At 42.9% G+C, this 72089-nt stretch overlaps 2 long non-coding RNA genes and 1 pseudogene across 2 annotated transcripts; all 3 read left to right on the forward strand.

The window, feature by feature from the left end:
* The first annotated feature begins 6950 nt into the window (after window positions 1-6950).
* Window positions 6951-7856, forward strand: LOC132155559 (uncharacterized). Its single transcript, XR_009437276.1, has 3 exons — window positions 6951-7012; window positions 7497-7591; window positions 7803-7856. It is a non-coding gene; the product is annotated as an uncharacterized LOC132155559 (long non-coding RNA).
* Window positions 7857-8537: 681 nt separating this feature from the next.
* Window positions 8538-10160, forward strand: LOC132155560 (uncharacterized). The gene is made up of 3 exons (XR_009437277.1): window positions 8538-8709; window positions 8845-8933; window positions 10066-10160. It is a non-coding gene; the product is annotated as an uncharacterized LOC132155560 (long non-coding RNA).
* A 28381-nt stretch (window positions 10161-38541) lies between these two features.
* On the forward strand, window positions 38542-40373 carry LOC132155501 (serine/threonine-protein kinase pim-3-like; annotated as a pseudogene).
* Window positions 40374-72089: the final 31716 nt, after the last annotated feature.

Here is a 72089-nt window from a genome sequence, read left to right on the forward strand (position 1 = left end):
GTGAAGCAGTTTTCTGTGTAGCATATCTGCACATCATCTGAGTATAAATTTAATATATTGTGTATATTTATTTTTCTTATTTTTGGCACAGTTTATAAAGAGTATGCCAGACCTACAATTCACTGCTTTTTGTATTTTATATAACTTTTATATGAAAAATAAAATCTTGAATCTTGAATATATTGCTTTACAGATCTATCACATTTGCTGCTCAGAAATGTTCACGCTATCACGCTGCATGTGTTAGAAGTTTTGCGGTCCGCTCACACTACATGTGCACCGCACCCGAGCCCAACTGAACCGTGCTCTGACCCACCTCTTCCAACTGAGCCGGGGCCAGCTAAACGAACCGCGGCACGGCGCGATTACACTAGTCAAACGAACCGGGCATGATTAAGATTACCTAGTGTGATACAACCTTATTCTCCCACATCCCGCACACACGAGTCTCTACTCGCCCATCAAGTGTCCCGCACTGCACTCGATAGTGCAGGTCTCCAATCTGAAGGCGTCTGTTATAATCTTATGATGGAGGCTCTGAACTCTGAGCATAACTTTATTTTCTATAACAAACTATAAAATATTTTTAAATAAAGTAAAAAAAAGGGACAAGAGCATATAGCTATTATCATCAGTTATCAAAAGAGACTGCATTATATACATATTTGTCACAGTGTCTGGGTTGTGTTCGCTGAAGTATCTGAAGTTGATCGCCCTCCGCCAAGAGGGCAATGAGGTGGGTGCTCTGGCACAGGTGTTCTGGTCCCTGGCCGAGGGCATGGGATACAATGACGCAGCCCTTAAAGATTATTTTAACAGCGGGCTGGATGATCCAGTTTCTCAGGAGGAGATGGCGCATTTAGAAACTTTGGAGTTCTGGGAGTTTGTGTACTATTTGCAGCATCGGCTTCTGTGGGATGCCCCAGCCACTCCTGTCTCTTCCGGCGGGGTGGTCGTCAGCCCAGCACCACTGCCCAGGATGGCAACCAGCCAAGCGCCACAACCCAAGATGGCCGCCAGTCCAGCACCACTGCCCAGGATGGCTACCAGCCAAGCGCCACAGCCCAAGATGGCCGTCAGCCCAGCGCCACAGCACAAGATGGCCGTCAGTCCAGCGCCACAGCACAAGATGGCCGCTAACCCAGCGCCAATGCCCAAATTGGCCACCGGTCCAGTGCCACAGTACAAGATGGCAGCCAGCCCAGCGCCAATGCCCACATTGGCCACCGGTTCAGCGCCACAACCCCAGATGGCCGCCAGCCCAGCACCAGAGTACAAGATGGCCGCCTGTCCAGAGTCATGGCCCAAGATGGCTACTTGCCCAGCGCCGCTGCACAGGATGAGAGTCTCAGCTGACCCTCCGGAGTCGAGTCAGGTTCCAGTGGACCCTCCAGAGTCGAGTCAGGTGCCAGTGGACCCTCCAGAGTCGAGTCAGGTGCCAGTGGACCCTCCAGAGTCGAGTCAGGTGCCAGTGAACTCTCCAGAGTCGAGTCAGCTGCCAGTGGACTCTCCAGAGTCGAGTCAGGTGCCAGCGAACTCTCCAGAGTCGAGTCAGGTGCCAGCGAACTCTCCAGAGTCGAATCAGGTGCCAGCGAACTCTCCAGAGTCGAGTCAGGTGCCAGCGAACTCTCCAGAGTCGAGTCAGGTGCCAGCGAACTCTCCAGAGTCGAGTCAGGTGCCAGTGAACACTCCAGAGTCGAGTCAGGTGCCAGTGAACTCTCCAGAGTCGAGTCAGGTGCCAGTGAACTCTCCAGAGTCGAGTCAGGTGCCAGTGAACTTTCCAGAGTCAGGGCTAGTCACCGCTGATCCTCCAGAGTCAGGGCTAGTCACCGCTGATCCTTCAGAGTCAGGGCTAGTCACCGCTGATCCTCCAGAGTCAGGGCTAGTCACCGCTGATCCTCCAGAGTCAGGGCTAGTCACCGCTGATCCTCCAGAGTCAGGGCTAGTCACCGGTGATCTTCAAGGACTGAGTCAAGTCACCGGTGATCTTCAAGGACTGAGTCAAGTCCCCGGTGATCTTCAAGGACTGAGTCAAGTCACTGGTGATCTTCAAGGACTGAGTCAAGTCACCGGTGATCTTCAAGGACTGAGTCAAGTCACCTCTGAATTTCATGAACAAAGGCAAGTCACCTCTGATCTTCATGAGCAAATACAAGTCACCAATGATCTTCATGAGCAGTGTCAGGCCAGCACCAATCTTCTGGAGTCCAGTAAGGACACCAGGGAATTACCAGAGTTTCGTCGTCCCGTTGGTCCAGCCGCACGGAGGTCTGCTCCGCCTTGGGGGGCTCTGGTCCTGACCACATGGCTGTGGTGGTCTTCTGCTCCACCCTGGGGGCCTTCCGCCCTGACCACACGGCTGTGGGGGTCTTCCGCTCCGCCCTGGAGGACTCTGGCTTCGTCCACAAGGACGTGGTGGTCTTCTGCTCCGCCCTGGGGGGCTTCCGCCCTGACCACACGGCTGTGGTGGTCTTCTGCTCCGCCCTGGTGGGCGCCACATGATGTCCTTCATGGACTTCTGTTTTTTGTTTCTTGGTTTCTGTTATGTTTCTGTCTGTTCCCCTCAGTGAGTCTGGCCCTCCGTCCCTCCCCCTGAACCTCCTCCGGTCCTCCTCCCTCCTGGTCTCCCTGTTTTGTGTTTACATTCTGGTGCCTGTTCCCCATGTTTTTCTTTTCTGGCCCTCCGTCCCTCCCCCTGAGCCTCCACCTGTCCGCCTCCCTCCTGGTCTCTGTTTTGTGTCTGTCATGGAGCGTCTGGGAGCCGCTCCGTAGAGGGGGGGTACTGTCACAGTGTCTGGGTTGTGTTCTCTGGGGTTCCACTAGATGTCCTCCTTTCTCACGGTGTCTGTCACCTTATCACTTCCTGTTCCCTTATTTGGTCACCTTCCTCCTTGTTGAGTAATTGATTGTTCCCCACCTGTCTCCTGTTCCCTCATTATCCTTCTGTGTATTTATACCCGGTCTGTCTGAGTCTGTGTTACGGAGTCCTTGTTTAATGTCTTATGATTATTCATGTCCGTCAAATCAGTCTTGCCCTTGCCTTGTCTTCTTGTCTTGTTTTCATGTTTGGATTATGTTTGGTTTTGACCCCTGCCTGGACTGTTTACCCCTTTGGATTACCCTGTAATAAATGACTTACCTGCAATTGGTTCCCTCTCCTGTGTTTCCTGTAACACTGTACGTGACACATATTAAAACAAAGTAATACTGTGATGCAGTGTATAACAAGACATGTAGGTTGCGGGATTGTTTTGCACAATAGGCCTATTAAACATTCCTGAAACTCTGCGTCACAACTCTGAAGTCTCTTAAAGGAATGATATAAAAAATAATAAACTAATCAGTTACATTTCCACAATTACATTTGCAGAAAGCACATACTTTGTAGTCAATATGAGCCTGAAATGCAAAATATTAACCCTGATTAGGGATAAACAAATAAACAATAATCGAAAGGTTTTCGACAGTTGTGAAAATGTTAAATACAGTTAGAAAATAACATATTTGTTGTTTTATTTATCATATGTTATCATATTTATTTTATTTTAATGTGTTTTTGTAAAGCCATAATTTTGTTATAATACCAGCCTGTTTTGAGATGTTTGCTGTTTGCAGGGGTGTAAAATATGCTACTTGAGTAATTTTACTTGATTACTGTACTTAAAGATTATTTTGGGGGTATTTGGACTTTATTCATGTAAAATGTAAACTGATTACTTGTACTTTTACTTAATTACATATCTGAAGAAAAATACTGTACTTTTTACTCCATTCAATTTTATATTAACTTCAGAAGTACTCATTCATTTTTTTGCATTTTTATTTTATCTCATGTACATTAAATATGGTAAACAGAAATTCAAATGTGCCTTTTGATCTGCAAAATCCAATGAGGTTTGTTTTCACACATCAAGCACACACATTTCAGCTTCAGTTAAACTTTAACCAGGTACATATCTGGCATCAAAAGTTGTCGAATCTGAGGAAGAATTTCGAGGTAGCAAAGTTGCTGTTTTTCCCTCAAAAAATAAATAAATAAATAAAAAAAAATCTCTCTCTCTATATGAATATTGTTCATTTTGATGTATTTTTAAGCTGTATATATTGGCTGAAATACTATCAGTGACAAAAATTTAAATACAATTCATGTTTTGGTATAGAGATGACAGCTTTTTTAAACACATTTCCAAAACGTGTTTAAATGAGCCTTGTATGTTATATTTATTATAAATCATGTGTAGTGATGTTCTTACCAGAGTGGACTTTTTACACCCCAGGATATTTGCGATGGTTATTATTTTTCAGTGTGAATTTTGGTGAATTGTATATATATATAAATAAAAAAAACCCTGGTATATTAGGTTTGATCCTCAAACACCACTCTATCAATTATGATATTAATGTATGCAACCAACAACAATCAAATAAAAAACACAAAAACATACTGTCGTATGTAAATTCGTAGATAATGACAAGTGAGATTTCAGTGATATTTTGACCACTGAAGTAGGAACTGCCCCCGGTTTTAATTTCAGAAATCTGGTCACCTTACTCTATCTATCTAGACAGATAGGCCTAGATAATTATAAGAGTTGCATTTATATGAAATTTAAATTCATAAAATACATTTAATAGATAGATTTTGTTTCATGGCGGGCAACATGTTTTTCTTTACTACTTAAATTGTGAATTGTTTAACAATTTTTTAATCTGGGTCTTTTAGGTAAGCTATAGTTTACTCTTCTCATTTAATGATAGGACACTGGGATTCATTATGATCCCAATTTAAAATATTAAAATCAGGGGTCTCATTCACGAAAATCATCTTAAGAAATATGTAAGAAAAATACGTTAAGAAATGTCCTAAGATAAATTCCAAGAAGTTCTTAAGAAATGCGATTCTTGTAAAAAAAAATTCTGATGAAGAAAATGACATGCATTATTGAATCAGAGCTGGTTGTTGCTGAAGACTCGCTGAAAAACTCAATGAATAACACTTAATAATCACAATAAACGCGCATGTTTTTGAATGAAGAGCCTGTCAGGAGATGAAGTGTGCGCGCGCTGCACGTGTGCTTAATACCGCCAAAGATTATTTATTTATTTGTTGGCTAAAATTTAAAATGAAAAACTAAAACTCCCTGTCTGACTTGTTTTGTAAAAAAAATAAAAATTCGTAAAAATGCAAAAAAAATTGCATACCTTTTATCCCCTTTATTTAGAAGGAGAACATGGCAGTTAAGAAAAAAAAATTCTTACGAATGCTTGGTGAATCAGGCCCCAGCGGCGTCAAAAAAAGGACGCGCGGGTTATCGTGACGTCACAGAAAGAATTCGATTTCGTAGAACTTATAAGGCCATGAAATCATTTTGTGGGTTTAGTAGCAGCGGTGAGTGGAACTGAGCAGTTATTTTCAGCGATTGTTATCGATTTTGACAACAATGTTTCAGCGACCTTGTCGAGTTCATCCGTTGACGGAGAGTCAGGTGTGTGATCTCAACACCCCCCCAAACCCCAGCAGCAGCACAGAGGAACAACATCCTCACGAGAGCACTGCTGATGCTGCTGAGGGAAACGACCAGGAGAGGAAGGTGATGGAGAAAGGGAAGAAGAAAAAGAAGTGGTGGAGGTTGTCTTCTTTGTTTGGAGCTGTGAAGAAACATCTGAAGGGCAGCTCGAACCCAGTTCAGGGTGAAGTAGAGCTGCAGCAAGAGCAAGAGCAGAGTGAGGGAGTGAAGAACCAGAACCAGTGTAAAGACAGATGCAGTGATGGTAAATCAATGATCAGCTCATAAGAATATGTTGCACAGTTTACTGAAGCTCTGTACGTTGCATCAAAAAGTCATCATTTATTCCTGGATATCCATTTGTAGTAAATTAATCTAGAGGATAGATAATAATAGCTTTTTTATTTAGTCTTCAATACCCTTTTCCTATCTTTTTAATGTTTCCTCAATATAGAGAAGTCAAATCAGGGGAATCTTAAATAAAAACATTCACATAAGCACAATAATAAATAAAGAAACTTGTAGACTGATCAAGGGCAAGATCCAGGATATGTTTTAAAATAATTCTATGAGATTATATATGAAATAAAATTGAATAATACAAATATTTGAACTTTTAGGTTAACTGCAGTTGTTTCATCTTTTAACAGACTACACTGTCAGACACAACCTCGTGAGTGATCAGCTGTGTGAAGGTGGATTTGATGCTGAGGCGACACATTTGAAGGATGACCCTGAAGTAAGTAAAAGATGAATGAAAACTTGCCTAGCTAGCAAATACATTTAGTCCTGTCTTATCTTCATCATTTGGTTATATAATTATATTGTTAGCAAGGCCTCTCAGTGTATCTTTTTGTCCAGGTTGGGTTTAAATTAAATCAAACTTTACAAAATGTAGCATAGATTTTATGTCAGGAATGATGAGGTCTCTACACATGAGGTAAGTTGTTCATTTTCTTGATCAGGTGTCTGTGAAACATCTTAACAAGACTGATGAAGACGTGGAAGGTTTATACACTGTTAGTAGGATGCACTTCTCCTCTGTTTTAAAACAAACAAACAAACAAACAGTAATTTATTTCAGTAGAGTAACTAAATCCTCATTTGGAAAACAACTTTCACCTTACCATTGTAAAAACTGTCTCTCTTAAAGTTTGGATCTCCACACCGTCTTCCAGAGGAGAAGGATCTCAACATCCTGGCAAATAGAGGCCCAGATAGCCACGGATGTGATCTCAGCACACCCCCAAAACCCAGCAGCAGCACAGAGGAACAACATCCTCACGAGAGCACTGCTGATGCTGCTGTGGGAAACGACCAGGAGAGGAAGGTGATGGAGAAAGTGAAGAAGAAAAAGAAGTGGTGGAGGGTGGCCTCTTTGTTTGGAGCTGTGAAGAAACATCTGAAGCGCAGCTCGAACCCAGTTCAGGGTGAAGAAGAGCTGCAGCAAGAGCAGAGTGAGGGAGTGAAGAACCAGAAAGAACAGAAAGCCAGATACAGTGATGGTAAATGACATGACCATGACCAGTCATCATTCATACCTACACATCCATTACTAGGACATTCATTAATCACTCAGTTGAATCATTCTAGTTTTAAATTAAGATAATAATAGCTTTTAGGCATCTTGTTTGGTCTGTAATTGGTCTATTTTGGTCTAATTTTTAAGGTTTCCTCAATGAAGAATTGATAAAATGTGTTAAATCGGAAATTTTAAATAAATAAAATCCACATCAACACATATAAATCAACTTCAAAATGGATTAAGGTCATGATCAGATCTTTCATCCAGGAAATGTAAAAAAAAAAATAGTTTTTGTTATTTTATATGCACATAGTTTAGGGGTGACAAATAATAACATGAACATATTCAGTGTCTACTGATGAAAATATTATCACTAAATCTGTAATTTAAGATTGTATATAAAATCAAATGGAATAATAACTATAACAAATGTTTAAAACTGCAGTTGTTTTATCTTGTAACAGACTTCATTTCCAGCCACTACCAGCTGGGTGATCTGCTGGGTGAAGGTGGATTTGGTTCTGTGTATGAGGCGAGACGTTTGGAGGATGACCTTAAAGTAAGTGAAAACTTGATGAAAACTTATCTAGCGAAGTGATTTTGCCCCGTCTCATCTTTATACTTCTGTGATGTCATGCTATTGTTTGCAAGGCCTCTCAGTGTATCTTTTTGTCCTGGTTGGACTTAAATTCAATTCAACTTTACAAAACTTGTCTGTTTAGATTTAATGGTGGCCTCTTCACAAGTTAATTGTTTGTTTTCTTGATCAGGTGGCGGTCAAATATGTTAATAAGACCAAAAACTACAGGGAAAGTTTATACATTGTAAGTAAGATGCACTCTCTCTCTGTTCTCCTCTCACTAACTAGTAGGAAAACTGGACTAAGTGGACTTATTTGGAAAATAACTTCTATCTTACCAACGTCTTTCTTTTAGCCTGGATTTCAGCAACTTGTTCCACTGGAGATCGCCCTCACAATCCTGGCAAATAAAGGCCCCAGAGTGCCAGAGATCATCCAGCTGCTGGACTGGAAGGACTACGATGACCATTTCGTCATGATCCTTGAATGTCCCTCTCCTTGCGAGACTTTGGAAGACTTTGTGGGGCGTCAGGGTGGAAGTCTCAACGAGAGCTTAGCACGGCGAGTCATGATGCAGGTGGCTCAGGCTGCGAACGTGTGCTGCCAGCGCCAAGTGTTCCACCGTGACATCAAACTGAACAACCTTCTCATCAACAACCAGACACTTGAAGTCAAACTAATTGACTTTGGGTGTGGGGATATTCTGAGGACAACAGTCTACATGTCATACTCTGGTATGTACTGTATCTAAAAGCTACAACTCTAGTGACGATTATATTATGAGTTGACCAGGCATGAATCACCAAAACAACAAGAAGCACCCGATATATATACAGTAGAATTGTGACACTGTTACAGTCATGGATCTCGTCACCGTTGTGAACCGAACTTGCGCATCTAACAAAATCTTTTTCTTCCAGGCACAGCAACATACTCCCCTCCTGAGTTTCACATAAAGGGAAAGTACCACGGCAAGCCTGCGACGGTTTGGTCACTGGGGGTTCTGTTATTTAAAATAGTGGCTGGATATTATCCAAGTTTCTTAGATCTGCACATACTCAAACTGAACCTCTGGTCCAAAACTGGTCTGTCAAACGGTAAGAGTTCAGTTATCTTTTTAAATACAAAACAGGGACAAGTGGCTTTCTGAAAGATGGCATTAGAAAATGCATGAAGTTGCCTGAACTAAGTTTAAGGTAATATTCAGATGTCCCTCTCATCTTTCTGCACAGAATGCTGCAGATTGCTCCGCGTTCTCCTGCAAATAAAGCCAAAGAACCGAATTCAACTGGAGGAAATCCTTTCCCACAAGTGGTTTACGGTACTAAACCTAAGATCACCTTAAAATAATTTGACATATTTAAAATTTTTCTTTTCAAATTTACATTTTCAAATCAAGTTTTCTTGCGTTTATTACTAGATAGGTTGTATGTTTTACCTTATAAAATGTCATTTGTAGTGTATTTTTACACATGTAATCATGGTGAGAGTGATTTCACCAAGTACAACATGTTCCTGGATCAACATCCTTGTTGATTCTGGAACAACATTCCAATCAACCAATCAGAATTGAGATATAACTTTTCAGGAAATATCTGTTTTAGGCTTAAAATCAGGGTTAGGTGCTTCTACACTCTTGTTAATCAGCTATCATTTCCAACTGATTTAAGGAAAAAATTATGGGTAGGGTTAGGTTTAGGGGTAGGGATTGGGTTAAAGGTACAATTTGTAAGATATTTGCAGTAAAATATCCAAAAACCAATAGGCTAGTGTTATATATTTTGTCCAGCTGATTACTAACAATATCTCTAATGTTTTCAACTACTTGTAAATCATGAGAAAATTCCCATTTTAAACAGTGACATGGGGCAGTGCAGTCGCCTGTCAATGACATTAGTTACCCTTTGTTACTGCCTTTACTGACGTAGAAACCACATGACAACAGTGTTGTGGACAAATGCGCAAGTAGCTTCACGACAAACTTCAACTAGAAAGAGATGCCGATCACGCTTGTGTTTTACTCGACAGGTGAGTTGGTTTGATTTGTATCTTTACAGAAAACGTATGCTATTATAACGATCAACAAGATTAGTATGATGGGGCATACACGCCAAACGTGGGACATCGCGTTTCTAGACCCGCGCGAGGACGCGTATGTAATCTACTTGCCCAAATCGTTGAACTCGTTTTAAATGCATGATTTATCTTTCCATCTGATTGATGGCCGTCAGCGGATGGGTAGAAGACAACAAATCCCATCATTCCACGCTCCTTCTTAGCGTCAGCAAACCACGCGATTGTTATTGTTTTGATAGTGCGCCCTCTTGTGGCAGGTCCTACAAACGTTACCTTTAAGTCTATATTTTTGGACAATAATGTTGATCCAGGAACATGTCTTGGCAAAATCACGGTGACCATTTAATAATACTGTATTTATTTCTGTTTTGTTTCAGGTCACCACATAAGACCACCTCAGAAGTTGTTGTATCTTCAGCTCTCCAATGGTTCCTGCAATAGTTGCACCAGTATCAGAGGCCCAGTCTACGACCATGTCTATCCTGTGCAGTTCAAAATGTCCCAGAAAAGTAGTTTAAACCTAGAATATATATTAATTTAAGGGCTGGGCAAGTTAATGCGTTATTAACGCGTTATTATCGTATTATTGCATTAGATGATTAACGCCAACAATTATTTTATCGCCCATTAATAGTTTTTGTTATTATGAAAGTCCATTGCTCACTGGCTCTGAATACACATACAGTCAAAGCATGGGTCACAGGAGGGGTGGGATGTTGATTAGTACTGGCTTGGGATGGGTGTCATCACGCGTCTCAACCAATGAGAGCATTTGTGGTGGGCCCAAGACTGCCGCAGCTCACATGAAGTGCTCAGGACTTCATAAGTGGGAAACACAAAGTTTCCGTTTACATGTAAAGGCAGCAGAGAAGCGCTCTCGCTCAGCTCAGTGGAGTGCATCGATTTGTTTTGAGTCTTTTGTGAAGCGGTAAAACACGGCCCTCTCACAATACACAGAAATCAGCTGAAATCATCCGTGAAGCAGTTTATAAATAATAAAAAGCAGTTTATAAAAAATAAAATCTTGAATCTTGAATATATTGCTTTACAGATCTATCACATTTGCTGCTCAGAAATGTTCACGCTATCACGCTGCATGTGTTAGAAGTTTTGCGGTCCGCTCACACTACATGTGCACTGCACCCGAGCCCAACTGAACCGTGCTCTGACCCACCTCTTCCAACTGAGCCGGGGCCAGCTAAACGAACCGCGGCACGGAGCGATCACACTAGTCAAACGAACCGGCATGATTAAGATTACCTAGTGTGATACAACCTTATTCTCCCGCATCCCGCACACACGAGTCTCTACTCGCCCATCAAGTGTCCCGCACTGCACTCGATAGTGCAGGTCTCCAATCTGAAGGCGTCTGTTATAATCTTATGATGGAGGCTCTGAACTCTGAGCATAACTTTATTTTCTATAACAAACTATAAAATATTTTTAAATAAAGTAAAAAAAAAAACAATTAAGTAAAACCACAGACTGCAACACACTGTAAAATACCATCTGAACATGTTAAAAGCTATAGACACCAGGAGAAATAAACAACTTGATTCATATAATACACTATAGGCTATATCAGATACATAAAGACAGCACACACACACACACACACACACACAGACACACACATGCACAGAGAGAGAGAGAAAGAAATCCTGATTTGGAAGAAGCCTGCAGACAAATGAAAATGTAAACTAGCCACAAGTTATTAAAGCAAAAGTCATGCCTTTATTAGTATTTTATATAAAATATATTTATTGAATTGTCATTAAACTGGACAATACATACATACTCCTGTGAAAGTAATGCATCGGATTTGTTGTGCAATACATTTTTGTATATAAAATCGATTGAAACACTGAGACACTGTGTTTATATATGCACTTTATATTAGGGTGACCAGATGTCCCCGTTCAAAACAACCTGCGAATACACTGGAAAAGCTAGACCAATTTAGCCAGCTGGCTATCATATGATTGCAACTATTGCGATTACTTGGTCGCAACATGCAAGCCGTTACTGTAGCCATGAAAAGCCTGGACAAGAGCATAGCGCTATTATCATCAGTTATCAAAAGAGACTGCATTATATACATATTTGTCACAGTGTCTGGGTTGTGTTCTCTGGGGTTCCACTAGATGTCCTCCTTTCTCACGGTGTCTGTCACCTTATCACATCCTGTTCCCTTATTTGGTCACCTTCCTCCTTGTTGAGTAATTGATTGTTCCCCACCTGTCTCCTGTTCCCTCATTATCCTTCTGTGTATTTATACCCGGTCTGTCTGAGTCTGTGTTACGGAGTCCTTGTTTAATGTCTTATGATTATTCATGTCCGTCAAATCAGTCTTGCCCTTCCCTTGTCTTCTTGTCTTGTTTTCATGTTGGATTATGTTTGGTTTTGACCCCTGCCTGGACTGTTTACCCCTTTGGATTACCCTGTAATAAATGACTTACCTGCAATTGGTTCCCTCTCCTGTGTTTCCTGTAACACTGTACGTGACAGAAGGACTCCGTCATGCAAGGAACCAGCGGTATGTCTTTTTCCCGCTCCCCAGCCAGGATGGCGGAGCGGAGGGCGAAGTATCTGAAGTTGATTGCCCTCCGCCAAGAGGGCAATGAGGTGGGTGCCCTGGCACAGGTGTTCTGGTCCCTGGCCGAGGGCATGGGATACAATGACGCAGCCCTTAAAGATTATTTTAACAGCAGGCTGGATGATCCAGTTTCTCAGGAGGAGATGGCGCATTTAGAAACTTTGGAGTTCTGGGAGTTTGTGTACTATTTGCAGAATTGGCTTCTGTGGGATGCCCCAGCCACTCCTGTCTCTTCCGGCGGGGTGGTCGTCAGCCCAGCACCACTGCCCAGGATGGCAACCAGCCAAGCGCCACAACCCAAGATGGCCGCCAGTCCAGCACCACTGCCCAGGATGGCTACCAGCCAAGCGCCACAGCCCAAGATGGCCGTCAGCCCAGCGCCACAGCACAAGATGGCCGTCAGTCCAGCACCAGAATACAAGATGGCCGCCTGTCCAGAGTCATGGCCCAAGATGGCTACTTGCCCAGCGCCGCTGCACAGGATGAGAGTCTTAGCTGACCCTCCGGAGTCGAGTCAGGTTCCAGTTGACCCTCCAGAGTCAAGTCAGGTTCCAGTGGACCCTCCAGAGTCGAGTCAGGTGCCAGTGGACCCTCCAGAGTCGAGTCAGGTGCCAGTGAACTCTCCAGAGTCGAGTCAGCTGCCAGTGGACACTCCAGAGTCGAGTCAGGTGCCAGCGAACTCTCCAGAGTTGAGTCAGGTGCCAGCGAACTCTCCAGAGTCGAGTCAGGTGCCAGTGAACTCTCCAGAGTCGAGTCAGGTGCCAGTGAACTCTCCAGAGTCAAGTCAGGTGCCAGTGAACTCTCCAGAGTTGAGTCAGGTGCCAGTGAACTCTCCAGAGTCGAGTCAGGTGCCAGTGAACTCTCCAGAGTCGAGTCAGGTGCCAGTGACCTCTCCAGAGTCAGGGCTAGTCACCGCTGATCCTCCAGAGTCAGGGCTAGTCACCGCTGATCCTCCAGAGTCAGGGCTAGTCACCGCTGATCCTCCAGAGTCAGGGCTAGTCACCGCTGATCCTCCAGAGTCAGGGCTAGTCACCGGTGATCTTCAAGGACTGAGTCAAGTCACCGGTGATCTTCAAGGACTGAGTCAAGTCACCGGTGATCTTCAAGGACTGAGTCAAGTCCCCGGTGATCTTCAAGGACTGAGTCAAGTCACCGGTGATCTTCAAGGACTGAGTCAAGTCACCTCTGATCTTCATGAACAAAGGCAAGTCACCTCTGATCTTCATGAGCAAATACAAGTCACCAATGATCTTCATGAGCAGTGTCAGGCCAGCACCAATCTTCTGGAGTCCAGTAAGGACACCAGGGAATTACCAGAGTTTCGTTGTCCCGTTGGTCCAGCCGCACGGAGGTCTGCTCCGCCTTGGGGGGCTCTGGTCCTGACCACATGGCTGTGGTGGTCTTCTGCTCCGCCCTGGGGGCCTTCCGCCCTGACCACACGGCTGTGGGGGTCTTCCGCTCCGCCCTGGAGGACTCTGGCTTCGTCCACAAGGACGTGGTGGTCTTCTGCTCCGTCCTGGGGGGCTTCGGCCCTGACCACACAGCTGTGGTGGTCTTGTGCTCCGCCCTGGTGGGCGCCACATGATGTCCTTCATGGACTTCTGTTTTTTGTTTCTTGGTTTCTGTTATGTTTCTGTCTGTTCCCCTCGGTGAGTCTGGCCCTCCGTCCCTCCCCCTGAACCTCCTCCGGTCCTCCTCCCTCCTGGTCTCCCTGTTTTGTGTTTACATTCTGGTGCCTGTTCCCCATGTTTTTCTTTTCTGGCCCTCCGTCCCTCCCCCTGAGCCTCCACCTGTCCGCCTCCCTCCTGGTCTCTGTTTTGTGTCTGTCATGGAGCGTCTGGGAGCCACAGTGTCTGGGTTGTGTTCTCTGGGGTTCCACTAGATGTCTTCCCTTCTCACGGTGTCTGTCACCTTATCACTTCCTGTTCCCTTATTTGGTCACCTTCCTCCTTGTTGAGTAATTGATTGTTCCCCACCTGTCTCCTGTTCCCTCATTATCCTTCTGTGTATTTATACCCTATCTGTCTGAGTCTGTGTTACGGAGTCCTTGTTTAATGTCTTATGATTATTCATGTCCGTCAAATCAGTCTTGCCCTTGCCTTGTCTTCTTGTCTTGTTTTCATGTTTGGATTATGTTTGGTTTTGACCCCTGCCTGGACTGTTTACCCCTTTGGATTACCCTGTAATAAATGACTTACCTGCAATTGGTTCCCTCTCCTGTGTTTCCTGTAACACTGTACGTGACACATATTAAAACAAAGTAATACTGTGGTGCAGTGTATAACAAGACATGTAGGTTGCGGGATTGTTTTGCACAATAGGCCTATTAAACATTCCTGAAACTCTGCGTCACAACTCTGAAGTCTTTTAAAGGAATGATATAAAAAACAATAAACTAATCAGTTACATTTCCACAATTACATTTGCATAAAGCACATACTTTGTAGTCAATATGAGCCTGAAATGCAAAATATTAACCCTGATTAGGGATAAACAAATAAACAATATTCGAAAGGTTTTCGACAGTTGTGAAAATGTTAAATACAGTTAGAAAATAACATATTTGTTGTTTTATTTATCATATGTTATCATATTTATTTTATTTTAATGTGTTTTTGTAAAGCCATAATTTTGTGATAATACCAGCCTGTTTTGAGATGTTTGCTGTTTGCAGGGGTGTAAAATATGCTACTTGAGTAATTTTACTTGATTACTGTACTTAAAGATTATTTTGGGGGTATTTGGACTTTATTCATGTAAAATGTAAACTGATTACTTGTACTTTTACTTAATCACATATCTGAAGAAAAATACTGTACTTTTTTCTCCATTCAATTTTATATTAACTTCAGAAGTACTCATTCATTTTTTTGCATTTTTATTTTATCTCATGTACATTAAATATGGTAAACAGAAATTCAAATGTGCCTTTGATCTGCAAAATCCAATGAGGTTTGTTTTCACACATCAAGCACACACATTTCAGCTTCAGTTAAACTTTAACCAGGTACATTTCTGGCATCAAAAGTTGTCGAATCTGAGGAAGAATTTCGAGGTAGCAAAGTTGCTGTTTTTTCCCTCAAAAAATAAATAAATAAATAAAATAAAATCTCTCTCTATATGAATATTGTTCATTTTGATGTATTTTTAAGCTGTATATATTGGCTGAAATACTATCAGTGACAAAAATTTAATTACAATTCATGTTTTGGTATAGAGATGACAGCTTTTTTAAACACATTTCCAAAACGTGTTTAAATGAGCCTTGTATGTTATATTTATTATAAATCATGTGTAGTGATGTTCTTACCAGAGTGCACTTTTTACACCCCAGGATATTTGCGATGGTTATTATTTTTCAGTGTGAATTTTGGTGAATTGTATATATATATAAATAAAAAAAAAACCTGGTATATTAGGTTTGATCCTCAAACACCACTCTATCAATTATGATATTAATGTATGCAACCAACAACAATCAAATAAAAAACACAAAAACATACTGTCGTATGTAAATTCGTAGATAATGACAAGTGAGATTTCAGTGATATTTTAACCACTGAAGTAGGAACTGCCCCCTGTTTTAATTTCAGAAATCTGGTCACCTTACTCTATCTATCTAGACAGATAGGCCTAGATAATTATAAGAGTTGCATTTATATGAAATTTAAATATTTAAATTCATAAAATACATTTAATAGATAGATTTTGTTTCATGGTGGGCAACATGTTTTTCTTTACTACTTAAATTGTGAATTGTTTAACAATTTTTTAATCTGGGTCTTTTAGGTAAGCTATAGTTTACTCTTGTCATTTAATGATAGGACACTGGGATTCATTATGATCCCAGTTTAAAATATTAAAATCAGGGGTCTCATTCACGAAAATCATCTTAAGAAATATGTAAGAAAAATACGTTAAGAAATGTCCTAAGATAAATTCCAAGAAGTTCTTAAGAAATGCGATTCTTGTAAAAAAAATTCTGATGAAGAAAATGACATGCATTATTGAATTTTGTCACATTTAGCTTCAAACAATGTAAAAAAAATGGTATGAATTTTTTGACGGTCACTTTTTAGCACATTTACAACAATATTTGTCAACTTAGAGATATTTTAAATAGTTAAATATAAATATTAAATGTTAAACCTAAATGTTAAATGTTAAATGTTAAATGTTAAATCTAAATGCTAAATCTAAATCTAAATATTAAATCTAAATCTAAACTCGAGCACCCACGGAAAATACAGAGCACCCACGGAAAATGAGCACCCACGTGTGCCAGTGCCAGACTGCCAGTAGGCTACATTTATTTAAAATTAAACATTGCAGTTGGCGCTATGAAGCGTCTGCCACACTGTGATTGGTTATGTTGTTGTCAGTGACAGTGACATAACCAGTCGCATGCATGTTCCATATCCTATCCACCAATCACAGCGTTTCTGAAAACGTCCCATCCCCCACTATACAGTGCCGTGCGAGTATGTAATCATTTACTGCTTTCTGTAATCACAAATCATTAATCAGACTAAAATGGACAGATTTGTTATAAAAAAAGCCAAACCTATTAATATTGATATATCGACATCCACCACAAGTGCCCTCTCAGATAATAAGCTATGTGCTTTGATCTTGATGTGTTGTCTATGTTATTCGTTCGCTATGAGACCTTGAGTAACAGCTGGTAGTACAGAGGGAAGAGAACGCAGGTCAGTATATCGCGATATACACTGTACATATTGTATAGACACACTAGGTAAGAAGTGAGCGCCACACAGAGGCGGCCTTACCTATGTTTCACCCGTTTCAATTGAAACGGGCCCCGCCCTCCAAGGGGGCCCCCAACATAACAGGAAAATCCCATTCATTTTCTCCCTAGGATATTGATTTTCAGACATAATGTCTAAAGTGGTCTCCAACACGTCGCTCGCGAGAGTAGCTCGTGACCTGATTGGAGGTAGCTCGAGGGCCGTTCAATATCGCGTCTTTTGCACGCTCAAGTTCATTATTTCAAATAATTGAAGCGACGCGCTCATTTTTTTCCAGGCGCAACAAGTCAACATGAAGGATGGGGGTGCACCCAAACTACGGGTGTTTTTTCTAAATAAATCTTCTAGCAGAGCTACAGCAAAGCGTTTTTCGGTGGTGGAAATCCATTAGCTATTAAAACTTCTCTGTCGTTGTGGAGAGCGCATGGTGCATAGCAACGACAGACGCCACGGGAACCGAATTTTACTATTAATAATAAAAGATAAGCTAATAATGTGAATTGTAAATGTCAGTATTTTGTCTTTTTTTGAATCATTCTTTCTATAAAAATGATTTAAAGGCTGAAATATGCGAGGTTTATCTTTTTATAAAAACTTTTTTGTCAAAACTTTATTTGAACGTGTACATGTTAGATAACATGTTGCAAGACACTCCTTTCAAAAATCATTTTTAATGTTACTATTTTAATGTTCATGTAAACAATTGCATATTGATGGTAAGTTTATTTGTTATTTGGTTTTCTACATAAAACTTGGTGAATTGATTTTATTGTGTAGTATTAGTACTTTTTGAACAGGATTATGTGATAACCATGCTCATTTTGGTCACTATAATCATGAAATTACATTTTCATACCATTTTATCTCTAGTTATGATGCACTATAAAATCAACAATAATTATGTGTTTTTACAGTATAATATTTTGATATATATAGCCTATGTCAATTAAGGGGGACATATATAGGCCTACAATAACTCTTTTAGGTCTAAAACAGTTAGCATAGTTGTTAATATGAGAGTTATGAGACATTATTTAAGAGATTTAATTATTGCATGAGTAGCTCTCGGCCACTTTCATTTTTAAAAAGTAGCTCTCAAATGAAAAAAGGTTGGAGACCCCTAAACCATCCAAGTTATATTCACCACGAGCTACGAGGTTGTGAAACAAAAGTTTCTGCTCCTATAAAAGCCACAAAGTATAAAAATAAACCTTGTTATTTGCGATCTTCTGGAGAAATACTACACTACCCATAATTCTAAGTAAAACACTGACGTCTCTGATTGGTCGAACTCGAGTCGCGCCGCAGTTACCATGGCTACGTTTACCGCCCCCGCGAATGGTGATCTGAAGTAAACAAATACCGGTATTTTATGTGTTTATATAGCCTACCTATTTTTTACAGTCTATGGGAAATAATTTGAATAGGAAATGAAACGTACATATGCCAGTGGTACTGAAAAAAGAAAGATATCAGACAACAAAAAAAAAAGCTTTATTCAGTCTACCAAAAGTGACCTCTTTCTTTGGTCCAGCATCTGTAACGTTATCCCTACCGGCGACAGCAGCGACCGAATCCCCGTCACAGTATGCTAGCCAAAATAAAAATTATCCGTCTTCAGCTCATAGTCCTAGCAATAATGATGACCAAACATTGTTAGAACAAGAACATGACGATGAAGTTTCTACCGCCGAGACAGGTGAGGGAGATGCCAGGGAGAAAGCCCCGTTTACAGAGACAGACCCGGGGTGCTGGCCAGAGCATATTGGCGCTGATCAACGAATTGATATTGTTAGGAGCGGTCCCGTTCAGATAGAGGAGTTTAACTTCCCACAAAGCCAATCACACCGCCGTTTTACCAAGGACAGATATTTCATGACGATGAAAAATGGAGAAAAGATACGCAGGTCATGGTTAGTGTACTCAAAATCATCCGATTCAGTCTTCTGTTTCTGCTGTACCTTACTTGGCAAGCGGACGAGTAGTCTCACTCACAGAGGTTTCAGAATGTGGGAACGACTCACTCTTACACTCCAGGATCATGAAAAATCTAACACACACCGTGCCAATATGGACAACTGGCGCGAGTTGGAGAAGCGCGTAAAAACGCACAGTACCATCGACAATACCTATCAAGAAATGCAAATGTTGAAAAAAAGACAGTGGAACGACGTCATGAAAAGGTTAATTGCCATAGTCTGTCACCTTGCAGAACGAAACCTTGCATTCCGTGGCCATAATTCCAACCTACATGAAGCAAACAATGGAAACTTTCTAGGTGTGGTGGAGCTGCTTGCAGAGTTTGACCCAGTGATGAGCGAGCATGTCAGACGAGCGGAGACAAAAGAGATTGCTGACCATTATCTGGGGAAAACGATACAAAATGAGCTGATCACTCTTATTGGAGACAAGACAGTGGAAGCAATAATACAAAGAGTAAAACAGTCCCATTACTACTCTGTGATAATGGACTGCACCCCGGACGCTGCACACATAGAGCAGCTCTCTGTGTCACTGCGCTTTGTCAAGTGCCAAATCGGTGCCGGGGCTACTGTTGGAGAGCATTTTGTCGGTTTCCTACCAGTGCTAGACACATCAGGCACAGGGCTAACAGATGTCTTCTTGAAGCATTTGGAGAAGTTAGGCCTGGATATCGAAAAATGCAGGGGACAGGCGTATGATAACGGTAGCAACATGCGGGGAAAAAATAGCGGTGTGCAGAAAAGGGTGCTTGATATCAACAAAAAAGCACTGTTCATGCCATGCGCCAGCCACAGTCTAAACCTCGTCATTGTAGATGCTGCGAAGTCAACAGTGGAGTCTGTGAGCTTCTTTGGGGTGCTGCAACGTCTGTACACCATTTTCAGCTCCTCCACACAGAGATGGGAGATTTTCAAGACAAACGTGCCACAGATGACCCTAAAGGCCTTATCCAACACGCGATGGGAATGCCGCGTGGAAAGTGTGAAAGTGCTGCGCTATCAGCTTCCTGCTGTCGGCGAAGCTCTTCTCTCACTAGTCGATCATGCAACAAAAAAAGGTATGTACGAGTCGAGTGTGTGTTGTGTTATATTTTTTTTTGTTTTTTTTTGTGATAGACAGTCTATGATTTTAGTGTATTAGGCTATTAGGGTGTTTTTAACCATTCAAAAACTTAAAACACCCGGTGTCAGGATTATATTGAGCTGTTTCAGTACAATGCCAGCGGCGCATGGCATTGTGAAGCGTCATTATAAATTGTTGAAATTTAAGAAAACAACATTATTGTTATTATCAGGTGACAGTGAGACTGCGTCTGCTGCCAGAGGTCTTGAACAGGAGATAACGAGCTGGAAATTCCTTCTTACTGTCATCATCTGGTACAACATTCTACATGAGGTTAATCATGTCAGCAAGCTGCTCCAGAGCCCACAAGTTGGGATTGATGTGCTACAGCACGAGGTGGGATATGTTCTTAAATTCCTAAAGGAATACAGAGAGAACGGCCTTTCATCCGCCCTGACAGATGCTAGAGACATCGCGGAAGAGATGGAGATGCCAATGGTCTTCCCCACTACACGAGGCCGAAAACCCAAACGCCAGTTTCCGTACGAGCCCCAAAATCCGGATCCTTCCTTGACAGTGACACCCGAGGAAAAGTTCAGGAGAGATGTTTTCCTCCCACTAGTGGACTCTGCCATTGCAGGCACTAGTGAGCGCTTCAAGTTGATGGAGACATTTCATGGTCTGTTTGGTTTCATTTATAGTAGAGAGGAAATGAAAAGGGCCGTGGAAAGTTACACCCTCAAAGAAAGCTGCGCAAATATAGAAAAAACCCTCTGCGATGTGGACGCTGAGGACCTTGTGCGCGAGATCTCGGCTGCTGTTACTGCCGTGCCTGCAAAAGAAACCACTGGCCTGCAGATTATGAGCTACATTTACAGAAACAATTTAGTTGAATTGTATCCAAACCTCAGCATTGCTCTCCGACTCATGATGACAGTGCCTGTGACTGTAGCGAGCGGAGAGAGGAGTTTCTCTCGCTTGAAGCTAATAAAAACACACCTGAGGTCAACAATGCTCCAGGAGCGGCTGTCAGCTCTCGCTCAGATTTCAATTGAGCACGAGGTGACAAAATCGCTGGACAAAGATGAGCTTATCAGGGCATTCTCAGCACTCAAACACAGAAGGGTGGATTTCTAAAAAGGGTTCAGGTAAAATCTAACGTTACGCCCGCCGCCCGATGAGCTGTCCACGGTGCTGAAATAACGCGAAAACATCGTTATTTATTTATTTATGAAGTTCGGTTCAGTGTCAGTTAGACACTTTTTCTTCTTTGCTTTTGTTATACGTATTACGGAGCCCGGGAAGTCACCTGTGTGAGTAAAAAAAAAAAACAATCCGTGGGTTTATAAACCGTAGGCCTACTCACGAATTCTCAAACTGTTCCCTCGGTTTAACAAATCGTGCCCACGGATTAATAAACCATACCCACGAGTTTCTAACCCGCGCTCTCAGATTTGTAAACAGTGCCTGCAGTTTCTGAAATCTGTACCCACTAATTCATAAACCGTGCCCACGCTTTCGCAATCCGTTCCCACGGGTTTGTAAAATGTACTCACGGATTTGTGGCTCACTCATTTTAGAAGAACACCAGGAGGTACGTTGTAAACAAATCTTATTGTATATTGTTTTATTGTGTATTAAGTGGAATATCAAATTGTCTTAACTGCGTCTAACGGGTATGGGTGAATATACAATTTAATATGAATGGCGTGCATCAAAATATTTTGTTTATTTGTGATAATCTTAACACTTTATTATTATTTTCTAACCAGTATTATGACTGATATTTGACGAATTGTTTTTTTCCTTTTTTGTAAGTTTTGGACAAAAGCGTCTTCTAAATATGTAAAATGTAATAATAATAATAATAATTATTATTATTATTATGATTATTATTTGTGTTTAACTATAAATGAGTTCACTTAGTAATACAGTAATATGTTTGTCATAAAATAATTTATCAATGCTTTATTTTTATAGGCTATAACCTAAACTTTTACAGTTTTGGATAAAATAGGCCTACATTTTTTTGCATAATTTTAGCTTAAATAAAGCGCTCATAAATTATTTTATAATAAACATATTGTCAGGAGAAAGCAGGCTGGATTCAGGTGCGGGTAAACTCAAGGCTTTATTCACAAAGCGGAGACAGAGAAGAAGTGATAGGTGATAGAGTGATAGATCGCAGTGACAGGATGAACAGCAGATGAGTCACGTTTCACAGGTTTCACTCGCAGTGACAGGATGAACAGCAGATGAGTCACGTTTCACAGGTTTCACTCGCAGTGACAGGATGAACAGCAGATGAGTCACGTTTCACAGGCTTCACTCGCAGTGACAGGACGAACAGCAGAAGCTACTAGGAGCTCTGGGCTTGTAAGAACTAGAGCAGAGAAATGAGCTAAACACACTGGAGCCTGAGGACAAGACACGACAGGGTGAGTACAAAGAGCTGCTAGATGATCGGAGCTATTGGAACGAATAACAACAGTCTGACAATAGACAGAGAAACACAGGGAATAATAAAGGGGAAAAAATTAGAAGGACATAGAGAACAGGTGGCGAGTAATTAAGGTTAACAACGGGGAAACAAGGGAGGCGGGGAAAACACAAACAGGCAGACGCGGTGAGCTGTCAAACCATCCCAACACACACACACCCAAACCAAAAAGACAGGTGATTAGCCCGAGACCCGACAGTACCCCCCCTCCCAGGAGCGTCACCTGGCGCTCTAGGAAGGGGCCTACCTCGATGCCGCCGGAAGTCCTCAATCAACGAGCGGTCCAGAATGTCCCGGGACGGCACCCAACACCTCTCCTCTGGACCATACCCCTCCCAGTCCACAAGATACTGAAACCCCCTGCCGCGGCGCCGCTCATCGAGTAATCTCTTAACCGTATAGGTAGGAGATCCATCCACAAGACGAGGGGGTGGGGGGTGGGGCGACTGCAAGCAGGATTAAGGGGGGAAGAGAACACAGGCTTGACCCTGGAAACATGAAACACCGGGTGAACCCGACCAAGAGTAGGAGGGAGCTTGAGCCTGATCGCCACCGGACTAACCACCTTGGTGATGCGGAAAGGCCCAATGAATCTGGGTGCCAGCTTACGAGAAGGCGCCCGGAGAGGCAGATCCTTGGTAGAGAGCCAAAGCCGTTGACCACACACATAGGTAGGAGGAGAGGACCGGCGACGATCAGCTGCAGCCTTGGTTCTGTCAGAGGTTTGGACCAAAATCCTCCTGACTCTCTCCCAGGTGCGACGGCAGCGCTGGACGAAAGCCAGGGCAGATGGAACCGCTGCGTCGGGTTCCTGTGATGGGAACAGAGGTGGATTATAACCAACAGCACACTCAAAAGGGGACATACCTGACGCGGCCGCAGGAAGGGTGTTATGGGCGTATTCTGCCCAGGAGAGCTGCTGACACCAGGAACTCGGATTGTTGGATGCTAGACAGCGGAGCATTCTTCCTAGATCCTGGTTGGCCCGCTCACACTGCCCATTGGTCTGAGGATGAAAACCAGATGACAGACTTGCAGAGGCCCCAATCTGTCTACAAAACTCCCTCCAGAACCGGGAGACGAACTGGGGACCCCTATCAGAAACCACATCCACCGGTAACCCGTGGAGACGGAAGACGTGATCCACCACCAGTTGAGCGGTCTCCCAGGCGGAGGGTAGCTTGGACAGGGGAATAAAATGAACCGCTTTGGAAAAGCGATCCACCACCGTGAGAACTACAGTGTTTCCCTTTGACGGAGGAAGCCCAGAGACGAAATCAAGGGCAATGTGTGACCAAGGACGGGAAGGGATAGGGAGAGGATGCAGTAGACCATCAGGAGGGCGATTGACAGGCTTACTTTGGGCACATGTGGGGCAGGCCAACACAAACTGTCTAACATCTGCGGCCATAGTAGGCCACCAAAAACGCTGTCGGATGGCAGACAACGTTCTCCGAATACCTGGATGGCAGACTAACCTGGATGAGTGACCCCACTCAAGGACCTCAGAGCGCAGCGCAGCCGGCACCGGCAACCTGCCCGCCGGGCACTCTCCCGGCACCTGCACCCCTCGACCGGCCTCCTCAACTCGCTGCTCGATACCCCACGAAAGAGCCCCGACCACCACCCCCTCAGGAAGGATGGCCTCGGCCGCGAACTCCCCCCCCGGAGCACCAAACAGGCGAGAGAGGGCATCAGGCTTGGTGTTCTTAGATCCCGGCCGGTACGAGAGGGTGAAGTTGAATCTGGCAAAGAAGAGCGCCCAGCGGGCCTGACGCGAGCTCAGCCTCTTGGCCGAACGGATGTATTCAAGGTTCTTGTGATCCGTCCAGACCAAGAAGGGCTGCGCTGACCCCTCCAACCAATGACGCCACTCACCCAAGGCCAATCGTACCGCCAGCAGCTCTCTGGTGCCGATGTCATAGTTACGTTCTGCAGGGCTGAGACGACGAGAGAAGAAAGCACAAGGATGAACCTTCCCATCATGGAGGGAACGCTGAGATAGAACTGCGCCAACCCCAACGTCCGAAGCGTCAACCTCGACAATGAACTGGGCCTCCGGATCTGGAACCATCAGAACAGGTGCAGAGACAAAACGGGACTTTAAAATGTCAAAGGCTACCTGCGCCTCCCGGTTCCACCTGAAGGACACCTTAGTGGAGGTTAAGGCTGTCAGCGGTGCAGCGATTTGACCAAAATTCCGGATGTAACGTCGGTAGAAGTTGGCAAAACCCAGGAAACGCTGCAGAGCCTTCCGGGAGTCAGGGACCGGCCACTGGGCAACAGCTTCATTCTTAGCGGGATCAGGCTTGATCCCCTCCGTAGAAATAATATGGCCAAGGAACGTAACAGACTCAGCGTGGAATTCGCACTTCTCCGCCTTGACAAACAACTGGTTCTCTAGTAACCGCTGGAGAACCCGTCTGACATGCTGGGTGTGTAATTGGAGAGAAGAAGAAAAAATCAAAATATCATCCAAATACACAAAGACAAATTGATTAATCATTTCACCCAACACGCTGTTGACGAGTCCCTGGAAAACGGCTGGAGCATTGGTCAGACCAAACGGAAGAACCAAGTACTCGTAGTGTCCCGAAAGGGGTGTTAAATGCCGTCTTCCACTCATCCCCCTCCCGAATGCGCACCAAGTGGTAGGCGTTGCGCAGGTCTAACTTGGTGAAGACCCGAGCTCCCTGTAATAATTCAAAAGCAGAAGACATTAAAGGTAGGGGGTACCTGTTCTTGATAGTAATGTCATTCAAACCTCTGTAATCAATACAAGGCCGCAGGGAGCCGTCCTTCTTCTGAACAAAGAAAAACCCTGCACCAGCGGGAGAGGAGGAATGGCGGATGAGCCCAGCCTGAAGTGACTCACGTATGTACTTGTCCATGGCCTCTCTCTCTGGACCTGAAAGGGAATATAAACGACCCTTAGGCGGAGAAGAGCCCGGGAGGAGATCAATGGCACAGTCGTAGGGGCGATGCGGAGGTAGCGAGGTGGCCCGGGCCCTACTGAAGACCGCCCGAAGATCATGGTACTCCGCCGGAACACCAGTCAGGTCAGAGGGATCCTCCTGAGGAACACAAGACACAGAGACAGGACAAAAAGCAGCACCCAAACATGACACGTGACAAGACTGACTCCAGGCTAAAACAGAATTATAGACCCAATCAATGTGGGGATTGTGCTTTTGCAACCATGGGTGTCCCAGAATTAAAGGAGCCTTAGGGGAATCAATAATAAACAGTTCAATCTGCTCATGATGACTGCCAGCAATATGGAGGTCTATCTTGGGAGTGACGTGGGTGATGGTGGTAAGGGGACGGCTAGCTAATGACCATGCTGAAACGGGACTAACTAAAGGAACAAGCGGGATTCTCCAACGTTGAGCAGAGGCAGCATCAAGGAAGTTCCCCTCAGCCCCTGAGTCCACAAGGGCGAGTTCAGTGTGTAAACGACTCTGGAAGGAGAGTTGGAACGGCAGCTGAGTGCGTGTTGCAGGAGAGCTTGAGCTGAGAACCGTGCCCACCAGGACGCTCCGCCTCACTGGTGGACCCTGGCCCTTTAATGGGCACTATAGGGCGAAGTGGCCTCCCTTGCCGCAGTATAGACACGCCCCCGACAACAGACGCTCCTGCTTCTGCCGTGGTGTAAGCCGTAGACGACCCAACTGCATGGGCTCCTCCTCCGAGGGCTGTCGGCTGGCAAAACTGGCTGAAGAGGACTCTAGGTGGCGCCACGGGGCGGGTGTTTGTCACTGTTTGCGGTGCCGGCTGAGACGACCCTCAATGCGGAGCGCGAGACTAATGAGCCTATCCAATTCCCGCGGGAGCTCTATGGCCGCGAGTTCATCCGAAATGGCGAAATCCAACCCCTCAAGAAAACGAGCGCGCAGCGCGCTCTCATTCCAGCCGCATGCCGCAGCTAAAGTCTGGAACTGGATAGCATAGTCAGTGACGGAGCTCCTCCCCTGTGACAGTCGTGATAACTGGGCCGCCGCCTCGTCACCCTGAGCAGAGCGATCAAACAATTTGGCCATCTCCTGACTGAAATCCGCGAAAGTGGCACAACAGGGAGCCCGCGATCTCCAAACGGCGATTCCCCATTCGCGGGCACGGCCCGAGAGGAGTGTAAGGACGTAAGCCACCTTGGTCTCTTCATTAGCGTAACGCCGGGGCTGCAGAGAAAACACCAGCGAGCATTGGGAGAGAAACGCTTGACAGGCGTTAGGATCGCCATCGTAGACCGGCGGATTGTTGGCATGGGGTTCGGACTCGTGTGACATACCGGTGTGAGAAACGGGACCCCGGCTCGTTGCCTCTTGCTGAAGATCGTCCACCCGTGTGAGGAGTTCGGAGACGCGGGCACTGAGAACTTCCACATTCAGCGCGGTGGTGTTGAGCTGAGTGGCATGCTGCCCGATCAACACTCCCTGTTGAGCGAGAGCCGAGCGAAGCGGACCAGATCCCGCTGAATCCATAATGAGGTCAGACTGTTCTGTCAGGAGAAAGCAGGCTGGATTCAGGTGCGGGTAAACTCAAGGCTTTATTCACAAAGCGGAGACAGAGAAGAAAGAGTCACGTTCCACAGGTTTCACTCGCAGTGACAGGATGAACAGCAGATGAGTCACGTTTCACAGGTTTCACTCGCAGTGACAGGATGAACAGCAGATGAGTCACGTTTCACAGGTTTCACTCGCAGTGACAGGATGAACAGCAGATGAGTCACGTTTCACAGGCTTCACTCGCAGTGACAGGACGAACAGCAGAAGCTACTAGGAGCTCTGGGCTTGTAAGAACTAGAGCAGAGAAATGAGCTAAACACACTGGAGCCTGAGGACAAGACACGACAGGGTGAGTACAAAGAGCTGCTAGATGATCGGAGCTATTGGAACGAATAACAACAGTCTGACAATAGACAGAGAAACACAGGGAATAATAAAGGGGAAAAAATTAGAAGGACATAGAGAACAGGTGGCGAGTAATTAAGGTTAACAACGGGGAAACAAGGGAGGCGGGGAAAACACAAACAGGCAGACGCGGTGAGCTGTCAAACCATCCCAACACACACACACCCAAACCAAAAAGACAGGTGATTAGCCCGAGACCCGACAGTACCCCCCCTCCCAGGAGCGTCACCTGGCGCTCTAGGAAGGGGCCTACCTCGATGCCGCCGGAAGTCCTCAATCAACGAGCGGTCCAGAATGTCCCGGGACGGCACCCAACACCTCTCCTCTGGACCATACCCCTCCCAGTCCACAAGATACTGAAACCCCCTGCCGCGGCGCCGCTCATCGAGTAATCTCTTAACCGTATAGGTAGGAGATCCATCCACAAGACGAGGGGGTGGGGGGTGGGGTGACTGCAAGCAGGATTAAGGGGGGAAGAGAACACAGGCTTGACCCTGGAAACATGAAACACCGGGTGAACCCGACCAAGAGTAGGAGGGAGCTTGAGCCTGATCGCCACCGGACTAACCACCTTGGTGATGCGGAAAGGCCCAATGAATCTGGGTGCCAGCTTACGAGAAGGCGCCCGGAGAGGCAGATCCTTGGTAGAGAGCCAAAGCCGTTGACCACACACATAGGTAGGAGGAGAGGACCGGCGACGATCAGCTGCAGCCTTGGTTCTGTCAGAGGTTTGGACCAAAATCCTCCTGACTCTCTCCCAGGTGCGACGGCAGCGCTGGACGAAAGCCAGGGCAGATGGAACCGCTGCGTCGGGTTCCTGTGATGGGAACAGAGGTGGATTATAACCAACAGCACACTCAAAAGGGGACATACCTGACGCGGCCGCAGGAAGGGTGTTATGGGCGTATTCTGCCCAGGAGAGCTGCTGACACCAGGAACTCGGATTGTTGGATGCTAGACAGCGGAGCATTCTTCCTAGATCCTGGTTGGCCCGCTCACACTGCCCATTGGTCTGAGGATGAAAACCAGATGACAGACTTGCAGAGGCCCCAATCTGTCTACAAAACTCCCTCCAGAACCGGGAGACGAACTGGGGACCCCTATCAGAAACCACATCCACCGGTAACCCGTGGAGACGGAAGACGTGATCCACCACCAGTTGAGCGGTCTCCCAGGCGGAGGGTAGCTTGGACAGGGGAATAAAATGAACCGCTTTGGAAAAGCGATCCACCACCGTGAGAACTACAGTGTTTCCCTTTGACGGAGGAAGCCCAGAGACGAAATCAAGGGCAATGTGTGACCAAGGACGGGAAGGGATAGGGAGAGGATGCAGTAGACCATCAGGAGGGCGATTGACAGGCTTACTTTGGGCACATGTGGGGCAGGCCAACACAAACTGTCTAACATCTGCGGCCATAGTAGGCCACCAAAAACGCTGTCGGATGGCAGACAACGTTCTCCGAATACCTGGATGGCAGACTAACCTGGATGAGTGACCCCACTCAAGGACCTCAGAGCGCAGCGCAGCCGGCACCGGCAACCTGCCCGCCGGGCACTCTCCCGGCACCTGCACCCCTCGACCGGCCTCCTCAACTCGCTGCTCGATACCCCACGAAAGAGCCCCGACCACCACCCCCTCAGGAAGGATGGCCTCGGCCGCGAACTCCCCCCCCGGAGCACCAAACAGGCGAGAGAGGGCATCAGGCTTGGTGTTCTTAGATCCCGGCCGGTACGAGAGGGTGAAGTTGAATCTGGCAAAGAAGAGCGCCCAGCGGGCCTGACGCGAGCTCAGCCTCTTGGCCGAACGGATGTATTCAAGGTTCTTGTGATCCGTCCAGACCAAGAAGGGCTGCGCTGACCCCTCCAACCAATGACGCCACTCACCCAAGGCCAATCGTACCGCCAGCAGCTCTCTGGTGCCGATGTCATAGTTACGTTCTGCAGGGCTGAGACGACGAGAGAAGAAAGCACAAGGATGAACCTTCCCATCATGGAGGGAACGCTGAGATAGAACTGCGCCAACCCCAACGTCCGAAGCGTCAACCTCGACAATGAACTGGGCCTCCGGATCTGGAACCATCAGAACAGGTGCAGAGACAAAACGGGACTTTAAAATGTCAAAGGCTACCTGCGCCTCCCGGTTCCACCTGAAGGACACCTTAGTGGAGGTTAAGGCTGTCAGCGGTGCAGCGATTTGACCAAAATTCCGGATGTAACGTCGGTAGAAGTTGGCAAAACCCAGGAAACGCTGCAGAGCCTTCCGGGAGTCAGGGACCGGCCACTGGGCAACAGCTTCATTCTTAGCGGGATCAGGCTTGATCCCCTCCGTAGAAATAATATGGCCAAGGAACGTAACAGACTCAGCGTGGAATTCGCACTTCTCCGCCTTGACAAACAACTGGTTCTCTAGTAACCGCTGGAGAACCCGTCTGACATGCTGGGTGTGTAATTGGAGAGAAGAAGAAAAAATCAAAATATCATCCAAATACACAAAGACAAATTGATTAATCATTTCACCCAACACGCTGTTGACGAGTCCCTGGAAAACGGCTGGAGCATTGGTCAGACCAAACGGAAGAACCAAGTACTCGTAGTGTCCCGAAAGGGGTGTTAAATGCCGTCTTCCACTCATCCCCCTCCCGAATGCGCACCAAGTGGTAGGCGTTGCGCAGGTCTAACTTGGTGAAGACCCGAGCTCCCTGTAATAATTCAAAAGCAGAAGACATTAAAGGTAGGGGGTACCTGTTCTTGATAGTAATGTCATTCAAACCTCTGTAATCAATACAAGGCCGCAGGGAGCCGTCCTTCTTCTGAACAAAGAAAAACCCTGCACCAGCGGGAGAGGAGGAATGGCGGATGAGCCCAGCCTGAAGTGACTCACGTATGTACTTGTCCATGGCCTCTCTCTCTGGACCTGAAAGGGAATATAAACGACCCTTAGGCGGAGAAGAGCCCGGGAGGAGATCAATGGCACAGTCGTAGGGGCGATGCGGAGGTAGCGAGGTGGCCCGGGCCCTACTGAAGACCGCCCGAAGATCATGGTACTCCGCCGGAACACCAGTCAGGTCAGAGGGATCCTCCTGAGGAACACAAGACACAGAGACAGGACAAAAAGCAGCACCCAAACATGACACGTGACAAGACTGACTCCAGGCTAAAACAGAATTATAGACCCAATCAATGTGGGGATTGTGCTTTTGCAACCATGGGTGTCCCAGAATTAAAGGAGCCTTAGGGGAATCAATAATAAACAGTTCAATCTGCTCATGATGACTGCCAGCAATATGGAGGTCTATCTTGGGAGTGACGTGGGTGATGGTGGTAAGGGGACGGCTAGCTAATGACCATGCTGAAACGGGACTAACTAAAGGAACAAGCGGGATTCTCCAACGTTGAGCAGAGGCAGCATCAAGGAAGTTCCCCTCAGCCCCTGAGTCCACAAGGGCGAGTTCAGTGTGTAAACGACTCTGGAAGGAGAGTTGGAACGGCAGCTGAGTGCGTGTTGCAGGAGAGCTTGAGCTGAGAACCGTGCCCACCAGGACGCTCCGCCTCACTGGTGGACCCTGGCCCTTTAATGGGCACTATAGGGCGAAGTGGCCTCCCTTGCCGCAGTATAGACACGCCCCCGACAACAGACGCTCCTGCTTCTGCCGTGGTGTAAGCCGTAGACGACCCAACTGCATGGGCTCCTCCTCCGAGGGCTGTCGGCTGGCAAAACTGGCTGAAGAGGACTCTAGGTGGCGCCACGGGGCGGGTGTTTGTCACTGTTTGCGGTGCCGGCTGAGACGACCCTCAATGCGGAGCGCGAGACTAATGAGCCTATCCAATTCCCGCGGGAGCTCTATGGCCGCGAGTTCATCCGAAATGGCGAAATCCAACCCCTCAAGAAAACGAGCGCGCAGCGCGCTCTCATTCCAGCCGCATGCCGCAGCTAAAGTCTGGAACTGGATAGCATAGTCAGTGACGGAGCTCCTCCCCTGTGACAGTCGTGATAACTGGGCCGCCGCCTCGTCACCCTGAGCAGAGCGATCAAACAATTTGGCCATCTCCTGACTGAAATCCGCGAAAGTGGCACAACAGGGAGCCCGCGATCTCCAAACGGCGATTCCCCATTCGCGGGCACGGCCCGAGAGGAGTGTAAGGACGTAAGCCACCTTGGTCTCTTCATTAGCGTAACGCCGGGGCTGCAGAGAAAACACCAGCGAGCATTGGGAGAGAAACGCTTGACAGGCGTTAGGATCGCCATCGTAGACCGGCGGATTGTTGGCATGGGGTTCGGACTCATGTGACATACCGGTGTGAGAAACGGGACCCCGGCTCGTTGCCTCTTGCTGAAGATCGTCCACCCGTGTGAGGAGTTCGGAGACGCGGGCACTGAGAACTTCCACATTCAGCGCGGTGGTGTTGAGCTGAGTGGCATGCTGCCCGATCAACACTCCCTGTTGAGCGAGAGCCGAGCGAAGCGGACCAGATCCCGCTGAATCCATAATGAGGTCAGACTGTTCTGTCAGGAGAAAGCAGGCTGGATTCAGGTGCGGGTAAACTCAAGGCTTTATTCACAAAGCGGAGACAGAGAAGAAAGAGTCACGTTCCACAGGTTTCACTCGCAGTGACAGGATGAACAGCAGATGAGTCACGTTTCACAGGTTTCACTCGCAGTGACAGGATGAACAGCAGATGAGTCACGTTTCACAGGTTTCACTCGCAGTGACAGGATGAACAGCAGATGAGTCACGTTTCACAGGCTTCACTCGCAGTGACAGGACGAACAGCAGAAGCTACTAGGAGCTCTGGGCTTGTAAGAACTAGAGCAGAGAAATGAGCTAAACACACTGGAGCCTGAGGACAAGACACGACAGGGTGAGTACAAAGAGCTGCTAGATGATCGGAGCTATTGGAACGAATAACAACAGTCTGACAATAGACAGAGAAACACAGGGAATAATAAAGGGGAAAAAATTAGAAGGACATAGAGAACAGGTGGCGAGTAATTAAGGTTAACAACGGGGAAACAAGGGAGGCGGGGAAAACACAAACAGGCAGACGCGGTGAGCTGTCAAACCATCCCAACACACACACACCCAAACCAAAAAGACAGGTGATTAGCCCCGAGACCCGACACATATAGCTGTCTTGAGTTAACTCATTTATAGTTATAAACTCTAATAATAATAAAAATAATAATAATCATTATTATTATTATTACATTTTATAGGCTACATTAGAAGACGCTTTTGTTATTTTTGTTATTTAGTATTTTAAAATACTAAAGTGTTAAGATTATCACAAATAAGCAAAATATTTTGATGCATGCCATTCATATTAAATTGTATATTCACCCATACCCGTTAGACGCAGTTAAGACAATTTGATGTATTCCACTTAATACACAATAAAACAATATACAATAAGATTCGTTAACAACGGTCTCCTGGTGTTCTTCTAAAATGAGTGAGCCACAAATCCGTGAGTACATTTTACAAACCCGTGAGAACGGATTGCGAAAGCGTGGGCACGGTTTATGAATTCGTGGGTACAGATTTCAGAAACTGCAGGCACTGTTTACAAATCTGAGAGCGTGGGTTAGAAACTCGTGGGTACGGTTTATTAATCCGTGGGCACGATTTGTTAAACCGAGGGAACAGTTTGAGAATTCGTGAGTACGGTTTAGGGCGCACGGATTGCCAAAACCGTCGTCACGGATTTTTTAAAAATTATTTTTACTTACACAGGTGACTTCCCGGGCTCCGTAATACGGCAAGTTGAGGGGATGTTTGAGCTGTTTTTTTTTTTTTTTAAGTCAGCCCAGACAGCTAAAAATATAGCTACTGCGCAAATCAAATAATCAGTGATGTTGCCCTGCGTGAAAGGGCGAGGCTTATTCCAACGTAAAACGCTGTATTGTATATAGTTTGTATAAAGCTGCCTTTTAATGAAGCTGAAAGTGCGAGTAATAAAATAATATGATGCAAACCAACAGGAATCCTTGCTTTTTCTGCTCTATTATGTCTACATTTTATGTGGGCAGGGCCCCATATTAGTTATTGAAACGGGCCCCCAGATGCTTAAGGCCGCCCCTGGCGCCACACATTGTATTTCTGTTTTTGTTAGACAGTTTAGTTAAGGTGCCAGATGCACTGAAGATTTCGGTTTATTTGCTACATTTTGCTTTGGTTAGATTCGGTTTAGATTAAGGATTGTTTTCTTACATTTTGTTTTTTCCTTTGGCGCCGCTTTCGTTCTTTTCTCATTTTGTTTGTTTGTTTACATATTCACCTTGTACATAGCGCACATTATTATTGTTATTTTACTGGATCTAGTGGCTTTGGCTTTTTGTGAATAAACGTCCAGTATTTTTTCTCTTTCAAAGTTTTGTCTGTCATGTTCTTCCACCTCATTTCATACCCAGCAGTACGTTAAAATGTAAATGTTACGGTACATTCCCTAGACTCCTTAAAGTTCGTAACAGGGTTTAAATGGGAACATTTTTCTGCTCAAGTATAGGCCTATATACGGTTTAAAAGAGGAAAAACTAATGGACACAAAAGTAGCCTACTTTTGGACAGAATACGAGTTCTTTGTTAAATACATAAAATAAAAAAAATATTTTTTTAGCCTATATGAATAATGGATTCGAAACCTCAAAGAAAAGCCATGCCACTATCAAAAGAAACCTCGAAACATAAAGGAGGTAGACATTCCCAGAAACGCATTATTTTAGTCGCAACAATCGGTTAATGGAAACGCTGTCCTTTCGCAATAGTTTTTTAATCAATATTTACAAAACATTAATTTCCCAAGAATCTGAACGCATTAGCGGTTACGTGTCAGTTAAACTTTTCATCTCCAATCCTGTTTGTATTTTTGATAAGTGACGCTGTTGTGTTTGTTTGTATCGGCCGCTGTCCATTAGCCTAAGGTTCTGAAATGCAATATTTTTTGAATAGCCTAGTCTATTTTTTTTTACTTTTTAAATGGCGTGCGCCCTTGAGCACCCACGGAGAAAAACATAAATCGGCGCTTATGACTTACACTCATCTAAAGCAGTGTTGACAACAATGAGTGAACTCAGATGCCTGTTTCATGTCTGTTAAATGTGCTCATCTACAATACTTATCAAAGACTATCCTGCCAGATGATAGACATTTAGTAATAGTCTTCAAGATGTATATATGGTTTATGTAAATCCACTTTTGAGTCGTGTACTTAATGGAGCTCCCCTGTTAGTTATTCATTATAAAACGTGTTTTTACAGCACAATCACAAATATGCTATATTATGTAAGTAACAAACAGGGTTTAGATTAAGCCAGGATCAGGCCATGGCTCAATTAGTCTTGCCTGTGAAACCGGAGAATAGCGTCTTTACACCTTTTGCTTATATGTTGCTGACTTTACACCTCAGATTTAATAGATTATTAACTCCAAATCAATACCACTGTATGAAAATAACTTGTACTATTAAATTTAAATAATTATTTCGTGAACAAAAAATATTCTCACCATTGTAACACACAGCAAGCCGTCATATTCGTCTTCTTCCCAGTTTAACGGCGGTTGGCATCCAGCTTATTGGCGCAATACCGCCCTCTTCTGTTCCGGAGTGTGGATCAGATAATAAAACTAAACGTACACATCTCTCACATTGTTCCCTAACATTAATATCTACATACACTAGCGTACTCTTCAAATACAGTTTCTCCAAACGTGTTTATTACTTTAGGTAGTATTTATCAAGATAATCCATGTCCAAGAGTCAATTTCCTCGGATGAGATGATTTTTATTTGTTCCTTATTTAACACAATGCTATAAACACACACTGACCTCATCGAGCTTTTATTTTGGCACTTCCGGCATTTTGAATTTGCATATTAGCTAAATATTTAGTTTCAACCGAAACATTTAGATTCAACATTTAGATTTAGATTTAGATTTAACATTTAGATTGAACATTTATATTTATATTTATATTTAACATTTAGATTTAACATTTAGATTTATATTTATATTTAACATTTAGATTTAACATTTAGATTTAAATTTAACATTTAGATTTAAATTTAACATTTAGATTTTATATTTATATTTAACATTTAGATTTAACATTTAGATTTAGATTTAACATTTAGATTTAGATTTAGCATTTAGATTTAACATTTAACATTTAGGTGTAACATTTAATATTTATATTTAACTATTTAAAATATCTCCGAGTTGATAAATATTGCTGTAAATGTGCTAAAAAGTGACCGTCAAAAATTCATACCAGTTTTTTAAACATTGTTTGAAGCTAAATGTGACAAAATGTTGCTGTTATTTTCAGCATGAGCAGCTTTACAAACGGCACCCGATATGGTTGTTGCTGAAGACTCGCTGATAAACTCAATGAAAAAACACTTAATAATCACAATAAACGCGCATGTTTTTGAATGAAGAGCCTGTCAGGAGATGAAGTGTGCACGCGCTGCACGTGTGCTTAATACCGCCAAAGATTATGTATTTATTTGTTGGCTAAAATTTAAAATGAACTCCCTGTCTGACTTGTTTTGTAAAAAAAAAATAAAAATTCGTGGAAATGCAAAAAAATTGCATACCTTTTATCCCCTTTAGTTAGAAGGAGAACATGGCAGTTAAGAAAAAAAATTCTTAAGAATGCTTGGTGAATCAGGCCCCAGCGGCGTCAAAAAAAAGGCCGCGCGGGTTATTGTGACGTCACAGAAAGAATTCGATTTCGTAGAACTTATAAGGCCATGAAATCATTTTGTGGGTTTAGTAGCAGCGGTGAGTGAAACTGAGCAGTTATTTTCAGCGATTGTTATCGATTTTGACAACAATGTTTCAGCGACCTTGTCGAGTTCATCCGTTGACGGAGAGTCAGGTGTGTGATCTCAACACCCCCCCCAAACCCCAGCAGCAGCACAGAGGAACAACATCCTCACGAGAGCACTGCTGATGCTGCTGAGGGAAACGACCAGGAGAGGAAGGTGATGGAGAAAGGGAAGAAGAAAAAGAAGTGGTGGAGGTTGTCTTCTTTGTTTGGAGCTGTGAAGAAACATCTGAAGCGCAGCTCGAACCCAGTTCAGGGTGAAGTAGAGCTGCAGCAAGAGCAAGAGCAGAGTGAGGGAGTGAAGAACCAGAACCATTGTAAAGACAGATGCAGTGATGGTAAATCAATGATCAGCTCATAAGAATATGTTGCACAGTTTACTGAAGCTCTGTACGTTGCATCAAAAAGTCATCATTTATTCCTGGACTACATTTGTAGTAAATTAATCTAGAGGATAGATAATAATAGCTTTTTTATTTAGTCTTCAATACCCTTTTCCTATCTTTTTAATGTTTCCTCAATATAGAGAAGTCAAATCAGGGGAATCTTAAATAAAAACATTCACATAAGCACAATAATAAATAAAGAAACTTGTAGACTGATCAAGGGCAAGATCCAGGATATGTTTTAAAATAATTCTATGAGATTATATATGAAATAAAATTGAATAATACAAATATTTGAACTTATAGGTTAACTGCAGTTGTTTCATCTTTTAACAGACTACACTGTCAGACACAACCTCGTGAGTGATCAGCTGTGTGAAGGTGGATTTGATGCTGAGGCGACACATTTGAAGGATGACCCTGAAGTAAGTAAAAGATGAATGAAAACTTGCCTAGCTAGCAAATACATTTAGTCCTGTCTTATCTTCATCATTTGGTTATATAATTATATTGTTAGCAAGGCCTCTCAGTGTATCTTTTTGTCCAGGTTGGGTTTAAATTAAATCAAACTTTACAAAATGTAGCATAGATTTTATGACAGGAATGATGAGGTCTCTACACATGAGGTAAGTTGTTCATTTTCTTGATCAGGTGTCTGTGAAACATCTTAACAAGACTGATGAAGACGTGGAAGGTTTATACACTGTTAGTAGGATGCACTTCTCCTCTGTTTTAAAACAAACAAACAAACAGTAATTTATTTCAGTAGAGTAACTAAATCCTCATTTGGAAAACAACTTTCACCTTACCATTGTAAAAACTGTCTCTCTTAAAGTTTGGATCTCCACACCGTCTTCCAGAGGAGAAGGATCTCATAATCCTGGCAAATAGAGGCCCAGAAAGTCACGGATGTGATCTCAGCACACCCCCAAAACCCAGCAGCAGCACAGAGGAACAACATCCTCACGAGAGCACTGCTGATGCTGCTGTGGGAAACGACCAGGAGAGGAAGGTGATGGAGAAAGTGAAGAAGAAAAAGAAGTGGTGGAGGGTGGCCTCTTTGTTTGGAGCTGTGAAGAAACATCTGAAGCGCAGCTTGAACCCAGTTCAGGGTGAAGAAGAGCTGCAGCAAGAGCAAGAGCAGAGTGAGGGAGTGAAGAACCAGAAAGAACAGAAAGCCAGATACAGTGATGGTAAATATCATGACCATGACCAGTCATCATTCATACCTACACATCCATTACTAGGACATTCATTAATCACTCAGTTGAATCATTCTAGTTTTAAATTAAGATAATAATAGCTTTTAAGCATCTTGTTTGGTCTCTAATTGGTCTAATTTGGTCTAATTTTTAAGGTTTCCTCAATGAAGAATTGATAAAATGTGTTAAATTGGAAATTTTATATAAATCAACTTCAAAATGGATTAAGGTCATGATCAGATCTTTCATCCAGGAAATGTAAAAAAAAATAGTTTTTGTTATTTTATATGCACATAGTTTAGGGGTGACAAATAATAACATGAACATATTCAGTGTCTACTGATGAAAATATTATCACTAAATCTGTAATTTAAGATTGTATATAAAATCAAATGGAATAATAACTATAACAAATGTTTAAAACTGCAGTTGTTTTATCTTGTAACAGACTTCATTTCCAGCCACTACCAGCTGGGTGATCTGCTGGGTGAAGGTGGATTTGGTTCTGTGTATGAGGCGAGACGTTTGGAGGATGTCCTTAAAGTAAGTGAAAACTTGATGAAAACTTATCTAGCGAAGTGATTTTGCCCCGTCTCATCTTTATACTTCTGTGATGTCATGCTATTGTTTGCAAGGCCTCTCAGTGTATCTTTTTGTCCTGGTTGGACTTAAATTCAATTCAACTTTACAAAACTTGTCTGTTTAGATTTAATGGTGGCCTCTTCACAAGTTAATTGTTTGTTTTCTTGATCAGGTGGCGGTCAAATATGTTAATAAGACCAAAAACTACAGGGAAAGTTTATACATTGTAAGTAAGATGCACTCTCTCTCTGTTCTCCTCTCACTAACTAGTAGGAAAACTGGATTAAGTGGATTTATTTGGAAAATAACTTCTATCTTACCAACGTCTTTCTTTTAGCCTGGATATCAGCAACTTGTTCCACTGGAGATCGCCCTCACAATCCTGGCAAATAAAGGCCCCAGAGTGCCAGAGATCATCCAGCTGCTGGACTGGAAGGACTACGATGACCATTTCGTCATGATCCTTGAATGTCCCTCTCCTTGCGAGACTTTGGAAGACTTTGTGGGGCGTCAGGGTGGAAGTCTCAACGAGAGCTTAGCACGGCGAGTCATGATGCAGGTGGCTCAGGCTGCGAACGTGTGCTGCCAGCGCCAAGTGTTCCACCGTGACATCAAACTGAACAACCTTCTCATCAACAACCAGACACTTGAAGTCAAACTAATTGACTTTGGGTGTGGGGATATTCTGAGGACAACAGTCTACATGTCATACTCTGGTATCTACTGTATCTAAAAGCTACAACTCTAGTGACGATTATATTTTGAGTTGACCAGGCATGAGTCACCAAAACAACAAGAAGCACCCGATATATATACAGTAGAATTACGACACTGTTACAGTCATGGATCTCGTCACTGTTGTGAACCTGTTGCGCATCTAACAAAATCTTTTGCTTCCAGGCACAGCAACATACTCCCCTCCTGAGTTTCACATAAAGGGAAAGTACCACGGCAAGCCTGCGACGGTTTGGTCACTGGGGGTTCTGTTATTTAAAATAGTGGCTGGATATTATCCAAGTTTCTTAGATCTGCACATCCTCAAACTGAACCTCTGGTCCAAAACTGGTCTGTCAAACGATAAGAGTTCAGTTATCATTTTAAATACAAAACAGGGACAAGTGGCTTTCTGAAAGATGGCGTTAGAAAATGCATGAAGTTTTCTTAATTTCTAATGCCTGAACTCAGATCATACAGCTAATATGATCATTAAATTAAAGCAGGTGTTAAGTTTAAGGTAATATTCAGACGTCCCTCTCATCTTTCTGCACAGAATGCTGCAGATTGCTCCGCGTTCTCCTGCAAATAAAGCCAAAGAACCGAATTCAACTGGAGTAAAATCCTTTCCCACAAGTGGTTTACGGTACTAAACCTAAGATCACCTTAAAATAATTTGACATATTTAAAATTTTTCTTTTCAAATTTCAATTTTCAAATCAAGTTTTCTCGCTTTTTCTTTTATTGTTAGATTTAATAAGTTGTAGGTTTTACCTTATAAAATGTCATTCGTAGTGTATTTACAAATGTAATAATACTGTATTTATTTCTGTTTTGTTTCAGGTCACCACATAAGACCACCTCAGAAGTTGTTGTATCTTCAGCTCTCCAATGGTTCCTGCAATAGTTGCACCAGTATCAGAGGCCCAGTCTACGACCATGTCTATCCTGTGCAGTTCAAAATATCCCAGAAAAGCTGTTTTAAACTAGAATATATATTAAGTTAAAGTGTTATTGTCACATTAACGCTTTAATTGATTAACGGCAACAATTATTTTATCACACGTTAATAGTTTTTGTTATTATGAAAGTCCATTGCTCACTGGCTCTGAATACACATACAGTCAAAGCATGGGTCACAGGAGGAGTGGGATGTTGATGTTGATGTTGAAGACAAAAGCCTCGCAGCTCGTACACATGTGACGGAAAACCTCTCCAAACTATCCCCCAGAAAAGAGAGAGTGAGAGAGAGATGGAGGAGGCTGGTGATGTCTCTTCACAGAGATTGTCACTTCACAAAAGCATCTACATGACACTCAGGCTAAATCAGGAGTTAATGGACTCTTTTCTCAGGCCTTTACAACATGATGGGGTGTATGAGATTTTGGAATCAAAACTATTCAAGAACATGTCCAGATCATTTTTCATACAAATGCTCCTGTTCCATTCAATATATGTCTATTTACAAACATTTGAAGTATAAATACTCATATATTCATACTTGTATAAAGAGTACTGAAAATGGTGTAGAAACTTTTTTCAGTCTAAAATTGCTAGTAAATTACACAAATAATTACAAAGAAACTTCAAGTAGGAATTAAGCAGACATTTTGTAGAAAGACTGAAGAGTATTTTCTTGTAAAACGTATTGTAGTAATCTTTATTTTAATTACTACCCCAAAAAATTATTTTTATTTTAAATGCATTTAAAATTGTTTTTCAAGGTACTTTAGTAAATATTTTTTCCCATTAATTTACAGTAACAATAACACTATAGTGTTCTTGTAACTGTAAATAAATGGAAATGTTTTGATTGCTGTTATCTCTAAAATTAAAAAAGTACTTAAACTATTCATACATATCACAATAATGAGAATCTGAGAGGCAAATGTGCTTTATCGTAATGGATATATTGTCATTGCTCAACGATGCATACAATCTTTAGAATAAGTTTTATTTTCTTGAAGCAAAATATAGTTTCTTATTTTTGAAAATGAAATATGATCAGGACATGTTCTTTTGAGAAACACTCGTTAACAATGTGCATGAGTGCAACTGTTTCTCCTATGGACCTTTTTCACATTTCTGGGTTTCTCAGCAGCAGAAGTAATAGGTAATTTTTTTCCCATGATAATGTTTTCATGACCTTCCAAAAAAAAAAAACAATTGCTAAAAAATAGAGAATGATGTCAAATTTACCATCTTTGACAATCCATCAGATCTCTTGGCCAGCCGATCGGGGGATATTATCATGAGAAGAACTGCAGCTTTTGTTTTCTGCTCTCGGGACCAGTCCCCCTTCGGCTCCGATCCCTCCATGCCGGGGACGGATGGCATCGGTGTCAGGTCTGCAGCGGGGAAAGAGGGACAGCCTGCGAGAGAGACATTAGGAGCCCTAGGTACCGACCTCATTAGCAGATAAAAGCAACCTTTCCCCATGACCCTTGACCTCAGGGGTTGTCATGGGGTCTGCCAGTTCTGACTGGACTGGAGCATGCAGGGATGGGTCCCAGCGGGATCTTAGGGCCGCTATGAAATTGATTGGTACCGCAAAACATGTGTGCATGCACAAAAATTGGTATTCATAAGGCTGTCTTCCCATGGCAGCAGTGAGCAGGGTAATGGATGTGCTGTGTTTCTGTTTAGTCAACCGTTCCAAATGTCAAAGTGTTTTGTTGTTTTGGATGGGGCTCGAAAAAATCATCTGGTCAACTTCTCATTCGTCAGAGTTTTATGGAAATCTAATGTATTCAAAATATTCTCTGGAGCTAGGTCAAAATTAAATTACATTATTATTTATCCTGAAATGGCACAGGCAAGAATTTTCATTTGATTTAATATGTATACTATCAAGATTGGATGCACCTGGTCTGCATGAATGAAAATATCATGAACTGACATCGTCACGGAGGTCAAAGAAGAGATACTTATATAAAATACTCCTTTGTACTTTAAATATATATATAATATAATAATGTTGAGTAAACTTAAGTGTGATCTGAATTAAAAAAAAAAATTCAGACATTTAAGTGCATGTTATTTACAAATGAATGAAAAATGTACCCACTTAAGTACACCTTTATATGCAGTTGTATAGTTACATAAATTCAATGACTTTGTTGTCTTTGTAATATGGTTAAAGTGTAATAAAGAGAAATATTTTTGATCAACTCAAATATACTTTAATGTTCTTTCAATTGATAGTGTCAAATATGTTCATAATTACACATTGGTAATGATGAGGGTGCAATCTAGTTCATATAAAATATATTAGCTTTAAATGTAATGTTAAAAAACCCACTACATCTAAAATTATAATCAAGTACTTTATGTGTGTTTCAGTAGGTTAGTCAACACATCAAAAGTGTACTTCCATAAATGATGACAAAAATTATTAAAACATAAGGTAACACTTTAGTATAGGGTCCAATTCACACTAATAACTAGTTGCTTATTAGCATGTCTATTATTAACATATTGGCTGTTTATTAGTGCTAATAAAGTACATATAATGCATGACATCCATAATCCTACCCAATACCCTAAACTTAACAACTACCTTATAAACTATTAATAAGCAGCAAATAAGGAGTTAATTGAGGCAAAAGTCATAGTTAATGGTTAGTTAATAGTGAGAATTGGACCCTAAAATAAAGTGTGACCAAACATAATTATTTAAAATGTAATTTGATTTAATATAAAGTGGAATTTTTCAAAGTGTACTTAAGTGTGCTTAAGAAACATATTCATTACAGTGTACTTTAATACATTTAATTGGCCTTTTATTTCATCTTTATTATTATATACTGTCTGCAAGTATAATTGTATTTTTTTGTCAAAATATACTTGAAATACACTACAAGTGCACATTCAGTGCAATTACAATCACTTCTTTTTATGCACATATGTATTTAAGCCATGAGTTTGTAAATGCTGTTAATAAATCTTTTACTTTTAAATACATATTGTGGTGGTACTATGGTACTTTGATGGTATCAAATGGTAAAAGGTGAGGATTTTTATATAAAGCCTACCAATAATGAACAATTCCACAGAAACTTGCTAGTATCACAGTACTTTATTGTGTTTTTTTGTCAGCGTATACTCGCACATGCACTTAAGCCATGAGTTTGTAAGCTTTGCTTACACATCCCTTGGTATCTTCAAGTATATAGTGTTGAGGGAGCATCCGTGTGTTAGAGGTGGCATGTGTGTGTATTTGTGTAAAACGTGTGTGTGCGAGGGGTATATCTTGGTCACGCTGCCTGACTTTTATATGCTGTGGCTAACCTCACTCCCCACAGCTGACTGAATATTAAATAAACAGATCCAAGTGGCTGAATTCAGTCGGGTAAGTACTCAAGCAGACAGGAGGAGTCCCACACACACACACACACACACACACAAGGCCCCAGGGCCCCTCGGCATCCTGTCTTATTTTTGGCAGCTGCACTTGAGGGCCTGGGGGGAGATTTGGCAAAGGGGGCGGTATGTCGAACTTTCAGACAGAGAGAGAGAGAGAGAAAATTGTGGAAAAAAGAATGAGGGAGCAGTGGAAGTAAGAGAGAGGGATGACAGCTGAGAGGGAGGGTGGAATAGAAATCCTTGTGTTTATTGCTCTGGAATGAAAATCAGGAACAGCAGTGGACAGAAAAAGCTGGGCTTGTTGAACGTAGCCACACTGCTAATTTTTCTTGTGGTTAGCAGTGAGTGGCCGGGGGCCGGCTGCTGTCAGTCGGTCAGTCGGAGCGGTCAGTTAGGGTGTCAGGCTGTCTTTGTGTGAGTCTATATTAATCCCCTGTAGTGCCGTCCCCGGGCCCGGCCTCTCATCACTGGACCTTACAGATGCAAAGAGATGTGGGGTCAAAGGTCACACCGCTCCATCCTGTTAGGGTAGAGTACAAGACTAAAATGTCACTTCACTCTCATCCCAGCATCACAGCAGCCAGACTTCTGACTCACTGTAGTTTATTCTGGCCAAGAACCACCCACTGACTTCTGAGACTATCTGATTGACATATTTAAAGCATTTGAGCACAGTTGGCTTTTTATGAGATGTTTAGAAGCAAGTAAATCAGAAAGAAATAACAGTCCAGTGTGCAAAGTCGTAGCTCATTTAAATAACTGCACAGCAGTCTGCACTACTGCACAAATTTATTTTTCATTTTCATGTTTCTATGTAAGTTTTTATTTTTATTTTTTATTAAAGACATTGAAGAAACACATGTCTGAGTCTGGATTTACTATACTTACTGTTATTCCTAAGCATGGATGGATGGACAGACTGTCACAGTGTCTGGGTTGTGTCCCTGGGTTTCCACTAGATGTCCTCCTTTCTCACGGTGTCTGTCACCTTATCACTTCCTGTTCCCTTATTTGGTCACCTTCCTCCTTGTTTAGTTTATTGATTGTTCCCCACCTGTCTCATGTTTCCCCTTTACCCTTCTGTGTATTTATACCCGGTCTGTCTGAGTCTGTGTACGGAGTGCTTGTTTAATGTTGAGGTTATTTCATGTCCGTCATCTTGCCTTGCCTTGCCTTGCCTTGCCTTGCCTTGTCTTGTCTTCGTGTCTTGTATATTTGGATATTCTGGTTTTGACCCTGCCTGGACTGTTTACCCCTTTTGGATTTGCCCTTCAATAAACACCATACCTGCAATTGGTTCCCTCTCCTGTGTGTTCTGTAACACCGATCGTGACAGAAGGACTCCGTCACTGCAAGAGCCAGCGGTATGTCGGCTTATGTCTCCTCCCCAGCCACAGTGCGGGAGAGGAGTGGATTTGAAGGAACTCGCCTGGTGGTTTTCCGGGGAACCAGAGGAGGTCGCCGAGGAGGGAGTGGTCGAGAGGATACTCAGCACCGCTCTCAACCAGGGCCGCCCTTCGACCCGGGGCTCGTGTGGGATGGATTAGAGCCACCGTCTCACCATGGCGGACGGAGAGGAGAGAGGAGGCGCACGTCCGCCACAGTGGCGTCACTACCCATGATGGCCGCTAGCCCAGCGCCACGAGGCAGGATGGACGCCAACACAGTACCACAACCCAAGGCGATCACGAGTCCAGCGCCACGGTGCAAGATGGCCGCCAGCTCAGCGCCAACGCCCAAGAGGGCCGCTGACTCATTCTTGGATTATTTCGCTACGCTGTCCAAGATCCTAGAGATTCCCAAGACGGTTAACGTCATGGCTGCTGAGCCAGCGCCACAGCACAAGATGGCTGCCAGCCCAGAGCCACAGCACAAGATGGCCGCCAGCCCAGCGCCACAGCACAAGATGGCCGCCAGCCCAGCGCCACAGCACAAGATGGCCGCCAGCTTGCAGCCACAGCACAAGATGGCCGACTCAACGCCTGAGTCTCCAGACAAGGTGTCACCGACTCGCCAACATAGATGCTGCCCGATGCTGTTCCGGAGACCGAGGCGGTGCCCGATGCTGTTCCGGAGGCCGAGGCGGTGCCCGATGCTGTTCCGGAGGCCGAGGCGGTGCCCGATGCTGTTCCGGAGGCCGAGGCGGTGCCCGATGCCGAGGCGGTGCCCGATGCTCTTCCGGAGGCCGAGGCGGTGCCCGATGCTGTTCCGGAGGCCGAGGCGGTGCCCGATGCCGAGGCGGTGCCCGATGCTGTTCCGGAGGCCGAGGCGGTGCCCGATGCTGTTCCGGAGGCCGAGGCGGTGCCCGATGCTGTTCCGGAGGCCGAGGCGGTGCCCGATGCCGAGGCGGTGCCCGATGCTGTTCCGGAGGCCGAGGCGGTGCCCGATGCCGAGGCGGTGCCCGATGCTGTTCCGGAGGCCGAGGCTGTTCCGGAGGCCGAGGCGGTGCCCGATGCTGTTCCGGAGGCCGAGGCTGTTCCGGAGGCCGATGCGGTGCCCGATGCTGTTCCGGAGGCCGAGGCGGTGCCCGATGCCGAGGCGGTGCCTGATGCTGTTCCGGAGGCCGAGGCAGTGCCCGATGCCGAGGCGGTGCCCGATGCTGTTCCGGAGGCCGAGGCGGTGCCCGATGCCGAGGCGGTGCCCGATGCTGTTCCGGAGGCCGAGGCGGTGCCCAATGCCGAGGCGGTGCCCGATGCTGTTCCGGAGGCCGAGGCGGTGCCCGATGCCGAGGTGAAGGCCGTTCCCGATGCGGTGTCCGAGGCCGCTCCCGATGCGGTGCCCGAGACTGCTCCCGAGGCCGTGACCGAGGCAGTGCCTGAGTCCGTTCCAGAGGCGGTGCCCGAAGCCGAGGCGTCTCAAGTCTCCACAGGCAGTCCAGAGTCGAGTCAGGTTCCAGTTGACCCTCCAGAGGCGAGTCAGGGGCCAGTGAACTCTCTAGAGTCCAGTCAGGTGCCAGTGACCTCTCCAGAGTCAGGGCTAGTCACCGCTGATCCTCCGGAGTCAGGGCTAGTCACCGCTGGTCCTCCGGAGTCAGGGCCAGTCACCGCTGGTCCTCCGGAGTCAGGGCCAGTCACCGATGACCTTCCGGAGTCAGGGCCAGTCACCGATGACCTTCCAGAGTCAGGGCCAGTCACCGTTGAACTTTCAGAGTCAAGTCAAGTCCCTGGGTGGTCTGCTGCTCCGCCCTGTTGGACTCCGGCATCGACCATAGGGGCGTGGTGGTCATCTGCTCCACCCTGGAGGACTCTGGCCTTGACCACAAGGGTGTGGTGGTCTTCTGCTCCGCCCTGGGGGGCTTCCTCTCTGACCACATGGACGTGGTGGTCTTCTGCTCCGCCCTGGGGGGCTTCCGCTCTGACCACATGGACGTGGTGGTCTTCTGCTCCGCCCTGGGGGGCTTCCGCTCTGACCACACGGACGTGGTGGTCTTCTGCTCTGCCCTGGGGGGCTTCCGCTCCGACCACACGGACATGGTGGTCTTCTGCTCCGCCCTGGGGGGCTTCATGTTGTTTTTTCCTTTTGTTTTTGTGTTAATGTCTGTCCCTGTCCCTTTCTGTTAGTCTGGCCCTCCGTCCCTCCCCCTGAACCTCCTCCGGTCCTCCTCCCTCCTGGTCTTTCTGTGTTGTGTTTCATTCTGGTGCCTGTTCCCCTTTATTTTCTTTTCTGGCCCTCCGTCCCTCCCCCTGAGCCTTCACCTGTCCGCCTCCCTCCTGGTCTGTTTTGTGTCTGTCGTGGAGCGTCTGGGAGCCGCTCCGTAGAGGGGGGGTTCTGTCACAGTGTCTGGGTTGTGTCCCTGGGTTTCCACTAGATGTCCTCCTTTCTCACGGTGTCTGTCACCTTATCACTTCCTGTTCCCTTATTTGGTCACCTTCCTCCTTGTTTAGTTTATTGATTGTTCCCCACCTGTCTCCTGTTTCCCCTTTACTCTTCTGTGTATTTATACCCGGTCTGTCTGAGTCTGTGTACGGAGTCCTTGTTTAATGTTGAGGTTATTTCATGTCCGTCATCTTGCCTTGCCTTGCCTTGCCTTGCCTTGTCTTGTCTTCGTGTCTTGTATATTTGGATATTCTGGTTTTGACCCTGCCTGGACTGTTTACCCCTTTTGGATTTGCCCCTCAATAAACACCATACCTGCAATTGGTTCCCTCTCCTGTGTGTTCTGTAACACAGATCGTGACACAGACAGACAGATAAATAAATGTAATACTAATAAACAAAATATTTAAACATTTATCAGTAATGAATAAAGAAAAATTCAAAGTCATGAACACTGCAGTGCAAACTTTGGCAAATTATTGATAATGATTAGTTTATGGACATAACTGAGAGATGCAATGGAATTGTACAGTTAGTGGAACATTCAAAGACATGTGCACATGACATGATAAATGTTTATTTTTCTGTATGACTGCTCTCTTTGTATTTATTTATTTTTTCAAAAAAATGTTTAAAGTCTGACATGTCGTTTTCTGTATCCTGTATCTTCAGTCACTATATTTATTGTTGAAATGGTGGGAGGCCTGCATGCATGTGAATGAATAAATGTATAATATTAATATTATTTTAAACAAAATAATTACAAAAAACTAAATATTTAAACTATTTAAATAAAAATAATAATAAAAAACAGTAACCAATAAATAAATAAATAAATAAATAAATAAAGGCCAGAACCACTAGTTCTTCCTGAGAGGCTCATTATTGCAGCTGTAGCTTTTAAGCCTTGTTTCCCAGTGAGCTTATATAAACCTGTGCACCCTGCCAGCTAGTCTCATTGAAATGGATGATTTCAGGCGGATTACAATCTGCATCATATGGTCTGTGAACTGTCTGTCTCTTGGTCATCTTTGGCTGGAACTTGTCACTAATCTTGCCTGTCAAACAGGGACCCTTCCATTTTTTTGCTCCTATATTTTTGACTTTAAGTGTGTCAGCACAAGGTGAACTTATCTAAAATCATGATTTACTGTGTGACTGTGCTTCTGAGTGAACATTTACAGACGTTGAAGTCTGATTTTACCTCTTTCTCACCTCTCTGTGAATCACTGTTCTTACTCCCTCCATCCTCCTTCATGTTTCTCCTCCAGCCAAATGAGTGCAGCGCATTAGTTAACATGGAAATTGACCCTGTTTTCTGAATAAAACTGAAGCAGAAATGTTTTTGGCTGTTTCTCGCAGCTGGCATACTCACTACCTCCTCTTGTGTTTCATTCTTAGTGCTGACATTTCAGTAGTGTACTCTACTTCTACATCCGTCCACTCAGACTCCAGCACATAATCTGTCAGTCCCAGCAGTCCTTCACTGGTGTGTAAACATGTTTGTGTGTGTGTGTTGCTCTCGCTAATTAACCTCATTGGTCAACCAAGGATATTTTTTGCAGGGGATGCAGAAGCTTCCTGCCCTCTGGATGAGACTGTTTGTATGTGAAGGAGTGAAGCGAATCAATAAGTGTGCTTGTGTATTTGTGATTAATTACTTGCCATTTAGTTTCCCCTCCCAAAGCATTCTCTCTCTCCCTTTGTTTCTCCATCTCTCTCAGACCTCCCACAGCAGGTAGAATTAAAGGAATAGTTCACTCCATCATACAAAAATGATGTTTGATAACAAAACAGTTGACTGCATTTGTTTCTCGTGTGTCTTGTTAACAAACATAATGAAGGCTAAGTTGCAACGATGCCATATTTGATCTGAAAGCTGGCATGGCAGGGCATGACAAATGGCATATAATTCAGCCTGTTCCTCACACGAAGCAATGACTTTTTCATTGTTGAGTAATTTTGAGTCATTATTGGTGCTTTTTGGAGCTTCACAAATGTGGTCACTATAAATGTGGTCACTGTATGAAAAAGGGCCGCATGAAATTTCGCCTTTTGTGTTTCCATTGAAAAGAATAACAACAGTATGAGGGTTTGGAACAACTTTAGGACACATAATGTAAATGATGACAGAATATTTATTTTGGGGTAAACTGGCCTTTTAATGTTTTTGTGGGGAGTGTGACATTCACTGGAACAGAGGGAAAGAACAAGAACATTGCTTTAGATGAAAACCAGGAGAAAAAGAAAGGTTAAAATGCTGCAACGTCTTTTTCTTAAATTTTTTTTCTCTATCTCTCTTTTTCCATTGCTGCCTCTGTCTCTCTCTCTTTCAGCACACTTCTTGTGTGGTCCGGAGCTCATAGTCATTCCTAAACAATCGGCATTAATCCAGCGAGTTTTGGGGTCTTGAGTGCAGCTCTGCCAGAAAGCGTGTTCTTCTGTAGACTCACGCTATAGGCCCCACTCACCCACACCAAAAGCCCAGGGCTCGGGGCCCTTTCTTAGGGACTCCTCCATCCACTCACCCCCTAAACCCTGTGTAAGATTAACCACCGAGGCCTGGAATGCGCGCCCTGGCAGGACTTACAGTAAATTGCCTTTTTCAGCCATTAGTCTAATTCAGCCATTTACTGAACTCTACACATTCATCACTCTCTTCCTCTCTTATATTCTCTTGTTCTCCCTCTTGCAAGCACTCTTTTTTTTTCGCCAGACGCTTGTATGATGGACTGGAGTGATTTCATGGGCCTCAAGCTCATGGTTCAAGACAAAACAGGGCCCCTGAGAGGAGGACAACATGATCCGACTCTCTCTCACCTGATATGAATAGGAAAGAAATATCTCAAGATCGCTTTAATGTTTCTTCTTGACAGCAATGAGATTAAATCCAGTGGATATTGGATGCTTAAATCCAATACTGAAGCAAAATGAAGCCTATTTACATTCTTAACACACATTTGTTTTCTTTCTTTTCCTCCAGCTGGAAGATGTGTTTACTGAATTATTATGTGGACAAAAAAGCATATATATATATATATATATATATTTATATAGAAAGTCTGCAATCTGCAATAACATTTCAGTATTATATATCTCATGAAATTCTCCAAAAGCCAGTTATCATTTACATTTAGCCATATATTTCATCATGAAAATTTTCGAATGAATTTTTAAAGGTCCCGTTTTTCGTGCTTTTTTGAAGCTTTGATTGTGTTAACAGTGTGCAATATAACGTGTTCATGTTTCGCGTGTAAAAAAAAACAGTATTTTTCACACAATTCACCTATCTGTATACCGCTGTTTTCACTGTCATAAAAACAGGCTGATGACTTCCTTGTTCTATAAAGTCCCTCCTTCAGAAACACGTAACGAGTTCTGATTGTGCCAGCGGTTCCTGTGTTGTGATTTGTTTTGAAAACCTGGCAATCCTGATCTGAACCATAGACAGTAAAAGAACGCACGTGCTGGAGATGTACTTCTAATCACAGGAGCGTTTTTACTGACGAGATGCGCATGAAAATCGCATTAATTTTTTGCACAGCCCTAACATCTAGTTAACAAAGCTAAACAGCGTTGCCCTTTGTGTAATAAGTTACAGAAACTGTTAAATGCACCAACTTGTGTAATAAAATACACTTACCGGTTGTGGTCCATAAACAACGCCTTCTCCAGACAAAGAGGGAACTGCTCCATCTTTCAAGAATAATCTTTGTGCGAATCCGGCATTAAACGGATTGAGATTGAGGAAGCTCGCTGTCCTCAGTAAAACGTGCTGCACATAGTTTTACATGTGGACAGGGCCGCATAAAGACTATAAGGGACCCCTGGGCTTTACCTCTTGAGGGGCCCTTCCAGGGCTCGACAATAACGGAACGGTCACTTGCCCGATCGGGCCAGTGCTGTAGGGTGTGCGTTATATGTAGTCTATGATATCGTAATTGTTGATTTAACGATCTGATATTATCGAGTATGCATCTCACTTTACAAAAAACAAACAAAAACACACCCATTCTGTGCACGCATGCACTACATGACGTAGTCTAGTAAGTTAGACTAGTGCACGTGATTTAGTCTTAATGCCTCAGAATTCAAATATGCCCCGGTATATATATTTCATATTTATATAATTTAATATATTTATGTTAACCAATATTACACAAAGAGTGCCGTTTTTCTCCAAATATTAGCATGATTACAAACGTGATGATTTTATTCAGCTTACAGTTTAATAATCAAGAACTTAATATCAAGTGACTTAACTTTTACACACAAAATAGTCTGTTTCGCTGTATTTCGCCAACGACAATGGTTCACACAATTGTTTTGCATCTCTGAGCAACACTTCCTGAGTGAATCAGCTGCTTGAATGAATCGGTTGAATCTCAATGATTTGCTCATTAACAGTGATTCCCTGCCACCTACTGGCGGGTTTCATTTCAGGTTTAAAGTGTCTTCATTTTTTTTTAATAATTCCACAGTATTTAACGTTTTATATTTTCAACATTAAAAACATTTTTATGCATCTGTAACTGCTCTTGACTGATAAATTTTTAATAAAGTTTAATCTATTCTATAGTTATACATTAGATTACAACTTCTGTACCTGAAAATCTCTCGTTTAAACCTACATGAAAAACTTGAAAAGCACCATTTATTTCATTTATATGTTTGTTCTGTTGTATTTATTTGTGCTAGCTATTACTCGTAATTTGATTATTTGTAACTATTTTATTACTTACTGTTTATTTGTCAATATTTAAACAATATTTAAAATATAAGTTAATCTAGTAGCTTTTGCTGTCATTAACCTATTATTGAGGTTAAATGTAACAAAGACAATGAATGCTTATTTTATATGCCAATTTTCTTGTCTTTTACTTTTATAAAAAAATTTTTTTTTTTTTTTGTGGGGCCGGGGTTGAGCCCTGCCTTCATTCATTGGAACTGCATAATTAATCGTTAAAAGTTATGGTTCCACCCCTTTTACTGTTAGGCCGTTTGTATCTATTAGCTACACATTACCCCACCAGGTGGCAACAAGTGACTGTTAAAAATGCATTCGTCATGGAATCATTCTCAATTTAACTCACTCTTCTTAATCACAAAGCCTTTTATTTTACGTGAATAAATGGTATTAAAAACATCCAAATCTATCTTTTTTTTAATACAGAGACAGCCTGCTAGTATATCACAACCAACCTGTAAATGGCGGTGATTCCCTTTCCTTCACCATTATCTGCATCTTCATCTTACCCTGGGCCTGCGTTAAAATATGATGTTAGTTTCGGAATTTTTTAACAAACTGTTCTGACGTTCTACTTTATCTTGTGCTGTTTTTCTTTTTTGCGAACCACTTTCTTATTTACGAGACATTGCTGTCACATTAGATTAGCTATTAGATTAGGTATTGTCATCATTTGAATAGGCGGCAATTATCTTATAAAGAATTCAACATAAGTATGTAACATGAGTTCGATACAGGCCAATAACTGAATGCTTTCAGACAATGATGAATTTTATAGGATTTCAGACAATTAAATAATGCCCACTGTGACTGATGATTGCAGGGTTCATTGAGTGAGAGGGTTTGACTGACACTTCTTGAGCAGGACTTGCAACGCCCGCACGTGCATTCAAAGCAAAGCGTTAAAGCGTAATTTTAAAGGGACAGCCAACGAATTATAAAATCCGATTACAATATTTTCCGGCATCATCGGGGCCCTCCCCCAGCCCGGTGCCCTGGGTTTAACCCCATTAAACCAGTGGATTAATGTGCCCAGCATGTGGATTATAATTTTCGGGAACCGAGTTAAACATAAATTGTAACCATTAATCTCGAAGTACAGCGTCCCTGGGAAGCCCAAACAAAGATGATTGGACTCCGAGATGAAAATAACAGCGTTTTGACGACATGGCGACAAACACAAACGCAGCTCTTCCTCTTCTCCGTAGGAGCGCAAAGGCCACGCCCCCTTTTTGTGTATTCACAAAAGGTTAGTCACTTTTTTAGTGACGTCATTACTGCAGGAACTAGAGCAGCGTTTCCCAAACTTTTTTCCTGCGCACCCCCTTCTATGTCCCAACCGGGTTGGCGCACCCCCAATCCCCACTTAAAAAAAAAAAAAACGCAACAAAGCTTTCTTTTATCGCCATATAAAGAGTCATGTTTAATCATGTGCAAAAAAAAATCAACAAAATTTCAATATAATGCAACAAAGCTACGCACAAGCTTCCACTTTTAAGAGGACGAGTGACAGACACAGGCTCAGTAACAGAAAGCACAAAAAAAGAAACATTGCAGCCGCGTAAAAGAAACATTGCTGCAATAGGCTAGGCCTATTAAATGACCATGGAGCTTGCAGCAGCATCATCTCAACCCGCGGCCCGTCACGAATTCAAATGCGGCCCAACATGCTGAACACAATAAATGTTTTTTTTTTTTCAGTTTTACAATTAATGTTTTTTACGTTAAATTATTTTGTGTTTCATATATTATTTTCAGACATGAGCAGACCTACTCACAGCATTTAATGAACACAAGCGCTTACTTTGGCAGAATTCAATTCAAATAGTCATCAACAGCCATTAGTTCGGTAAAATTGAGCATCAGAATGGACAAATTTGTTTTTAAGGGAGAAAAAAACGAAATGTGGAAAATGCCAGCGAATGAACACATAGAAAAAGTCAAGAGTATCAGTAGTGAAGGAGAGTGTTGGATTTTCGGTTTGCCCCGCAACTTACTTGATGAAGTTCAGGCAAATAGAAACACCATATACTAGGCTACGTAGCAATCATCCTTAACTGAAGAAATGTGGCAAAACATCTCTAATATTATTAAATTTGAAAGTGCTTTCCATATTTGGATCAACATAGGCTACATTTGTGAACGCACATTTTCTGCAGAGCGGACCATCAGCGTGCGCTTTCGGAAGAATAAATGGAAGAAGTCCGTGTCCGCGCTGCCCGTGTCCGCGTCTGGATTGCTCATGCGGAAAGTATAACACAGGCTTTACAATTGCAACTTCATTGTGCTGTTACTCCTTTTGAGGTGAATTTTGAATCTCAAATTTTGAGCTGAATTTTCTTTTTTTATTCTCTTCGTCTCTGCTGCCTCCAAATCCTCACTCTCTCTTGGCCCCTCTCCTCCTGACTAACATCTTTATCATAAGATGTCCAACTTGACAGTTTCCCTGATTTCAGCCAGTTAAGCATATTTATAATATATATTATGGAATGAATGAAACGAGTTGAAACATATGAAACATATTCACAACCTGACTTACACACTGCAAAAACTACCAGTATTTATGACAAAAAAAAGAAACAAAACCCCCCCAAAATTTTAGGTTGCCAGATATTCACTGTAAAAATATATAGACAATTTTTCTGGTATATTTCATTTCAGTTTCATATAAATGTATATTTCGTTAATTAGTACATGCCTGAACTATAATTGTTACGGAGCCCCGCACATGACATGCAGGAAAAAATATTAGGCTAAATCGTGTGCACGATTTACTAATTCGTTCCCTCACTGTACTAAAACGTGCACACGATTACTATTGCGTTCCCTCTGTTTACTATTTCGTTCACTCGATTTATAAATTGTGCGCACGATTTAGCAAATCGAGGGAACGCAATAGTAAATCGAAGGAATGCAATAGTAATCGTGTGCACATTTTAGTACATTGAGGGAACGAATTAGTAAATCGAGCACACAATTTTATTATTATTTTTTTCTTGCATGTCATGTGCGGGCTCCGTACATTGTCATTAGTTTATATTAAAGTAATATTTCATTTAGATATTAGTACGTAAATAATCATTTGTTAACATTGACAAAATAAAAATACATTTCTCAGTAATTCATTGATGAGATTAACACTGGTCTTCTTTGTGAATATGTCTATATCTCATTATGAATTTTATGAGAAACGCCTGAGTCAAAGTACTTCAGTGAAACATAATGAAGGGCTATGAGGAAGAAACCTTGAGCAATAAAAAAAACTGTCCTCTCTTGACTATATTTCTCTCTCTCTCTCTTTCTCCATTTCCTCATCTAATCACCCACACAGACTGGTCATTACTCAGCTCTTGGACTCCATGAAACCTTATCCAGCTGGGACCCTCCCAGGAGCGCTGTGTGTTTGTGTGAAGGATACAGAGGAGAACCAGGTCACCAGCCCCTTTACAGCTATTACAGTAATCATATTTGGCATTGTTAATTGTTTTTTTTTTTCATGAAGGCTAAGTATGGGGGTGTCTCGTTCGTGTAATGAGTTCTGGGGGTTGGTGGGCAGGACAGGTGGATGGGAGAATAAAGGCCATCAAAGAGAAGCACTGGAGGCGTGATTGAATTGTCAGTCCAGGTTATGATTAGTAGATACACATTCAACCATGTGAGAAATGAATTTCATGGCCATTGATTCTGTAGAGAGCTATAACCCTTTCACCCTGAAAAACACTCTCCCTCTTCACAGCACGAGGTCAGATGAATGAGAAGATAAATACCACTTGGTTTCATATTTTGTTGTCTAGTGTGATCTAAGTGCCCAAATACTTTTTGAGGCCACTAAATGTACAGAAAGCAAAAGAAAATAACATCCCAAAGCAAAGGATTCTTGGTGTCCTGGTGGCAAATTTAATGAAGACATTGACAACACACAGACATGTAAAGTAAATCAGATATTCTCACATGGATAGTCCTCACATACCATCCTCACCTCGAACTAAGTCAACACTGGCCTGATTTTTGCTGTGTAGACAGAAGACGTGTAGAGCATTTTTGTCAGACTTTGTTTTAGTTTTAACTCATCCCAAACAAAGGGAGTTTAAGATGCCAGGTGGAATCCCACACATTCATCATAAATGTCTATGGGAAAAGTGCAGAACTGTCAGAAAGAAAAATGACAAATAACCCCACAAAATCTAAATCAGAGCTTTAAGCCCTTGCTGATAGCTTGTGAAGTCACGTGAAGTGAAAAGAAAGGCAGCAATAAAAAAGTAAAAAAACTCTTAATATGAACTTCATTTCTCATCAAATATTGCTAAACTGAACAATAATATATATATTTATCCCAGCCCTAATATATATATATATATATATATATATAATAATTAGGGCTGGGATAAACGATTATTTTTTAAACGATTCATCTAGCGATTATTTTTCGATGCATCGATTAATCTAATGCTTAATTTTTTCAGACCGATTCGATTACGATTATCTCCCCATTAATTTACTACTAACAATTTATACATGTTGATTTACATATCTGAATGAAAAAAACATGAATTCCTTAACATTGCAATATATGTTTATTGCTCTTAAAATTACAAAATAAAAGACTGACTAAGAATGCATTACTTTGCACTTGTTTAGAGATAGCATTCAATAAAACCTTGAAGCCTTGAAAACACATAGCGTACTGAATCAAACTTACTGAACACATAGGGCCTAGCTTACTGAAAAAAAGTTCTTTCAGATGAAAATAACAACTTGATGTCTAGCATTCAATAAAAAAGGTCACCCAAAATACTTGTTTAGAGCAATTGAAAGAATACAGTAACCAATGAGGGGAAGTCGTGGCCTAATGGTTAGAGAGTCGGACTCCCAATCGAAAGGTTGTGAGTTCGAGTCCCGGGCCGGCAGGAATTGTGGGTGGGGGGAGTGCATGTACAGTTCTCTCTCCACCTTCAATACCACGACTTAGGTGCCCTTGAGCAAGGCATCGAACCCCCAACTGCTCCCCGGGCGCCGCAGCATAAATGGCTGCCCACTGCTCCGGGTGTGTGCTCACAGTGTGTGTGTGTGTTCACTGCTCTGTGTGTGTGCATTTCGGATGGGTTAAACGCAGAGCACAAATTCTGAGTATGGGTCACCATACTTGGCTGAATGTCACGTCACTTTCACTGTCACTTTCACTTTATGTAAACTTGAGGGCTTTAAGCTAATACAGAGTGCTTTTCCAAAAAAAAAAAAATTTACAGTGGGAGCCAGCAGCCTGTCATGTAGAAAAAAAAATCTCCGAATGCTCCACGTGAAACTTTGGCGTTCCACCCTTTTTCTATCATGTCTAATGATTTTGCTTAATATGCACAAGGGAGGGAGGGAGAGAGAGAGAGAGAGAGAGAGAGAGAGAGAACGCTCGTGTAGTTTTGAAGACTGTGAGTGCGCGAGCGCGCGTGAAACTTTGGTGTTTTTCTATCGTGTTTAACGATACATAAGGTAAACGTTTTGCAAAAGTTTTTTAGAGAAATAAAAACAGGTCGACGAATCGATGCGCATATTTTGTTGTGGTGAACTGATAGGATTTTGAATAGTTGTCCTCAAACTGGTGATCCTTCATCCAGGCTTCTTACATTTTTGACTGGATTTGATTTAAACAAATGTCCCATTTTTTTATTCTAAGAAATTTTAGGAGAAACATCTGACTCCGAGCTAATACATTAAAGACACCCAACTGAGAACCCCATTACACTTCCTGAAGTACAAATAAACAACCCATGTGCAACATCGTTTCAATGTTTCATGTAAGCATCTTCATATCCATACAAAGTTGTGAAGAAACTGAAAAAAATGATTAAATATAAAAGTGAAAACATTCCGAAGATTGTTTTCATGTTGCCAATTTACTCTTCCACTTTCTTTATTCCAGCACTGTGTGTGTGTGTGTGTGTGTGAGTAAATTGTGGCAAACTGTTGGTGTGAGATGTCTGGATGGTATTTGGGTTGAAACAGGACTGTGGAATGGGTGAAGGATATTTACACTGGCAGACTGACGGCCCGGGCACTAGACTCCAGACATCCAGCAGAAATGCTTCACCCTCTGAGTGACATTTCTAGCTGGATGAATGACCATCACCTTCAGCTCAACCTTACGAAGACAGAACTGCTGGTTGTTCCAGCTAACCCATAATTTCATCACAAGTGCAAGTCGACTCCTATCATCTCTCCACCGTTGAACGGCAAAGAAGGATTCAGAATCACCTGTGCTTATATTGCGCTTCTGATCAACATCTCCTCAGTGGCTGTCCTGTGCGTCCTCCGCGCACTGCGGTAAGCACCATTCAAGTCCCTCCTAAAATTGAAACTCTCAATCGTACTATGGTCCTAACCACTCGTCTTTGTGTGCGTCTCAGCGCAAGCCCTACTCGACTCCGGTGCCGAAGGGAACTTCATCTCCTCTCAACTACTCGAAAAATTTAATCTTCGAAAACTCAAAACTCACCAAGATCTCCGAGTACAAACCATCCAAGGCAAACCCCTGGGTCGAGGAAGGATTCGTCACTTTTCCCCAACTATCACTCTTCAGATTGGATGTCTTCATACTGAAAGGATCTCGTTTATGGTGCTGGAGGAGTCAACTGCCTAGCTCATCCTGGGACGCCCCTGGATGGTTCAACATCAACCCACCATCAACTGGAGGTCCGGAGAGATCTTATGCTGGGGTGAATATTGCTTTTCCAACTGCTTGTCTTCAATTAAGAAACCTTCACCTCCCTCTTCATCTAAGATTGAGCGCTCGTTCCGAGTTAGTTCAACCACCGTCGAGAGTCCCGAAACTCAACAGTCTGTAGTGATTCCCTCTGAGTATGGGGCGTTCCAGGATGTATTCAGCAAGCAACTTGCAACCAAACTACCACCTCATCGGCCATGGGACTGTGCTATCGACCTACTACCTGGAGCCACCTTACCTAAAGGACGCGTTTACCCTCTGTCCATCCCGGAGCAGAAGGCCATGGAGGAGTATGTGGAGGAGGCCCTCAGTCTACAGTTCATTCGGACCTCAACCTCCCCTGCCGCTTCAAGCTTTTTCTTCGTGGGTAAAAAGGACGGAGGCTTGCGGCCGTGCATCGACTACAGACATCTCAATTCTCAAACCATCAAGTACAGCTACCCCCTTCCTCTGGTTCCAGCAGCCTTGGAACAGCTGCATGGAGTTCAAATCTTCACCAAGTTAGACCTTCGTTCAGCCTACAACCTCATTCGCATTAGGCGGGGTGATGAATGGAAGACCGCGTTCGTCACCCCCTCCGGCCATTATGAGTACCTCGTCATGCCCTTCGGAGTATCCAACGCCCCAGCAGTCTTCCAGGGATACATGAACGAGGTCTTCAGGAACTACCTCAACAGGTTCGTCATAGTATATATTGACGACATTCTAATCTACTCCTCTTTACTCTCTGAACACCGCAAACATGTCATCCAAGTCCTAGAAAAACTGAGAGAACACCAACTGTATCTGAAGCTGGAGAAGTGTGAGTTCCATATTCCTTCCGTACAGTTCTTGGGCTATATCATTGACCAACAAGGAGTACAAATGGACCAGAGGAAAGTGGAAACCATTCACAACTGGCCTCAGCCCACTTCGGTAAAGGAACTTCAGCGCTTTTTAGGATTTGCCAATTTCTACCGGAGATTCATCAAGGGTTTCAGTCTCATCACTAATCCATTAACTTCCTCTCTAAAAGGCCGGCCGAAGTCTCTGTCCTTGTCATCTGAGGCCATCCAAGCATTCCACGACCTCGAAGATGCGTTCGCCACAGCCCCTGTACTGGTACATCCCAACCCCGATCTTCCATTTATCGTTGAAGTCGACGCTTCATCCACTGGAGTTGGTGCTGTATTATCTCAGCGGCAGGGTGAGCCTCCTAAACTCCATCCATGTGCCTTCTTTTCCAAAAAACTGTCCCCGTCGGAGCGGAACTATGATGTTGGTAACCGGGAACTTCTGGCTATCAAATTAGCACTGGAAGAATGGAGACACTGGCTGGAGGGAGCTAATCATCAATTCGAAGTCATAACCGACCATAGAAATATGGAATATCTGAGAGAAGCTAGAAGGTTGAACCCTCGTCAGGCCCGTTGGGCACTCTTCTTCACCCGATTCGATTTCCGGGTCACCTATCGTCCCGGTAGCAAGAATTCCAAGGCTGACGCATTATCTCGTATTCATCAAGCATCCTCTGATGAAAACCCTCCTGAACCTATCCTCCCTCCAGCCATCTTCCTCAACCCCATCTTATGGGACATTGATGACCAAATCGCCCAAGCTAACAATCTTCAACCCGCTCCGCCGGGAGGTCCAGAAGGCCTCATCTTCGTACCACCTCAACTCCGTACCAGCCTTCTGGACTCAGCACACTCTACCCCAGGCTCTGGACATCCAGGTAGTAGGCGTACCCTCTCGCTCCTCCTTCAACGGTACTGGTGGCCATCCATCTCCCAGGACGTCTCACGTTACATCAAGGGATGCTCAGTCTGCGCCGTTACCAATACTCCCAGAAGACTACCGGAGGGTAAACTCGTTCCTCTACCCATTCCTCAGCGTCCGTGGTCCCATCTTGGGATAGACTTCATGACAGATCTCCCTCGTTCCAACGGAAACACTTGTGTGTTTGTCGTAGTGGACCGGTTTTCCAAGTCATGCAAGCTGATACCATTGCCCGGATTACCTACCGCATTCGAAGCAGCCGAAGCTCTCTTCACTTTCGTCTTCCGAAACTTCGGCATCTCTGAAGAGATTGTCTCAGATCGTGGACCACAGTTCGTCTCTCGGGTATGGAAAGCCTTCTTCAAACTCCTCGGAGTCACGGTAAACCTTTCCTCTGGATATCACCCTCAGACTAACGGCCAGACTGAGCGGAAGATCCAGGAGATTGGACGGTACCTCTGATCCTATTGCCACCAGTACCAAGACAGCTGGAACCAGTTCCTCCCCTGGGCCGAGTATGCCCAGAATTCCCTCCGCCAGAGCACCACTGGACTCACACCTTTCCAATGTGTTCTAGGTTACCAACCTCCTCTCTTCCCTTGGTCTGGTGAACCGTCTGAAGTTCCTGCTGTCGACTACTGGTTCCATCAAAGCGAGAGGGTATGGGACTCAGCTCATGTACACCTTCAGCAGGCAGTGCGGAGACACAAGAGACAAGCCGACCGTCGTAGAACCGAACCCCCTCAATACCATCACGGGCAGAAGGTATGGCTCTCGACGTGGGACATACGTCTCCGCCTGCCCTGCAGAAAGCTGAGTCCTCGATACATCGGACCATTCACTGTGCAGAGGCAGCTCAATGACGTCACCTATCGTCTCAACCTTCCTCCTGAGTATAAAATTGCACCATCATTCCATGTATCCTTACTCAAACCTCACACTGAACCTGTCACTCCTCCCTCCTCAGGTCCTGCCCCGGCGGATGAACCTCCTCCTCCCGTTCCTGTTGAAGAGGAGGCCATCTACAGAGTCCGTAACATCCTAGACTCTCAGCGACGAGGTCCCCGGTTGGAATACCTGGTCGACTGGGAGGACTATGGACCTGAGGAGCGCTCCTGGGTTCATCAAGATGACATCCTTGATCCTACTTTACTCACCCAGTTCCATTCTGACCATCCGGACGGTCCTGCACCTAGAGGTCGCGGGAGACCTCATCGCCGTACTCGTCCCTCTTCTCAGTCGTCAAGAGCCGCCTCGGGAGGGGGGGTACTGTCACAGCCACGCCATCATCTTCACTCGCTCCACCCTCTCGTTCACTCTCCCCTGAATTCTAATCACCCTCACCTGGCCATCTCATCATCTCATACCCTTTATAAACCACTCTCACTCACCAGTCACCGTCTGGCCTCGTCAATACCACTGACAACAGAGAAAACCACTTACCTTCAGAAGCCTTCATTCCCGTTCGTCAGCCGTCAGCCTACTATCCTCCTTCTGAGAACCTTCCCGCACTCTTCCTCCAGCTCCTAAACCAGAGACTTGGGTTACCTCTCAGTTAAGTCACAGTGAACGTTATCATCTACTTCATTACTCACCTTTGCATCCCGGTTCTGCTGCACTTGTAAAAATAAATCTCATTTCAACTCACCACCTGTCTGCCTCTTGTGATTACCTGACACTGACTGTATTAATATAAGCTTGTGTTCTCTTAAAACCGACAAAATACATTTCTAGAGGACATATACTGTACATTTGGAATTTGCTGTCTTACATATCTTAAATATCTGCATTTTACAAATGCATTAAAAAACACTTATTCCAAATATATTCAAAATAAAGTATTTTATTTAGAATAAAACTATATAGACATTTTAGTGGCTTTTTACTGATATCTCTGAGTCTTTATTGCTTTTCAGGCAATGTTTGCAGGTGTTTTATTCTCAGATAACACTTGTTTGTATACTGTATATGTTGTTCAAGTGCGAATGCAGTTGAGGTTGTATTTATGTATATGGTGCTTGCACATAAGTATGTGTGTGTGTGGAGTAGATGCGTGTGAATAAGCAGTAAGCTCAGTTCCTGACCTCCCCGCTGTGTGTCTTAATGAGGGGTTGATTGGATTGGCAAGCTGGATCGGGGAGCTTGGGAACGAACCGGGCCGGGGCAGAACCCCTGATAGCAGCCCAGATGAAGGGGACGAACCTGAGAGAGAGACTACCACTGAGCTCTATTCTCTGAGCTTATGCCCCTGATATGAGGGATTAGAGTATGTGTAGCATTCAGAACTGTGTTCAGTAAGTCCAACCTTGTTAAAAAGAAAGGACAGGACATATGAGGGGCCAAGGAAGTTGTCGGGGCCCTTGGCACCAAAACAAACCACTGAAGTGTGATAGAAAATGGCTGAGAAATGTAGGGGTTTAATGAGGTCAAATGAGGGAAGAACACACACTGTGAAGGGCAAAGGGGACATTACAAGAGCCTTGTTTATACAGAGTGTAATAGAAAAATGTCTTTATTAAGGACTTCAGGGAGAACACCAGAACCATTTATAAAGCACTAAGAGAGCACTTGAGTTTCAATAACGTAGTGTTGGCTGCAGGGTCTCACTCACTCAAACACATTTATCCATCACATCGTCATTTAGAAACCCAAAGTGCATCACAGCCCAACCCAAATACTCACAGGACTTTTCCTTTAACAGCACAAGTTTTTGTATTTATGCAGATTTGCTAAAAATTTCATGGGTATTGAAGATCCAATTCTCGAAAAATGCTGAAAGCAACATTTGTGTATGTTGTATTGTGTCATATTAAAAGTGAAATGTTCCGTGAGTGTCGCTCAAAAGATGTTCAGTTTTATCTAAAAACAGATAAATGTAAATTTAGTTTATCTGCTTAGTGTTGCACGTATTGCGACGGTTTGGAAATGAAATGTCCATGAGTGGAGGTAAAAGATAATGCTTTGTATCCACACGGATGCACTGTTTTTGTTCAAATCAAAGCATAAATACATGTAGAAAATGTATCCTTGTGTCGCGGCTGACACAGAACAGCGTATGCATTTTGGGTTCAGCAGAGAAATGGACCATATCGATTTCTTGAAAAATGTCATGTGTTTCAGACTGAACTATGAAAGTTCTGAAGTTATTTGGAACAAAAGCTATGTGAGAGAGAATAGAATACTTCAAAAAAATCCCCTCCTGTTTCTTATTCTCCCTTTTTTCCCCATTCCTTCATTCCCTCTCTTTCTCCACTGGGTAATTGTAAGTCTTCCGGCTGAGGTGGCCATGGCTCCTCATGGTCTCAAACAGGATTAGTGGAGCCTGTGGCTCCGGCTTCTCTGTCCAGCATTACCATGGTGATGCCACTCCTGGTGTGCTTTAATTACCCAACCAGTAGGAGGCCTGGTGGGAGAGAAGCAGCAGTCTAATGCTGGGGGCAAAACCCTCTTTCCTTAAAGTAGAATAATCACACTCTTTTTTCTTCAGGTCAGACTTAACTTGCAACTCACATCAAACTAGCCACGTTTACTGGTGAAAGCCGACATGGGAATAAAGAAGGTAAAAGCCACATATTTAATTTATTTAAAATATATTTTAAAAGTCAAATATTTAATCAGCTGCCTTCCTAAATAGCAGTATAAGGCATTATAGTCAAACAGTAGGTAAGATATGTAAAGCCTCAGTAAAGCCTCATCCAAAATGGTTGACAGGGTTGAGAGAAATGTTCAAGCATATACACTTAAATTTAACTCTGTACAGAAGAATATCAATACAAACAGTTCAATAATAACTATTACATTTACATTTATTCTTTTAGCAGACGCTTTTATCCAAAGCGACTTACAGATGAGGACAGTGGAAGCAATCAAAAACAACAAAAAGAGCAATGATATATAAATTAACAGTAACATACTAGAGACATACTAATGGCAACTACATTGGAATCAATTGAGAGTTGCAAACTTTGATTTTATTCACTAAAAAATTGTTCACTATTTAATTCTGTGACCATTTCTAGTTTTCGTCATTATACCAATGCCATTGAGTTTTTATGCTTTGAGTCAACAAATCTCACAACTGGTCTGTTTGAAAACATGTTTGTCACAACCAAGACAAGTGTTAGAATTTATTATGGACTATTAAGTACTCCAGAAAGTGTTTTCCCAACAAATTACAACAAAGCGGATCTATCATTTGTCTATTTATTCTTGAAAGCAAGAAAGCAGTCGCTTGTGAAAAAAGATTTACACTTTAGAGTTCTTATTATGAAAACAACATACTCTAATATACTTAAGTGTGAATTAAATGTAATGTTTGCATTTTATTTACAATGACATTTATTATAGTTTATATTTATCTGTAATGCAAATAGTTGAACTGGAGAGTTTAGTTTTTTGACCCCCTTAAGTAGGACAAAAGTACAATTTATATATAATTACATACTTATATTGTGTTTGAATTAGAAGTGTACTGTCAAATGTCTGACACACATTTATGATAAACTAAAACTGTCATTTTATTGAAACATTTGTTAATGACCTAATTTCAATTTAGTACATTTAAAATCCATTAACTTTAAATATGATATAAAATAACACAATGCAGGTAAAATTAGTACTTCACACATCCTTATGTTAGTCAACACATCAAAATAAGCGTACTTCTTTAAAGCAAGACAAAATATTATTAAAACTGTATATTATCTTTCTATTGGGCATTATTACAAAGTTCACTTTTTCTTTAAGCACACGTTATATTTTATTTCATTAATATTATGTTATGATTGTTTGAAAAATAGACTTCTAATATTTAATGTACACCACAAGTGCACATTCAGTACAATTCAACATATATTCCATACAATTAAGTGCATTTTTTTTTCACAAGCAGTCACATTCTTTAAAAGGGAGAAACCGGTGAATTAATTATATCTGGCAGCACACGGATATGAACAGGAACATTTAGTTCTCTTAAAAGATTAATTCAAAACACTGATTTGTTCACTAACAATACACCACTATTGTATACTTACAGAGTGCTAGAGAGGAAGTTGATTCTGTTGACCAGCTTATAGAGACTCCCCCAACACCTGTCATTAGCGTGCATATCTGTGAATCATGGGAAAAATCTTTTCTGAGGGGATAACGGAGACAGTAGAATAGATCTTAAACAATAATCTTAAACAGCCCAGATCTCAGGTCTTTATTCTTGCTTCCTTTCTCTGGGCGTTGTATGTATGTAATCTTATTACAGCTTATTTAATTCATTGTTTTGCATTTCATGGATATAAAATGGCGCCTGCAGGCAGAGCTGGGATTCGGTACCCAGCGATGGGAAATATGCTGTAGATTAGGCCTGCAAGCATGCTGATTCAAACCTCCATGACGGGAGGGAAGGTTGCTGCCTCTTACAAAGGTGGTTCAGTGTGTGTAGTGTGCGAGCAGAGCTGTGGAAAATTTCCCCTGCTAGAGTGCCAGCTTTCAGCTCTCAAGAGTGAGAATCAACCTGCTCTCTCCCTAAGACCAAACACAGCATAACTCACCTGACAGACAGCAAAGTGAAACCGTATTCCCAGGAGATGTCTTATTAGACTACAACATAAAGCAGATTCATTTTGTGCATCCATGCAGAATATTGTGGAAATGATGAAGGTGATAACTGTAGTGAGAATCCCTGCTTACATCCAAATCGTTGAAGGAATGGCATGAGTTACAAACCTCCACTCCATCGCAGAGAGGGCACTGGAGATGGTAGACATACCACACGAAAAACCACTAAGACAAACAGAGACAAACCAGCACGTATTACTCGGATATCATACCATCTCTCTCTCTCTCTCTCTCTCTCTCTCTCTCTCTCTCTCTCTCTCTTTCTCCTTACATGCTCTCTACATTCATCTCTCACAGTTCTTATGTGTTTTTGCTCTGCCAAGTTTCTATTCATTAGTGCTATTTTAGTCTTAAATCATACATAAGGAACTTGAACATAAATTGATGTTGTACTAAATGTATACTCTGTACAAATGGTATCAGGGTATATATATATATATATATATATATATATATATATATATATATATATACACATATATATATATATATATATATATATATAAATAGATGACTTAAACTTATTTTATTTCAGCTAATTGCCTATGAAACATTTCTCATTTTTATTTATTTTAACTTGATAAATAAATATGCAACCATTGAAATAAAAACTTCTGAAAAAATTGAAATAAAAAACACAATACCTTGAGAAAATTAACAGACAAGATAACAAAAAATTATAATTAAAAATATAATTAAAAAATAAAATAAAAACATTAAATTAATTCAAACTATAAATCCTTTTTGTTAATCCAAGACGGCCTGAAAATGCTCTTGTCATTTAATTTTTTTCTGCTGTCTCATTTTGGTTCCAAAGCTTATATGTCCAGTGGAACAAATTCTTCAGCACTGGCTCTCTGTGTTCTCTTTATTTTCCTTAATCTGTTTTTGCTATTCTTTTTTTCTTACTGGGAGTGAACTTCAGTTCACTGTCATTTTTTATAAAACTGTCCATTTTTCGCAGGTTAATCACATTTTAAAACCACAATTTAAAAACCAGACTCACTCTGTCTCTGTCACTCTGCATAGGTCTTTAACTCTTTCTCTCACTCGTTTTTTTGTCATTATGCTCTTTCCTGCAATAATCTAATATGATCATATGTCTGTGGTTGGGCAGTAGCATTTATTGAGGGTGTTGTGTTTCACAGTAAGGCAAATCTGTGAAAGTACAAAAAAGCTTAAGTCGATGTGTGTTAATATATAATAGTTCAACCTAAAATGAAAATACTCTCATCATTTACTCACCCAAGCGCTGTTTCATATTAATTTTAATGAAAAATATGTTAATCATTGTGTTCATGCTGCTCTTTCCTGTGCAATGAAAGTGAATGGTGACCAGAGACAGTCAAACTTGAAAAATAATATAAACACCATAAAAGTGTCTCATACAATTAGCAAAACATTCTATGAAACAATATAATATATAATATACTGTATATATACAATATTTAATATATTTCTGGTATAAGCTGGTCCTTAGTTGGTCATGAACTGGTTTAAGATGGTCCTGAAATATAACATATTTCTATAAATATGTAAAGGATTTGCCACTGATGATTCAAACGCAAGTTTTGAGCAGGGTAAAGTAGGCTTTTTGTTTGTCGTTTCTCTAAACACAAATTCAGGCATGGTTTTATGTTTACCCAGCGATATGCAACGCAACGCGTAAAAAGACAGTATACTGTAAGTCATTATAATCAGTAATTATCTCCTCACTGGATGCAAATGCCTTGTTTGTAATGGGTGTTATTGGTTTTGTCTCGTCGTGCCGGGACACACGAAGCAGTGGAAAAGCAGTGGTGTGTCTTTGTCTGCCTCCTTACCTGATGAGCTCAATACATTCTATGCTCGTTTTGAGTCAGACAACACATTCCCTGCTGTGAAAATACCTGCTGACACCCGCCCTTTGGTTCTAACCACACTCGAAGTGAGCAAGGCCTTCAAGAGAGTCAACGGCCCGGAGAGCTCCAGGTCCAGATGGCATAAACGGACATGTCATGAGCGCTGTCCAGTTAGTAGATGTCTTCACCAACATCTTCAACATCTCTTTGAGACTTACAGTGATCCCAACATGCTTCAAGCAAACCACCATCATCCCTGTTCCCAAAAAAACAAAAAAACCGTCTCCTGCCTGAACGACTACCGTCCTGTAGCACTGACATCAGTCATCATGAAGTGCTTCGAACGGCTAGTCAAATCCCACATCTGCTCCTCTCTGCCTGACACCTTGGACCCATTACAATTTGCTTACCGGTCTAACAGATCCACTGATTGCAATGGCCATACACTCTGCCCTGGAACACTTGGGGGGAAGAGACACCTATGTGCGGATGCTGTTTATTGATTACAGCTCTGCATTTAACACCATCATCCCTACCAAACTTATAGCCAAACTGAAAGATCTGGGTCTTAACAGTCACTTATGTAACTGGGTCCTGGACTTCCTGACTGGCAGACCCAGGTGGTTAGAATTGGCAATCACACATCCTCCTCACTTACACTCAGCACTGGTGCCCCACAGGGATGTGTACTCAGTCCTCTCTTGTACTCCCTGTTCACTTATGACTGCTCTGCTAAGCACAGCCCCAACATCATCCTCAAACTTGCTGACGATACAACTATCTTAGGACTCATCACTAATGGCAATGAGACATTCTACAGAGATGAGGTTAATGCACTCAAAGCATGGTGTGCTGATAACAATCTCTCTCTAAACGTCAGCAAGACCAAGGAGATGATCACAGAGAGAGGGTCACGTTCCCATTCACATCAATGGAGAGATAGTAGAGACAGTTAAGAGCTACAAGTTCTCTGACATTCACATCTCTGAGGACCTTTCCTGGAGCCTACACACAGAGACCATAGTGAAAACAGCCCGTCAGAGTCTCTACTTCCTGCAGAGACTAACATCATGTCAAACTTCTACCGCTGCACTATAGAGAGCATTCTGACCGGCTGCATCACTGTATGGTACGGCAACTGCTCTTCTTTGGACTGCAAAGCTCTTCAGCGAGTGGTGAGAACAGCAGAGCTCATCATTGGACATAAACTCCCAGCCTTACAGGACATCTATCAGACTCGCTGCTTGAGAAAGGCTCACAGCATCATCAAGGACCGCAGTTAACTACTTAACTACTTAACAATGAGCTGTCCTCCATCTAAAAACCAGAATACATGCTGCTCTTATGTTGACTTTTATTGTACTTGCACTGCCACTTTTTTTTAATATTCCTTCCTGTTACTCTGTGACATTCTACAATGACATTTTGGACATTTCTCTACTCAGGAATACATCGAAATGTGTGCTGCTCTTAAATTTATTTATTGCATCTGCACTGCCACTTTAATTTTCCTTCATGTAGCTCTGCGTCACTCTACAATGACATTTTAGACACCGCTTTACCCCTATAATCATATTAGTACATCAGGACTACTAATAAACACTATAAAACTTAACACTGTCCACCTTTATTGTATCTGTTACTGCCACTTATGTGTATACTGTATAATGCTCTGTCCGTGTCTTTCTGTCTATGGGCACTGAAGTCACTCAAAATTCTCAGTGCTCTCCACGTACGTCTATGTCTTTTATGTCTTTTTATTGTCACTGTATGTCTGAGCCTCGTCACAAGCATTTCAATGCCCAGTTGTCCCCAGTGTTATATGCAAATGACAAATAAATGTCTCTTGACTTGACTCTTGACTAGGGGTGCGCGATAAATATTGTACGATAATTAATGCGCATCTCGTCAGTAAAGCCGGTTATCTGAGCCTCGTCACAAGCATTTCAATGCCCAGTTGTCCCCAGTGTTATATGCAAATGACAAATAAATGTCTCTTGACTTGACTCTTGACTAGGGGTGCGAGATAAATATCACAGTATGGTAAGGTGCATAACATTTCCATCACACGCTTGAGGAATTCGGCCAATCACAATGCACTGGACAGCTGGCCAATCAGCATACACCTTGCTTTTCAAAACAATGAACTTTGTAAAAATCGATGCGTTCAGAAAGGTTGTGCATAGAGGAGAAACAATTATGTGGAAAATAATGTATTTTAGAACCTTAAACCACAAACACATTGCATTACACCAAATGCACAAAATAACGTTCTTTTTAGAAATATCATATGACCCCTTTAAATTAAATAACTATACTTTTCTAATGAAAAATATGAAAAGAAACACAAAGACATTCTTTGTCATACACGGGGTGGAAATGTAGGTTAAAGTGAAAGAACAAGTGATAGAATCACAGTGGAGGAAAGAGAAAGGTCACTTTTGTCTTGCCCCCTCACTAGTCTCTGGCATTCCTGAGGCACCTGCACTCACTTTACATCTTGGCAGGACTGAAAAAAGCTCCTCAGCTTCAGTGCCTGTCATGTTTGTTCACGGAGGGAAACAAGTTTGGTTTTAATTAAAACTCCTGCCAAGAGCTGAGGTAACTGCAGCTCAGTGCGTCTTTCTCTTACTTTCTTTTTCTCCTCCCTGCACTCGTTCTCCAACAGCGGAGGGAGGAATAAAAGCCAATGGTACGATCTAAACCCCGAACATATGTGTGGGAGAGCTTTAGATCTGTGCTGCAGCTGACAGCAACAAGCACAGTCTGGAGTTCGTACTAGTGAATTGAGGTCTCACTCAGGAACAGGGTTAAGGTCAGAGGTCACCACTGGTAGGTCAGAGCAAGAGCTCAGAGTTTGGATGGTTAACATAGGCCGGGTAGATGCTGTACCTGCACCAACTGGAAGTAAATAGCTTTTTTTTGTGATACAGTATATGCAATTTCGGACTTTCAAATGAATGTATTACCACCCTTAATTTTTATATGCAGCATAATCATTTTGTTTGATTTCTTTATGCTTACTATACTAAATATTAATGTTAATGTAATGTTAACGACACAGAGTAATTAAGCTTTGCATCTCAGGAATAAATTAATATTAAAAAATAAATGAAAATTAAAATATTACATATGCAAAATCTTAGGCCACTAGTGCCTAAGAACAACAAAAAACTTATTTCTATCTGATCTCACCATCATCAAGTCCATCTGGGATTGTATGAAGAATCAGAAAAACTGAGACCCTAACCCTAAAACCCTAACCCTAAATCCAGAAGAAATTGGCAACTTCTCCAAGAAACTTCCTACAAATATGCTTAAAAAAAAAACGTTCACTATATTTTCACATTTGCATAAATAAAATATCATCTAATGCAAAGTCTCAAATGAAAACGATGAATGAAATGATGCACAGGATATAGAGTTAAAAATAAACTGAAAAGAAAGTGAAAATTACAAAAGTTATTTATTTAATTTTTTCAGTGGAGGTTGGTTGAAGCTTTGTGGTTTAATTTTTTTACTCTGCCCTGTCTCTACTGTCTCTCTCATTTTCTTCAGCATTTCTTGAGTCTGTCTCTAGTGGCCGGTGTTCTGATCACCCCCTCGTGTCTCCACCTGTATCCCAGCTGTGGCCTTGTGCAGCTCATGAAAATTCCCAGCAAATTATTTTAACAAAAGAGCAACATCTGCTGCAAACTCACACACACCACCGCATACAACAGTCATGCACACAAGACCAGACAAAATGAGAGGACACATGAAGAGATGAGAGGAGATGAGGCGAGATCAGCTCTGAAAATAATTTGGCTGGAGCATACAGCACAGACTCAGGATGTGATTAAGCATTCTAAGGTTATGTGTTGGCCATGAATACGATGAGCTGAATTATGCTGTTGGAAAGGCAGCTATGGCGAGTCTACAGGGACGAACTGGGCTAGTCAGTGATGAGATGAGTTGAGGCATGTTTGGCCGATTTTAGTTCCTGCTTTTAGTTTCTAAAATGTGTGTGTGTATGAAT

Source organism: Carassius carassius, chromosome 13 (assembly GCF_963082965.1).
Source record: "Carassius carassius chromosome 13, fCarCar2.1, whole genome shotgun sequence".
Taxonomy (NCBI): domain Eukaryota; kingdom Metazoa; phylum Chordata; class Actinopteri; order Cypriniformes; family Cyprinidae; genus Carassius; species Carassius carassius.